The sequence below is a fragment of the Armigeres subalbatus genome, chromosome 1 (assembly GCF_024139115.2).
Source record: "Armigeres subalbatus isolate Guangzhou_Male chromosome 1, GZ_Asu_2, whole genome shotgun sequence".
Taxonomy (NCBI): Eukaryota; Metazoa; Arthropoda; class Insecta; order Diptera; family Culicidae; genus Armigeres; species Armigeres subalbatus.
In genome coordinates this window covers 5172132-5242966 of record NC_085139.1, presented here as the reverse complement: position 1 = coordinate 5242966, position 70835 = coordinate 5172132, and the positions used below count along the sequence as shown (strand labels likewise).

The 70835-nt window shown below is 41.8% G+C and overlaps 6 protein-coding genes across 8 annotated transcripts; 2 read left to right on the top strand and 4 right to left on the bottom strand.

Moving 5' to 3' along the window:
- Nucleotides 1-6113: 6113 nt before the first annotated feature.
- Nucleotides 6114-7645, bottom strand: LOC134208029 (lipase 1-like). Its single transcript, XM_062684131.1, has 3 exons — nucleotides 7413-7645; nucleotides 6650-7351; nucleotides 6114-6587 (listed from the first exon to the last, which is right to left on the bottom strand). The coding sequence occupies exons 1-3, from the start codon at nucleotides 7518-7520 to the stop codon at nucleotides 6186-6188; spliced, it is 1212 nt and encodes a 403-aa protein (XP_062540115.1). The 5' UTR covers nucleotides 7521-7645; the 3' UTR covers nucleotides 6114-6185.
- Nucleotides 7646-22585: 14940 nt separating this feature from the next.
- On the bottom strand, nucleotides 22586-25572 carry LOC134208028 (lipase 1-like). The gene is made up of 4 exons (XM_062684130.1): nucleotides 25366-25572; nucleotides 24832-25306; nucleotides 23046-23281; nucleotides 22586-22979 (listed from the first exon to the last, which is right to left on the bottom strand). The coding sequence occupies exons 1-4, from the start codon at nucleotides 25483-25485 to the stop codon at nucleotides 22593-22595; spliced, it is 1218 nt and encodes a 405-aa protein (XP_062540114.1). The 5' UTR covers nucleotides 25486-25572; the 3' UTR covers nucleotides 22586-22592.
- A 631-nt stretch (nucleotides 25573-26203) lies between these two features.
- LOC134208026 (lipase 1-like) lies at nucleotides 26204-27684 on the top strand. The gene is made up of 3 exons (XM_062684129.1): nucleotides 26204-26367; nucleotides 26425-27135; nucleotides 27193-27684. The coding sequence occupies exons 1-3, from the start codon at nucleotides 26251-26253 to the stop codon at nucleotides 27574-27576; spliced, it is 1212 nt and encodes a 403-aa protein (XP_062540113.1). The 5' UTR covers nucleotides 26204-26250; the 3' UTR covers nucleotides 27577-27684.
- A 10159-nt stretch (nucleotides 27685-37843) lies between these two features.
- Nucleotides 37844-39208, bottom strand: LOC134205929 (lipase 1-like). Its single transcript, XM_062681636.1, has 2 exons — nucleotides 39092-39208; nucleotides 37844-39031 (listed from the first exon to the last, which is right to left on the bottom strand). Exons 1-2 carry the CDS (start codon nucleotides 39206-39208, stop codon nucleotides 37943-37945), a joined length of 1206 nt encoding a protein of 401 aa, XP_062537620.1. The 3' UTR covers nucleotides 37844-37942.
- Nucleotides 39209-57773: 18565 nt separating this feature from the next.
- On the bottom strand, nucleotides 57774-59617 carry LOC134208024 (lipase 3-like). 3 transcript variants are annotated; one of them, XM_062684126.1, is made up of 5 exons: nucleotides 59480-59617; nucleotides 59242-59320; nucleotides 59064-59178; nucleotides 58278-58997; nucleotides 57774-58212 (listed from the first exon to the last, which is right to left on the bottom strand). In XM_062684126.1, the coding sequence occupies exons 3-5, from the start codon at nucleotides 59154-59156 to the stop codon at nucleotides 57832-57834; spliced, it is 1194 nt and encodes a 397-aa protein (XP_062540110.1). In that variant the 5' UTR covers nucleotides 59157-59178; nucleotides 59242-59320; nucleotides 59480-59617; the 3' UTR covers nucleotides 57774-57831. The 3 variants fall into 3 exon arrangements, with proteins under 3 accessions (XP_062540110.1, XP_062540109.1, XP_062540111.1); XM_062684125.1 differs by lacking the exon at nucleotides 59480-59617 and having other exon boundaries at nucleotides 59242-59382; XM_062684127.1 differs by lacking the exon at nucleotides 59480-59617 and having other exon boundaries at nucleotides 59064-59188; nucleotides 59242-59363.
- Nucleotides 59616-60945, top strand: LOC134208025 (lipase 3-like). The gene is made up of 2 exons (XM_062684128.1): nucleotides 59616-60431; nucleotides 60493-60945. The coding sequence occupies exons 1-2, from the start codon at nucleotides 59616-59618 to the stop codon at nucleotides 60874-60876; spliced, it is 1200 nt and encodes a 399-aa protein (XP_062540112.1). The 3' UTR covers nucleotides 60877-60945.
- The last annotated feature ends 9890 nt before the right edge of the window (nucleotides 60946-70835 follow it).

The window sequence follows — 70835 nt, the reverse complement described above, 5'->3', positions numbered from 1 at the left end:
CATTTTAGGTATGTGCACTTTTGTTCGATTATCGGTATTTTTTACCGACTTTTAGATTATCCTAACTAAGCGTGACTAGACGACGATGATGCTGGTAATCCACTAGCCAAAAAACAGAAGAAGCAGCATGAAAAGCAGCCGGATCGGAAAGAGAAATGTCCACCGATTTTCATCAAGGGCGACTCTGTGACTTTGCGAACAATGTTTCGCGAACGAATTGCGAAAGGTACCCTAAAATGCACGATGAAGCTATGCTCCGACGGAGTGAAAATTATGACGGAATCGAAAGCCCAGTTCCAAAGGGTGCTTGATGTCATGGACAAGGAGAAATATGAGTATTTTACTCATGATATCCCTAGTGACAAGCCATTCAAGGTAGTGCTACGTGGCCTTGACAATATGCCAATCGATGAGCTGGAGAAACAACTAAAGGAATGCGGACTGCTACCCAGTGGAGTCTTTAAGATCGCAAGGAAAGATAAATCGCGGAAATATCGTGACCAGCTTTATCTGGTGCACCTAAAGCGAGGATCCACCACACTGAAGGATTTGCAGTCAGTGAAAGCAATCGACGCCACCGTGGTGGAATGGCAACGGTATAAACCCGTTCACCGCGAAATCACTCAATGCATGAACTGCTGTCATTTTGGACACGGCACCAGAAATTGCCACCTTACGCCTCGCTGTGCTGTGCTGTGCTGGCAATCATAAAACTGACAAATGTTTCTGGAGCGCATGGAAGAAAAATCAGGATATGATCAAAACGGATCCGAAGTTTGCAAATTGTAACGAAAATCAGCTACCGCCAAGGATTGTCCGAAACGAAAGGAGTTCATCGAAATTTGAAAGAAAAGCCAGCTCTAAGAACCAGCCCCGGAGTAAACCTCCAGCATTCACCAGTGAAAACTTCCCCGAGCTACCCTGTCGAATGCGAACGACAACCACTGGTACTGCAGCAACGACAAGTGCATCTGCCAATGTTATTTATTTATTTATTTATTTATTTATCATCAGACTAAGGCCGGAGTGGCCTGTGCTGCACATAAAAGACTTCTCCATTCAGCTCGGTTCATGGCTGCACTTCGCCAACCACGCAGTCTGCGGAGGGTCCGCAAGTCGTCCTCCACCTGATCGATCCACCTTGCCCGCTGCGCACTTCGCCTTCTTGTGCCCGTTGGATCGTTGTCGAGAACCTTTTTAACCGGGTTACTATCCGACATTCTGGCTACGTGCAGTCGTCCGATTTTCGCGGTGTGAACGATTGATGGTTCTCCCAGTAGCTCATGCAACTCGTGGTTCATTCGCCTCCTCCACGTACCGTCCGCCATCTGCACCCCACCATAGATGGTACGCAGCACTTTCCTTTCGAAAACTCCAAGTGCGCGTTGGTCCTCCACGAGCATCGTCCAGGTCTCGTGTTTGTAGAGGACTACCGGTCTAATGAGCGTTTTGTAGATTATCAGTTTGGTACGGCGGCGAACTCTATTCGATGGGAGTGTCTTGCGGAGTCCAAAGTACGTACGATTTCCAGCCACTATGCGTCTCCGAATTTCTCTGCTGGTATCATTTTCGGCAGTCACCAGTGAGCCCAAGTACACAAACCCGTCGATGAGCTGCCTGTTTTTATCATCCTAAACTACCTCGACGGGTAGTTGGTAAAGGACAATGTAGTGGTAGATCACCACACCAGTGAGCCCAAGTACACGAATTCTTCAACCACCTCGATTTCGTCACCACCGATAGAAACTCGTGGTGGGTAGCGTACATTGACCTCTCTTGAGCCTCTTCCTATCATGTACTTCGTCTTCGACGTGTTGATGGCTAGTCCGATCCGCTTGGCTTCCCTCTTCAGCCTGATGTAGGCTTCCTCCATCCTCTCAAAGTTACGTGTCATAATATCTATGTCGTCGGCGAAGCCAAATAGCTGGACGGACTTATGAAAAATTGTACCACTCGTGTTAATTCCTGCTCTTCGAATAACCCCTTTCATAGCGATGTTGAATAGCAGACACGAAAGACCATCACCTCGCACTACGCACATCACCCGATCCATCGTCGCTTTGATCAACCCGCACTACGCACATCATCCGATCCATCGTCGCTTTGATCAACCGTGTCAGTTTATCCGGAAATCCGTGTTCGTGCATAAGCTGCCATAGCTGGTCCCGATCGATTGCATCATATACGGCTTTGAAGTCGATGAATAGATGATGTGTGGGCACGTTGTATTCGCGGCATTTCTGCAGTACTTGGCGAATGGCAAACCCCTGGTCCGTGGTGGAGCGTTCGCCCGAGCATTCGCCCATAAAACCCGCCTGGTACTGCAACAATCGATTTTCGAACATTTTTACAGGTGCAAATTCACCTACCAGTGATAAATTATCTTTCTTGATAAGTTCAAAAATTGAATAAAGTTATTATAAACTGATACAGAAGCGACAGCTCCATGACAGTTCATTTGTTTACTCGCTTTTGTCCTTATTTTGCGTGGGAAACGTGAAAAATGAAAAATCACGCGTAGCATTTTATAAGGGCCTATTACAGAAAGGTAAACATTAATCGATGCAAAACAAAACTTTAAATTTTCAACTCCTATTTCACAAGTTTATTATATTTTTGGCAGCGAAAGCTTCCAAGAACGTACAACCAACACTTTATTACTCACGCATAACATCAGTTGCATAGGAAACTTCAAAATTGATTAAACAAAAGTCGGAATATTGTTTTTATACTCTTATGGGTTGTTCATAAACTCTTTGCTTAAACCATCTTGTTTACAAAAACACGGAATCGATTATTTTTGAAGAGGAAATGTGTCTTTCTATGGATTCGGGACGATGACAATTCGGTAAATTTCCTGTTTTGATCCTAATTACAAGGTTGTTTCAAGTGGTTACTTCACTTAAGACCAAGGTATGCTGTTGGGTGGATCGGATTTTCCTTCGATTAAGCACTATACACCGGGTTGTTTGGGTATATTAGAGCTAAAAGCTATACAAGTTTATTAGTTTTAATACATAATTAAATTCAAAGACTTACATTTCGGTTTCCTAGTCCTGACTTTACCCAACAATTCACCTATTCTTCTACCGCAAGCTTCAAAAACTGTAGATCATTGTCTGCGATTAACCTCACATTTAAGTGAATATGATTACTTCAATGATTACTTACTATTAGTTCTTTTAGGTTCTGATTTTATTATTCCTATATTTCACCGAACCATCGGTCTCCGCAGAGCTGATATAAATACTAGTATAATATATAATTATTACAAATTCATTCTAATAAATTCACAATCATACCTTCAAGCACACTATCGTTTTACTTTTCAATTTACTTTGTCCCATATTCTACATAACCGAATGACAGTCCATCTTCAGTGATATTCCGAGGGATGATTCAGCTCACCAAGGGGTTACAGCATGGGGACTTTTACCACCAATGGGTAGTGGCACCTTACACCGTAACATATGCAAAACAACAACATTGCCAATGACAACAGCATTGTCCTCTCTTGTAAATATTGGGACATACTCAACTCGCAACTCGCAACAAGCATTTGTCCCAAACTGCAACAGAATAGGACAATGATCGCCTGCCGCGCATTTAAAGAAGTAGTCGGTTTTCGGCGTTGTTTTCGGTTAAATAAGTATCAGTTATCAATGTTTAGGCATAAACTTAATCTGTTAACGTTATTTGTATAATTCTAAAACATACAAGCGATCGCATTTTTAAAAGTTTACAACAATTTCCTCTTCATGATTGTTGCAGATAAAATGGAACGCAACATTGTCTTTATCCTCTGCAGATGAGGACAAAGACTTATCGCTATTCTCTTTTGTTGCTTGTTTTTTTTTTGCATTTTTCAGTGTTTATATTTAGCTTGAAGCGGCACCTGCCCATTTTATCCCCTATCCCCATCTTATGTCCATGCTCCAGCTTGTCTACATTATTTCAACTAGGGTATCTGTTCCGTTATTAATAACATGCTCCTATAAGTACAACATTTATTCCACGAATTACAACACTTACAAAGTCAATGATGGTTCCGCTAGCACGTTCAGAAGAAACGGGGTCGAGTCATGGATTGACGTAACGTTTGTCAGTCCGGGTCTGGCACCAGGCTTGGACTGGAAGGTGAATGAAGGTTACACCCATAGTGATCATCTAGCAATACGCCTTAAGATCAACTATGGCGTGCAACATCCGAGGTCTGGGGATCCCTGTCAGGTCCGTGGGTGAAGAACCAATCACTTCGACCGCGGCCCTGGGACTGGAAGCCAACACTTAAGGGCTAAGTGGGGATGCGTTGGTAGCTGTCCTGTCACGCGCGCGACGCCACCATGCCGAGGAAAGCCCTGCCGAGAAATGGAAGACGCTTGGTACACTGGTGGAGTGCCAAGATTGCGGCCCTCCGATCAACCTGCCTCGAGACTAGACGAAGGATGCCCGCACCGAGGAAGAAAGAGCGGACCGCCGCGAAGTGTTTCGAGCTGTGTAACTTGGCATTTAACATAGCTATCAAGAACAGCAAATGATCGTGTTTCGACAACAACAATGTGAAGGTACCAAGGCGAATCCGTGCGGTGACGCTCATAGGATTGTGAAGGCCAAAACCAAAGGGGACTCTTCATTCCCCGAACGATTCCTGGATAGGTTGGCGACGATTATCGAGGTACTCTTCCCGTCCCGAGCAACAAGTCCCTGGTCTCCTGAACCGCAAGGCAATATGGGAGCGGCCGAAATGGTGGCTACGGAGACGAACGAAGAGTTACTCGCAGTGGCCAAATCCCTGGTAATGAACAAAGCTCCAAGGCCTGATGGAGTTCCGAACAGCGCTCTCAAGGCAGCAATCATAGCGAACCCGAACATGTTCAGGCTAGCTATGCAGAGGTGCCTTGATGTGGATTCTCCGAAAGATGGAAAAGGCAGAAATTGTTGTTGTTGCCCAAGGCTGGGAAGCCGCCGGCCGATACATCGGCGTATAGACCAATCTGTCTTATAGACACGACGGGCAAGTTGTTAAGAAGGATGATCCTCAACAGGCAAGCAATCAGTTTGGTTTTTGCAGGGATGAGTGCACGTTGGACGCTATTAACTCGGTGGTAAGGATCGCCGAGATAGCGATCCAACAGAAAAGGCGAGGTATTCGGTAATCGATATTGTGCTTTAGTGACACTTGATGTGAAATAGCTTTCAACACCGTAAGCTGGGATGCTATCGGGCTCTCGTTACACCGGTTAAGCCTGCCGGTGGGCCTGTACCGGATTTTGGAAAGCTATTTCCATAGCCGTGTACTATTATAGAAGACCCAAAAAACAATTTATATTGAATAAGCTGAACAAGACAAATTGTGGCGAAATAAGCTCTTTATCAGACTCCAATTCTTGTTGGGGACCGATGCCGGTCATAGAAGCGCTCCTATTACCGTAGGAGTTCCGCAAGGATCAATACTGGGCCCGGTATTATGGAACCTTATGTGTTCAACCGTCATATTACTTTTTTGGCTGATAAGAATGAGCAGTTACTACTTACGTTTCAGTTTTCCCTCTTACATACATTTGCGCCAATAAATCAAGTCTATTTTACCAGATCTCTGAAGTGCGACATCTATTCCGACGCGGCATCTCACCCGAATTTACCCTATAGAGGCGTTTCTCTCCCGCAAGTAATTTCATGCACAATTGTACACTCATCGATGATACTAACGTGGTTCATCCGCGCATGTTTCTTGCATGGGTGAGTTTAGCGTCCATTGCATCCTCTCTATGGGTTTCCCGAGCGGTAATCATTCTCATGCTCCATGCATCCCCACTACGGGTTTGCCCGAGATCGTATCCATGGAATTCCGATAATTTTAGAAACGTGGCCATGCAAATATGACGTACTCCACCGATTCTACCTCACCTATGTACTCCTTACGCTCCGGGGATTCTGCAATTCTGAACATATGTGAATGTAGTGAATATTGGAACCCCAAAAGGACTTTACTTGAATCCTCAAATCAATTCAAATCAAATCGGAACAGGCGGACCCCTACGTATCCTACTGTAGATAGTGTGAAGTGAATCTCGTTTCGATTTGTGTGCGCTCGACTAAATGGTGCTTGAACCAATTTTATTGATACTTGAGCTCAAAGAAAGGCACAGTAGACGTAACTTTTATTTGAACAAGATAAATTACCTTTATTCGAAAGTCGCGGTCTGGTCCGCAAGTTCCACATTCTTGATAATCTCTTTGTACAAAACCTCTTTAACGTTGTTTGCTAATATGAAATCTACGTGACTGAATCGCTTGTCCGGCACTGGGTAGCTACTAACCACGTTAGGCAGCTCACTCTCGAGTTGCAACACATTGAGGTAGATCACGGTATTGTCGTTGTAGCCGTAGTAGGTGCTCACTGGGGTCGTCACCAGCGATAGATTGTAGCGGGGAACGTTATTAGATCCGTAGAATTGGATATTTTTCTTTGGGTCGTTGTAATCTAGCTGCCTAAAGATACCGTCGTTAATAATCTGCGCATAGTGACGGACTTGTTTGAGTGAAGCTCCAGCGGGAAAGTGTCCGAGGAAGACGCGCACCGTTTTCTGGAGTAAATTTTCGTATTATTTAGTAGTTTGATCGTTGAAAATTATCACATGAGACTTACCACATCCAACTGCTTAGGATTGGGTCCTACAACATCGTATACGATGACACGACAAATCGTTTGTTCGGGAGCCGGACACAGCCAGCGGTACAAAAAGTATTGTTGTTCAGAAAACGGTAGGAATTCATACTTGCCCACAGACCTTAAACTGTCCTCAATGGGCATTACCAACGATGCTAATAATCGAATTAAAGCACTTCCACTGCGGTACATATAAACTGCTGGAGATAAAGCGTGCAGCTGAACGATCTTAACGTTGTATTCTGGGCGGCTGCTCAACGCTACAAAGCTTGTCATTGCACCTTGCGAGAACCCGATGTAATGGAGCCGCGGAACTCCCGTTCGGTCGAGAACATAATCAATGAGCGCCGGCACATCGTAGTATCCAATCTCATGAAAGGTGAAATCCCAGAATTGAGACGAAACCGTAGACAGTCGTTGATGCTTCTTAGAGTATCGATTCCCTCGAGCGTTTCCAAGCCAGATGTCGTACCCGCGATCCGCCAGCAAATACGCCAGACCATGCTTCCGACCGATCACTACCCAATCCGCGCAGCTGCTGAACAACGAGTGCATCATGAAAATTGGATATTGTCGTGCTTCCTTTCTGCTCGGAATCCGAAACATCGTCAGTAGATAGCCATCTTCCGTTACGACTTCATGTTCTTCCACTTCGTAACCGTATTTCCGAATCAGTTGAGGCTTGGGAAAATGTTCGAATATCAAAAACCGTTCCAATTTCGTTCTTGTGTCGGAAACTCACCACTGTTAACAAAGCATCCTCCTCCTCCATCAGAAATGGCGATGAATAGTTGAATCCTAGAGAAAACTGTATCAAGCACAGAAAAACCACCCAACTACTAAACAGCATGCTTTCTATGAGTATCGTGTCTTACTAAACTTGCTTATTAGCTGACTGACGGCAAATCACGAATTGAGCTCCCGTTCTCGATTAATACATTCCGAGAAAGCTGTAGAACCTTATCCCACCCCTCATGAATAATATATGCGCCAGTAGCCACCGCATTTAGATTTATTGTTTCACTGGTCTCTAATATGTGGTCAACTTTCCATCCTACTGTGGAAGCTGAGACAGCGAACGCTAATTGCCACCTACAACCGCGTTAATCTGCTCTCTAACCATCAACCGGCCACCTCAGCATCAAGTCGAACAAATCTCCGCGGTTATCTGCCCGATGTGATTAGTGCAGTGCTTTTGTTGTAGCAGGTTGTCGAGGAGCGGTGACTAAGTTGGTGCTTAGCTCAGTATGTGATGTATGTCGCGATTTGCACCTGCCACAGATTCATCTGATACCCACTAACCACATGCGTACTGGCAGTAAATGTGGGGAAATTTTATACTTCATAATACTCTTTCATTCCCGCCGCACGCAGGGTGAAAACCGTTTGCTACCACGTGTTGAAACGGAGGTGTGTTTTTTGCGTCTTGAATGCGTTTCGTATCGTTTCATATTTTGTTTGAATTATCGCTACTGTCGAGCTTTCGTGAGCTTTTGCGAATCGGATTTGCTGCTGTGGCTTGACGTCACTATTTTGAGCGGCTCAGTCTGATTAATTACTTTAGATAATCATTTTTTGTCAAAAAATTATGCTGCTGCAGAAAACAAACAGATGCCATGTTATCGTGCCACAGTCCATGCTCGATATACCATTTCATCTACATATTATGCAACACAGAGAATGCAGTAATTGAACACTCGCCCAAGCTAATTGAACAAATGTGGCAAACCCAAATGGATTTTATGCAACTCATTTGAGTTGTGAAATGTTCATGAAAGCACCCATTTCGTTGGTATAGATACAGATAACAGATATTGAGGCTGTCATCCGATACGTGTGTAAATATTCGCAACCGTTAATTCAAATGTATTTTAAATTGGGACCGCGTTTGGCAATCGATAAGGTTTTACATCAAATAAACATAACCTCGAAAACTCAATCGAATGAACTCAATTTGACACTTATCGGTGGTAGGTTCATGAGGTTCATCATATCTCCCGCAGCAAGCGGATGAACCTTTGTTTATATACAAACCACCGATACCTGTCAAATATGGAAGAAATTCATCAGAACGCAGCCGTGGCTACATACGTGTGACGTCACACTGTGAAACCATATAGTCCAATGCACCGAATGAACACAATGACGTTTGAGACGGGCGCTGTTTACTAAAAATGAACACTTGCATGAACTCGATGAATGAAAAAGTATTCATTCTTAGTAAACAGCGCCCGTCTCAAACGTCAATGATGAACTCGGTGCATTGGACCATTGGAGATGGCGCAAGGTTCATTATTATTGAAAACGCAGCCCGAATGCGGCTGTCAAATGCATTGGCTGCGTTCGATAGTTGTTAATCAGCTGCGTCCATGTGTACTGCCGCAATCAGTTGAGTAGATGGCAGGGTGTCAGGTCATTTGGCCGAATGCCGTTTGGCCGAACGTTTGGCCGAAAAGTTAAAAAAATTGACCTCAGTTTACGAGTGGTCCTTCTTCCTACTTTCTTCTTCTATTTCTTCTTTCTCCCTTCTTCCTTCCTCCTTATTCCTTCTTTTTTCTACTTTCGAATGATCGACTGTTTATTGTTATTTTAACTCAAAACGGCTACGCAGTCTTTAAGGATTAAAACAAGATTTATATTTGTCCAACGTTTCGACACGGGGTTGGTGTCTTCATCAGGGGAAAAATATTATGTTTGTTCCAAACATAATATCCTTAAAGACTGCGTAGCCGTTTTGAGTAAAAAAAAAATTAAAAAAATAAAAAAAAAACTTCTTTTTTCTTTTTCTCCATCCTTTATCTTCCTTCTTCTTCCTACTTCCTTCCTTCTTCCTTCTTTCTTCTTCCTTCTTCCTTCGTTTATTATTTCTTCTTCGTTAGTTTTTTGTTTCTTCTTCCTTCTTTCTTTTTACTGTTTTCTTCTTCATTCTACCTTCTTTCTTCTTCATTCTTACTTCTTTCTTCTTCATTCTTCCTTCTTCCTTCTGCCTTCTTCCTTCTTTCTTCTTCCTTCTTCCTCTCCCTTCTTCCTTCTTCCTCTTTCTTATTCCTTCTTCCTTTTTCCTTCTTCCTTCTTCTTTCTGCCTTCTTCCCTCTTCCTTCTTCCTTCTTCTTCTTCCTTTAAACTTCTTCCTTCTTCTCTCTTCCTTCTTTCTTCTTTCTTCTTGCTTCTACATTCTTCCTTCGTCCTTTTTCATTTTTAATTTTTCCTTCTTCCTTCTTCCTTCTTCTTTCTTCCATCTTCCTTCTTCATTCTTCCTTCTTTCTTCTTCCTTTTTCCTTCTTCCTTTTTCCTTCTTCCTTCTTCCTTTTTCCTTTTCCCTTCTTCCTTCTTCTTTCTCCCTTCTTCCTTCTTCCTTCTACCTTCTTCATTTTTCTTTCTTCCTTCTTCTTTCTTCCTTCTTCCTTCTTCCTTCTTCCTTTTCTTTCTTTCTTCTTTCTTCTTACTTCTACATTCTTCCTTCATCCTTTTTCGTTTTTTTTTCTTCTTCCATCTTCTTTCTTCCTTCTTCTTTCTTCCTTCTTCCTTCTTCCTTCTTCCTTCTTCCATCTTCCTTCTTCTTTCTTCTTTCTTCCATCTTCCTTCTTCATTCTTCATTCTTCCTTCTTCATTCTTCCTTCTTCCTTCTTCCTTCTTCCCTCTTCCTTCTTCCTTCTCCCTTCTTCCTTCTTCCTTCTTCCTTCTTCCTTCTTCCTTCTTCCTTCTTCCTTCTTCTTTCTCCCTTCTTCCTTCTTCCTTCTTCCTTCTTCCTTCTTCCTTCTTCCTTCTTCCTTCTTCCTTCTTCCTTCTTCCTTCTGCCTTCTTCTTTCTTTCTTCTTCTTTCTTCCTTCTTCCTTCTTCCTTTTTCCTTATCCCTTCTTCTTACTTCTTCTTTTTTCCTTCTTCTTTCTTTTTCCTGACTTCTTCCTTAAACTTTCTTCCGCCTTCCTTCTCCCTTTTTCCTTCTTCCTTCTTTCTTCTTCTTTCTTCTATCTTCTTTCTTCCTTCTTCTATCTTCTTTCTTCCTTCTTCTTTCTTCCTTCTTCTTTCTTCCTTCTTCCATCTTCTGTCTTCATTCTTCCTTTTTCCTTCTTCCTTCATTCATTCTCCTTCTTCCCTCTTCTTTCTTCTTTTTTTCCTTCTTCCTCTTTCATTCTTTCTTCTTCCTTTTTCTTTCCTTCTTCTTCCTTCTTGCTTCTCACTACTCACTTCTCACTTCGTAAGGAAACGTATTTCAACTATTCGGCCAAACGGCATTCGGCCAAATGGCGTTCGGCCAAATGACCCTTTCGGCCAAATGGCATTCGGCCAAACGACATTCGGCCAAACGGCATTCGGCCAAATGACCCTAAACCGATGGCAGTAGAGGGTCAACGTATATCAATTCAAAAGTTTACACAGGGTTTTCAATAAAATTTGTTCTAGCCTAAATATCTGTTATCTGTGTTCTAACTCTAACATTGAAAATAATTCTTCTCCTATCGAACTGAGCAATCAGTTCGACTTGATTAATGACGAAATTGAGCAAATCGAATCTACTCTAGCTCTAAGCCCAAGTGATTCGATCCATGCGAAAATGCAAAGGATTCCGCCAATTGAGGTATCTGTTGCCGAGTTTTTTGGCTTTAGGAAGGAGATTTTGAGTAAGGGGATCAAGGTTTCATTTCAGATGGCCAGGAAGGGTGACTGCCGCGTTTTGTCGGGATCCTTTGACGATCGCAAACGTCTTCTTCAGTATTTAACTGAGAAGATAGAACTGAGCGATTGTTCAAAGTCGTTTTGAAAGGTCTCCCCAGTGACAATAAATCACTGGATGAGATTAAAATTGATATTTCGCAATTACTTGGATTTTCACCAGTTCAAGTAATTAAGATGAAAAAGAAATCTCACTCTGGTACTTCCCAGAGGGGTATATCTCAAGAATTTCATTTAGTTCACTTTAACCAAAATGAAGGGTACCAATACACAGACCCAGAAGTACTACAACTCCAAGAGAAATCAACCCTGGTCAACCACTGCATCACCCATCAACACCGCTTCAACATCCATAACTCCACAATCGTCGATAAATCCTACAAGAAGCAAGCTTTGCAGGTGTTAGAGATGTGTCATATCGCCACTACCTCTAACACGGTCAACCATCGGCCGGACATCGCTGTGCGTACGCAAAAAATATTCTCTTCACGATCAAGACACAGAGAGAAAAGAGGAATGCGTCGTCAATGAATCACGATTATCGACATGACCCACATGACTTGAAAACAACCCAACCCACACAAACATACTTGACCATCCCATTACCACCCTAAACCACGAACATCCGACAGCGATATTATTATAGTTCAGCAACTGGCAACAGCTGGTCATGGTAGAAGTGCAACGTAGTGACTTACTGTGTAGTGCCCATCCTATTCTTCATCACTCACCCACCTTGTTTATGGTGCTGGAACAAAGTGAGATGATGTCATGCACCCCCTCATACACTTAGTATACTTAACTTGATTTTCTAAATTTAAAATGAACAATAGTGAAGCTAGTGCAGTTTACCCCAACCCGCCTGACAGTTCATCGTGTGACCAACACTTCAAGAGACATGTTGATTTATCCCGAGTAAGTCCCACAGTAGTTCATTTATGTACCATTGAAATTTATTAACGTATCGCCAATAAATGACAAGCCCTGATGAAGATCCAAGCCCCCGGATCGAAACGTTGGCAATGATTTGAAATTATCTACATTTTCATGTGACTGAAAGCCGAAAACCCTGAATATTTCTAAAGAAGTTTTGTATGATTTTCTAAAGAAATCCCGAAAAAAAATCAAAGAAATGGAGAATGTTTTAAGGGGTCGTACACTTGTTACGTGTTACCGTTGTAGCATAGAATTGTTTGTTTAAAAAAATACAATTAGATAGTAGCTTAGCGTTATTCTTAAGTTCGGTAATATGAATATAGTTGGAAAACCTAACTAAATAGAAAAATAAAATAAAATAATAATAAATAATTTGAATAAACGATAAAAAAGTTAGATACATTTAGAACAAAATTTGTAAAAACATTCCAACACCACACGATACCCCTCGATCACGGTGAACCTCCAGTAATACAACCAACTAAATAACGGATCGAAGTAGATCTAGATAACGGCAACACTTTATATTCGCCTACGATCTCGAATCAGGACCCAAAGTGCATCGATGAAGTGCTTTTGACTGGTGCCATCCCAAAGCGCACTATGAAAGGTAAGTTTCCCGGTTTTCGGAATTCCTGAGGACCTGTTCCTTTCGACCACGCGACCTCGTATCGAGTAACCAGGAGAGGTTAGGTCCACGTTCCCCCGCCCAGCAGTTTCCCCAGTGGCCACGTGAAAACTCCCAGAACTTGATTACGAGTAGTTCACTAGACCCGCAGTCGATTGTCTGGGTGTCATACCACCGACCGGACACGTATACGTCGTCGAGTAAGCCAAGCTCAAGGCACATGTGGCAACCCCGTTCACCCAAGCATCACCCTCATCAGCCGGCCAGCCAACCAATACACTACCTACATGAACACACCTCTGTAAGTCACACAATGAATGGTCTAATGGTAAATATCGTGTTAAGCACTTATTGCTAGTACGAAAGAGATCTTAAACTGTTCCTACAGTGCCGACCCTGAGGGCAGAAGAGCACAAGCTCTGACTAGCCGGTGCCCAGGGTTTTAATACGGGTCCTTCCGATCCGCGAGTTACACACGTAAGCAATTTTTCTGGGTTTTTCGAACATTCCTCCTCCCATGTATTTTTCCCATACAAATAATTTTTTATTTATATGGCGTATAAGAAAACAACAGACCCCCATCCCCCCAAAAGTGCTTACGTAATATGTGTACTGCCCCTAAAGGAATTCCTGAGGGAAATGTCCAAGAATATCTTTGTTACCGTTACGTAAATATCGCTATTGGTTTGAATATTAAAAAAAAAATGTGTCAATTTTGTTATTCCTAATATTTTTCGCACTTAGTTTCATAGGGGCGTATTTGTATTGATCGATTTCTCCTAATCGATTTTATATTTTGTTAATAACTCAATTGTTCACCTGTCATAAGACGAGTTTATACAATCCCATTGAATTCCACCACTTAATTGTATCTTGACAGATACGTATTTCGACCTCAAAAGTAAGGACGTCTTCAGTGTCTCGTACTTGACTCGACTTCGAAGTCCGAAGTCGAGTCAAGTACGAGACACTGAAGACGGCCTTACTTTTGAGGTCGAAATACGTATCTGTCAAGATACAATTAAGTGGTGGAATTCAATGGGATTGTATAAACTCGTCTTATGACAGGTGAAAACATTCCACTAAAAAGCTCAAAATAATTTTCTTATCACTCAATTGTTTCAAAAGCTACAACCGTGATTATTGATTCTGGTGCAAGATACAATCATCCTTTATCACACCAAATCAATAATAAAAAGAAAACATCGACGAAGATAAATCGATCAACACAGTTACGCCCCTTTGAAACTAAGCGCGAGATTTATTTCAAACTAGTCTTCACTGGCCCTGGTGTCCTTTAAACCTTCGATTTTCCGCTGCATCTTCTTATATTTATGGCAGTTTACGGCGAATCCACTTCCACCTACAGCAGAAAAAAACAGCTGCTGGTGGAACTTCTGTAATATCAGCTGATACCAATGCGCCGTCAGTAGAAAGAGTTCTTTTTAAATGTGGCGGGCCAGTTTGCTAGTAGCGCATTGAGGCTGATGCCAGTAAGGTCTCAATTATGGTTCTGGCAGGCACGTCATGGCTATGTGTATGGTATATTGTAATATTGTGAAGCGAGGGCTGGCAGTCTGACATTCTACTCTCTTAGTAGGGCCGGGTGACACCGACTCAAAACGGCGAGTGGGCTAATGGCTAGGCTGTCTTCCGTCCCAAAACCGTGGCGGGCCTTGTAGCACGCTGCCCAATCCTGCCATCCAGTTTTGCCTACTGGGTGGGAGCAGGCTCAGATGCCCCTTCCTGACTAGTGCTGATCTGGCTCTGAAAACGTAGGTGTCAACCCTCGCATGGTTCCCTGCTAAAGGCGACTACTCCAGTAGGATTCGGTGGAAGCCGCAAGGGGCCCATATAGCCATGAGCCTTGAGAGACAAAAATCTTTGGAGATGGAGGTAGTGGAAACCCTTTGCCAAAAGGGGTCTAGCAAGGTCCCCTATTAGAGAGGGAGAGAGCGGAGTGACGGTTGCTGCAACTGGCAGTACCGAAGAGTCTCCAGTGGTGGTGGGGAGTAGTCCTGCTTGCACGCCTGATGAGCCACTACCAGGGATACGGGTGGTGGCCGAGAAAGTCGATGAGATCATCGAGTTCATAAGCGGCAAGCAGAACACCAACAAGGAGCTTAAGCAGAGCCCGTTGGTGATTCGGCAAGCTGTTCGAGTCGCAAGACAAGAACAAGACGCTTATATCAGGCGTGTAGCGGCAGCAGAGAAGGTAGCCAAAGGTATCCAGACCAAGGCCCTCCTCCCCTAGCGGTGTTACTGCGACGAAAGAGGCGACCGCCCTTACGGCCAGTGAGGGTAAGAAAACGCCAAACTCGAAGCGACCCAAACGCGCTACCATTAAGGCAAAACGTTGCCTGGATGGTGCACCGGAGCCTGAAGGGCGTGTGCCCAAGAAGGTGAAAGGCACTAAACAGGCACAAGTTGCTGAGCCATAAGCTGGCCCCAGCCAGCCATTGGTATCCGCCGAAGGAGGTGCAAGAATTTGCAGCTGGTCAGTAGGGTGCGGAAGTTGAACACACCTCGACCTGCGAAGAAGGTGAGAGACAGAGGCGAGGCCTTGCCGGTGAAAACCGACAAGGACAAGTACGCCGATGTCCTTAAATCGCTGCGAGCGGCCGATAGCCTATCGGCCCTGGGTCAGGATGTGCGCTGCGTCAGATGTACCAAGAACGGTGAAATGTTCTTGGTACTGAAGCGTGGTGCGCAATTCAGCGGTGTAGCTTACAAAAAGCTTGCCCCGGAGGTCTTGGGTGACGGCGCTCAGGTCAGGTCGTTGGGTGCGGAAGTGACCCTCCAGTGTAAGCCACTGGACAAGGCCATCAAATATAACTCTTTTGCAATCTAAAAAGCGCAACAGGTGGAGCCTACGGAAACATCCTTCGATTGCAGTAAAATTGAAATAATGTTTCAAAATACTACAGCGGAAATAAATAAAATAAAAATATAAAACTAGATTCGATTTATGGATCTTGTGATTGATAGTCCTTCACTCTACCACAGCACCATTCAACACTTCGAAGGGACTGCATGTTGACTCACCATAAAAACCATACGATTATGAAGTTTTATACTGGAGTTTTCTGTTACTTGATTGCAACATCACCGAAAAAAATGTGAGTTGTCAAAACATTGAACAATGCTAAATTAAACATGAAGACACACTCAACTTATCTGCAACTTAATTTAAATAAACAAACAAATTTTGAAAGACGCATAGAAGTTACATGGGAAAAAATATGCAACTTGATGATTTTGTTTCGTGTTTGCAACATAAAGTGCAGTATTCTTTGGTTGTTTGGTTCCAAATGTCAAACACGTACTGCATTGCAATGTTAATGAAACATTGATCACAACTCGAACGTTTTTGAAATCTTGATGCAACTTTTTCGTGCTTTGATGTTTTTCCAATGCCTTTAATGAAACTGAATAAAAACAAGGTGCTTTTTGGAAGATGTTGCGTATGCTACTTGGGTGAGTGGTCCTCTGTACGTCTAAGAGGGGGATTCTTTGGTACGCAGTTAGCCTATCTCAGACTACCGGTGGCTGATGCCAAAAAGGTCACTGAGAAAGGGAAGCTGAAGATCGGCTGGTCAGTATGCCCAGTAAGCGTGCTCCAGCCACCTTCAGTGGACAGGTGCTACCGGTGCCTTGAGTCCGGGTACAAGACTTATGACTGCAATGGCCCAGATCGAAGCAAGATGTGCCGTCGCTGTGGCGAGGAGGGACACAAGGCGTAGGAATGCGACAAGGTACCTAGGTGCCTCATCTGCGCCAGTAAGAAGCAGGCCCGGGCGGGCCTGCGTGTGCCTTCGGAGAGGCCAATAGGAAAAAGCCGTGCAAGTAACACAGCTGAACCTGAACCACTGTGCAGTGCATCTGCCCAGCAACTGCTGTGGCAGTCAGTCTCGGAGTCGAGGACCAATGTCGTCCTCCTGTCCGACCCGTACAACGTCCCTGCCGACAATGGCAACTGGGTGGCGGACGGGTCTAGGTCGGCGGCAATCTGCACAACGGGTACCCGGTTCAAGAGGTTGTACACTCCTCCGCGGAGGGTGTCACAATAGCCAAGATCAATGGTGTGTTCTATTGTAACTGCTACGCCCCACTAAGGTGGCCAATGGAACAATTCAACCAGATGATCGACAGGCTATCGTCCGGCCTAGTAGGTAGAAGTACTCGTCCCGTCCCGAGCCACAAGTCCCTGGCCTCCTCCTGCGCTGCAAGGTGCTGGGAGTGTGGCCGAAATGGAGGCTCCGGTGACGAACGGAGAGTTACTCGCAGTGGACAATTCCGTTGCGATGAACAAAGCTCCAGGGTCTGATGGAGTTCCAAACAGTGCACTCAAGGCAGCGATCATACACTCAAAATAATTGTCACTTTAATTCCACTATAAAAAGTCATGTAGACTTCAAAAATTGAAACTTTCATCGGCCTTACTGGAATCAAATAAAACTTACTCAAATCACAAGTGCATCTTAATAAGAAATGTAGTGGAATTCATTAGAAAATATAGAAAATAATATCTATATACTCTTCTAGTGAATTCTACTCAAAATGAATGTATGAAAAATATATGAGTGGGGTTCTCAGAGCGAAATATATGTTTATTAACAATCGCTAATGAAACATTTTGCAGAAACATTATGAGAACGACTTGCAAAAAAAAATGTTTGAGTGTGAATTAATTTTCTACTCCTTTTTTTGCCCTCGTCCGCTTCTAGTGGACGGGATATCAACTACAGGGATATTATAGAGAAAAAAATATCGAAGTTTCACTTAAAATTCAAGTACATGGCCATACGAAAATTCACTTAAATTATATTGTATTTTCTAGTGAATTTAGAATAATGAGTGCCATCACTAATGAATCATTTAACTTTTACACCCGAGACTACATGGAAAATATTTGCATATGTTTTCAAGTAGCTTCTAAGTGAAAATTATTTTGAGTGTGGCGAACCCGAACATGTTCAGGCTAGCTATGCAGAGATGCCTGGATAAGTGTCGTTTTCCTGAGAGATGGAAAAGGCAGAAGTTGGTACTGCTGCCGAAGGCCGGGAAGCCTCTGGGCGACCCATCGGCGTACAGACCAATTTGCCTGATCGACACGAGGGGTAAACTGCTCGAGAGGATCATCCTCAACAGGCTCACCCCGGCGAGGAATTCGATACTGTGCGTTGGTGACACTAGACGTGAAGAACGCATTCAATAGCGCTCTCGTTACACCGGCTTAGCCTGCCGGTGTGACTGCAACGGATCTTGGAAAGCTACTTCCAGAACCATGTGCTGCTATACGAGAAATATATACGCTATACGCTGCTATCAGAAAAGTGTTCCCATTACCGCAGGAGTCCCGCAAGGGTCAATCCTGGGCCCGGTACTATGGAACCTGATGTATGACGGGGTTCTGAAGCTAAAGTTCCCTCCTGGTGTGAAGATCATCGGCTTTGCTGACGATGTAACCCTAGAGGTCTGCGGGGAGTCAATCCCCGAAGTAGAACTAAGCGCAGAACACGCGATCAGCACTGTGGTGGACTTGATGAGTACGAGAGGCTTTCAGCTCGCTCAACATAAGACGGAGGTGGTTATCATCAGTAACCGTAAGTTGGCACAACATGCAGTTGTTCCCGTGGGAGACGTCGCGATCACTTTAAAGCGAAGTCTGAAGATTCTTGGGGTCATCATAGACGACAAGCTTACCTTCGGTAGCCATGTCGAATATGCGTGCAAGAAGGCTTCGACTGCTGTGGCCGCATTATCGAGGATGATGTCCATCAGCTCCAAGGTGTGTGCAAGTAAACGTAGGCTACTGGCAGGCGTTGTCGCATCTATCCTTAGGTACGGCGACCCGTGCTGGGCAAAAGCACTGGGGGTAGCCAGTTACCTGCAGCAACTGGGGAGCACCTACCGCTTGATGTGTCTCAGAGTGATATCGGCCTACCGCACGGTATCGCACGACGCATCCTGCGTGATAGCGAGTATGATGCCAGTCGGGCTGGTCATCTGGGAAGACGAGGAGTTTTGTGAGCTACGTGGCACCAGAGGAGCCCGCGAGCGTACCAGGGTGACTTCGGTTGCCAGATGGCATCTCGAGTGGGATAACTCCTCGAAAGGTAGGTGAACCCACCGGCTGGTTCCTAACATATCAAACTTGGTGGGGAGACCATGTGGGGAAGTTCACTTCCATCTGACACAATTCCTGTCAGGCCATGGCTGTTTCCGTCAGTACCACCACAGATTTGGGCACGCGGAGGTCCCCGTCTGCCCTGATTGCCCAGGTGTTGACAAAACTACAGGGCACATACTGTTCGTATGTCCTCGCTTCGACGTCGAAAGAAGAGCAATGCTAGACGTTTGCGGCCAGGACATAACTCCGGATAACCTTATCCAGAAGATGTGTCAAGCGGTGGAGAAGTGGAACGCAGTCTTGACTGCAACCACTCAGATTGCCTGCAGCTTGCAGAGAATCTGGCGTGCCGAGCAGCAATCGACAAGCAGTACTAACTTGTGATTGGTTAGTTAGAGCGAAAAGTGCCGAACGCGGAGAAGTGTGTGAATGGTTCGCCCATGCAGAGGTAATGGCGCAGCGGGTGGCAACCGAGATCGTCACCTCGAAGCATGGCAGAAGTGTGAATGAATTGGTGTATGCATGGACTGCACACGCCGTGCTGGGAGTAGCGCAGGAATGTTGGTTCCTATGACTACTTTTACCCCGCGGCGTGGCAGAGGAGTGTGAGTGAGCATCCAAGTCAGCCTCACATGGTATGAAAGGAATGAGCACACAAATCAGTCTCACACGGTATGTTTGAGTTGAGCTAGTCTCATATGGTATGAACGAGGTGAGCACCCAAGTCAGACTCACATGGTATGTCAGAAGTGGGACCCTAAGTAAAATGTCCCATAAGGGATACCAGAGCGAGAGTTAGGTCAAATGACTAGAGTAGTATGTGTTAGCGCGAACTGAATGAAAGAGGTGAGCATCTAAGTTAGACCCACACGGTGTATCAGGTGGTTGGGTGAGCATACAAGTCAGACTCACACGGTATGATAGAGGTGAGCATACAAATCAGACTCACAGTGTGTGACAGAGCATGTAGGGTGTATTAGAGGGTGCGATAGAGTGAGCACCCAAGTAAGACTCGCATGGGACGGGTGCCTGTGTGAGCGAGAATAAGCGAGTACGTTAAGTACTGCCATCCCCCAGAAGTAGTACTGGGAGGTAGTTCCTGGGGGAAACGATGGAGCCCAAGGGAGTTTAGTCGGTATTACCGGTACGGTCGAGTCCAACACTCCAGTACACTTCCGTATGGTAGTTTGGCAACTGCAATGCACGTGTGCTGGGTTAGTGTGTAAATGCATTCTCCATTGTAAAAAAAACAGGCATCATAAACAGACCTGATAAAGTATATGTAGGTCAAACAAAAAGATCGTTAGATGTAATGTTCAAAGAACTTATTGCAGAAGTAAGTAAGGCTAAGAGGGAAACTGATAAGGGATTAAATTATGAGTTTAGGTCTAAGGTAGCTGAACATGTATATCAGGAAAATCATTCAATTACGACATCAAACAATAAAATTTTAAGAAATGTCTCTTCTCCGTGGAAACTTGATGCTGCTTAGAGCTTGGAAATCTACCGACAGGTACAAATGCGGTTGTTGAATAAAGATCAAAGAAATGGTAGCTCCTGGCTCTTCAATTTTATATCTAAGCATTAAGCGCAACAAGCGAGTAGAAGTAAGCACCGCAGTAAATGTACCTAGATAAGTACCTAGATAAATTATTATACCTACGAATAGTATAAATAGTGTAAGCTGCGATCATTTTCTTCAAGTCGAGTCAAGTACGAGACACTGAAAGCGGCCTTACTGTTGAGGTCGAAATACGTATCTGTGAAGATACAATTAAGTGGTGGAATTTTAATGGGATTGTACAAACTCGTCTTATGCCAAGGAGACATTATCTGTCTAGGGCGATGCCCTAGTCATGAAGACGGACGAGGCTAAGTACTCGGACGTCTTGAAGGCGATGAGGAGTGACGTCAAGCTCAGTGAACTCGGCGCCAACGTACGTCGAGTAAGGCGTACCTGGACGGGCGAGATGATCCTCGAGCTGAAGCGGGGTGTCTCGCAAAAGGGTGCCGCCTACAAGAAGTTGGCGGAGGAAGTCCTAGGCGAGACGGTGAGGGCACTCGAAGATCAATTTTAGGTTTTAATGATTTTTTGAGAGCTTTTCAGATACAGCCTATGGTTTTGAGTCGAGTGTCTCGAAAAAGGGTTAAGGCGAAAATTAATTCTGAATTTTAACCGGGGTAGGAAGGAAATAACATTTTCAATAGTTTTACATTGAAAATGAATAGAATCGATGGAATTGGCAAATTGTTTGGGAGTTTCCGAATCGATTGATAAGAAAATCCATCGAAAGATAAAGACGCTATGAGCGTTTGAAATCTCTCTTAATTTCGTGACGGCCTCGATTTTGGAAATTTCCATTTTACAGCCTGCATCCGAGTCTTCCTTTTAGACGTAGTTCACGTCAAAAGGAGTCCGACAGTCAAACATGGTGGAGGTAAATTCTTGCAACACCATTAGTTGTTAAATAGCTCAGCTAGATTGGAGAGCTTAAATTTATTGACGGAGAAATGGTAAAGCAAGTTTTTCTGGACATGTTGAAGCAAAACTTACAGCAATCATTCGAAAACTGAAAAATGGGCTGAAGATACACATTTCAGTTACATATATTGCTGCTCAGAAAAGCTCCACATTTGTAACGTGGATTGGTCTGATTGTCATAGGTACATTTGAAGAAAAAGGAATATTTCGATTTATTTGAGGTATGAATCCGCAGAAATTTAAACTTAGCAAGCGGTATGACAGCTTCATGTATTTAAATCTCAACTGATGAATCTAAAATTGCCTTATGAAAAAACTCAAGTTTCTCAGATTCAAAACCAATACCGCAGAACAATCCGGACTGTTGATTCAACTCTAAGTTCTTCCAATGTTATTGACGAGCTTCAGACCGAACCGGAAGAATAGTTTTATCATCACATTTGAATTTGGTTGAGAAATACCACACTTTCATCACTTCAAGGAAAAAGCTGTCAATCTAACAGAAATTTCCATATTTCTGGCAAATCTAAAAGCAATCAGATTGAAATTTGGGGAAAACTAAATTGTAAACAAAAATCTTACCCGTAATGCTGGGTAGACACCTTTACGTGGTGTGTTACGGGGTAAGATCTCCCACGGTTACACTGTCAGCTACAGGCAAATCCTGACTCAACGAATACCTTCCTCATTATCCAACTCCGTGGTACTTATGAGGGTGTCGCTAAGTCGGTGGCCTCTCGTTAAGTAAGTACCACATCAACACTTCCTTCCTCTCCCTAGTTACGGTGAAGATGGGCGTGGCCAGGAGTAGTAATCCTCATGCTTTTGTTATTTTTGTTTAGGACTGGAATCAAGGATCACTCCCCTTCTTGATTTATGATAGCATTCTAGATAATAATCACAAAAGTAAAACATGAGTATCACTAGTGTCCAATCTACGAATTACACCGTAACAATGCTAATGCTTATGCTATGCTAATGCTAAAAACTAAATTGTAAACAAAAATCTTAGCAGACAAAAAAACTTATTATTATTATTGTCTTAAATTATAGTCCTCTTTATTGATATTTATGTCTTGTTGAAATTGTCGATCATCTTAATCACCGAATCGTACAAAACAGATCGAACATTTTTCCCCAAAATGAAATCGAAGTGGTTGAACTGCTCGTCCGCCACCTGTTCGACAGTTATCACCTGTGGAAGCGCCTTCGCCAGATCCTGCACATCCCGCGGATGCACCAGCCAATCATTCAAGCCGTAGTATAACGCGATCGGCGCCACTGACTGCTCAAGATCATAGATGGGCGCTTTCTCCGTTCCGTACCTCAGAAGATTTTCGTCGCGCCCGTAGTCGTACTGTTGGAAACGACCACTCAGGGAAATTTGCGCGTAGTGGATAATTTGCTTCAGTGATGAACCGGCCGGGGTATGGCCGAGGTAGACAGTCATCGCTTTCTATTCGGTGAAGGGTATGGTTTGCGATTGTGGTATAGACAAGAAAGAAAAGTAGCAGCCACTCACCTGATGGTAAGCTTCCGGGTTAGGGCCAACGATAAGCGAAACGAATTCTGGGCAAATATTTTCTGCTTTCTCGATTGAACAGATTAACCACGCCAGTACATGATAAAATGGAGAATGAAGCAGAAATGCGTAACCAATGCGAGGGGGCAAGGATTTCATGAGTAGCTGGAAAAACTGTATCAGTAGGACTAAGACAGGGCTGCGAATTCGTTTTAAAAATGCTGAAGGTGCAAGGGTAATGTGACCAGACGTCCCGCGTTTCGCGGGACAGTCCCGCATTTTCACTTTTTGTCCCGCGCTGAGAAGCGTCCCGCGAAACGTCCCGCATTCAACAAATTTCTATATAATGTCCCGCGAAATAATGAAAAATAGAATTCATAATTAGTTATTTCTTAATATTTAAAAAAAATAAGATTTTTTAAATATATAGTTTTGACTAAAACGTACACTGCCGCTAACCGCAAGTCGAGCACATCTATATATGGAGCCCCATATACAGATGTGCTCGACTTGCGGTTAGCGGCAGTACAAGTCAAGATTAAAATGTGCTTCTGCGCCACAGAAAAAGATATCTCTATAGTTTGTTTTACTCAAACCTTATAGCAGTGTTGGGAAAGAATCAAATTCTCAAATCTCATCCAGGATTCAATTCAAATGCGAGTCAAACCCCATCCGACTCATGGCCTAGATAATCGACTTGCAGTTTGCAACATTGCATGATTTCAACGTGTTCTTCTACGATGTATTCATCAAATTACCTTCCTTTACCTACCTAAACATACCTAAACATTAAATACTCTTCCATTGGGTTTTGACGCTTTTTGGGGCAAAACCATTTTTTCAACAAATGGGCGAAACGATGCGATTCTGTGTGAAAAACTCTGCCTACAGATCGAAAGCGATTTAGATCGCGTATTTCGAGAAAATTTTAGATCGGATTCTAGTCTCCAAGTAATCTGAAATTGAACGAGATTTTTGATAAGGCCGATTCAGGCCCTAGGATTTTTTTCGCCAAAAAATAATATTTTGAGGCAGCAACAAAATAAAATACGGATAATTTTGAGGATTTTCAAAACATTCTTTAACAAATTCGAAGATTTTTGTTTACTTTTTTATTTTTTTATTTTAATATTTATTTTTTATTACCCCCCCCCCCCCCCTTGACCTTTCGGAGACCAGTTGGACAAAATGTTATTTCAATATTTGTAACGGCCTAAATAAAATAGAGTAAAAACCGTGGACCATATTCCTGGAGGCGGAAGCTTCAACCAGAATAGACTTTAAAAAGTACGATCTAATTAATTCTTAATCACAATACTACTTAGGTAACAATAGTACTTAGGTAATTTAGAAAGAATCATTCAAGTTATTCAGAAACTAATTTTCAAGATTCGATACCATTGCTTATATCTTTATTAAAAATAATATTCTAACAAATTTCTATACACTAGACGTTTAACAGCTGAAAGTTATTTAACTGCAATGCTTTCTAACTGCAATACTGTAGTTGCAACAGTTCTGCAGCTATAAGACAGGGAATCGACAAACTTCAAAAGTATGTGAAACTCAGTAACAGCTTGCGCTGCACATTCAACGTCTGAAGAAAGCTTTGACTTCTGAATTGAGTTACCGTTTATCGAACAGTTAGCAAACTAAACCTTGGTAATAAATAAGTTCTGAAAAAATGAAAGATTTGTTTTGAGCGCATTTCTAAAACATATTAAACTATGGACTTTTTTTTTGTCCCGCGCTCACACAAAATTTATCTGGTCACTTTATGCAAGGGCCACCATCAGGGCTATCTTGTTGTTGTACTCAGGTCTTGTTGACGTCATGACAAAGTACGAGGTTGTTCCCTGAGAATAGCCAATGTAGTAAATCTTACTGACATCGGTGACGTTCAGAATGTAGTCGATCATTGCAGGGTGATCATAATATCCGATTTCATGCCAGGAAAAGTCCCAGTATTGCTCGGAATCCTTCGCAAGCGTGGTATGTTTCCTGGAGTAGCGAGTGCCCCGTGCGTTGGCCAACCATACGTCATAGCCGTTATCGGCGAGTAAGTAGGCGAGACTATTGTTGGGACCGATGATGACAAAGTCGGATGCACTTCCCAAAAGGCCGTGAGTCATTAGAACTGGGAGCTTAGTAGTTTCAGTGCATTGCTGCTGCGGTATTCGAAACAAAGTCAATTCGTAGCCGTCATCCGTAGTTACCGTGTGACTTTCCACTTCGTACCCATATTTGCTGATCAACTCAGGCTGAAAATGTCGTAATTTATATGAATCTGGTTTATCAGACCATATGGAAAACAACTTACAATTGGTAACGTTCCATCCTCGTCGTCAATTTGAAACAAATTGTCATTAGATGTCGGTAGAACACATTTTATTAATGGACAAACTATTAGAATCACAAACCATCGAACAGATGAATTCATCTCAAGCACTGAAATGTAAAACGCAACTGTTTGTTGGGGCTGTGATTAGTTCTACAGTGTCCCAGTCATCTAGATGCCAATTAATAAACTGTTCCATTCGATGAGCATTGTGCAATGCGTGAAGCAGCGAGGCAAGGTATGCGTATTGCTAGAAAATGCTAATCAGATTCACCCTTTGAGATGCATTTTTCTCAGTCTGACCTGCGATATGGTCTTTCCCATCAAGCACGCGCTAGTAATGCTCTGCAGTACAGTTTTTGAATAATTAGAAGACTTGTAGGGATCAATTCACCTACAATTATTATCGCTAGTTAAAATGCGCTGAATGAAAATGAATAGTGTTTACGACATGCAACATTCTTTATTCGTTGATCGTCGCATTTGAACGACCGACTCATCCGGGATATTGTTTTTATAAAGTGAAACTAAAGCGTTTCGCTACTAAAGTAAAAAGTATTACCAATCCTTCATTATTCTGTGGTGGGTTCTGAATTTTTGGCTACTTTTAATTGCCGTAGCACATTCTGCGATAGCGTAAGGGGTGTGATCATGTTTCGTGCGCTAAATCGGATAATTGTCCAGTAATTTCAATAAAGATGGATGAGATTACAATTGCGCAACGGTACCGGTTCGCATCAACTACAATGTTACGAGCCGGACGGCTACATCATATGATTGGAAATAGGAATCTGGATATTGTGATTAGTGTGAGGTGGAACTCAGGACAGCGTTGATCACTGTTCTCGCTCTGCATCTGAGAACAGCATGGGTTTAATCACTCGTTGGTTGATAATTGCAGCGATGTGCACTAGGCTGAACTCTGTGTATTCCTCAGATGACAGCCATTTTTCGATTGACGATGAAGATGGAATTTTATCAGTAGTGAGAGGAGTGCTGTAAAATCATATTGAACGAAACTAACGATTGCAATTCCTACAGCCAGATCTAATCCAGAAATATGGCTACGAGATGGAAAGTCATACGGTGGTCACTGAAGATGGCTATGGCTTGACGATGTTCCGTCTTCTACCGAAGGAGCCTTTGGAAAGTACGAAAAATCCCGTCTTGATGGTCCATGGCCTACTGGCGAGCCCAGCCGACTTTATTATTATCGGTCCAAACAATAGTCTCGCCTACTTGCTCGCAGACAACGGGTACGATGTTTGGCTGGCAAATGTGAGAGGAACTCGCTTTTCCAAAAAGCATTCCTCACTATCGTTGCATTCCAAGGAGTACTGGAGCTTTTCCTGGCACGAAATCGGTTACTATGATCTACCGGCCATGATCGAGTACGTCCTGAATACTACAAATGCCAAAAAACTTCACTACATAGGATTTTCTCAGGGTGCTACAGTTTATTTCGCAATGGCTACTACTCGTCCGGAATACAACGACAAGATTTCACTGATGGTAGCTCTCTCGCCACCTATATTCGTTAGGAGAGTCCGCAGCCCCATCATGACGCTTCTGGCTAATACATTGAAAGAGTTGCTGAAAATGAATAATTCGTCCAGCGATTTCGAATGCTTTCCTCACTCGCCTTTGTACCGCTTACTAACGCAGTCGATTTGTGCAGAGGATAACCCCACGAACTTTTGTAGCAAGTTCATATCACTCATCGTCGGACCGGACCCAGACGCATATAATCAAGTAAGTGCTACCAATGCTAAACCATTGCCCCCTCAAATGTCTCCGTACTTTTCGCAGACAGTGATGACCGCCTATGTTGGGCACACTCCAGCTGGCGCATCGTTCAACCAAATTATTCACTACGCGCAAATCGCCCGAAGTGGCTCCTTCCACCAGTTCGACTACGGCCGTAAGTTGAACCTCCTGAAATACGGTTCGAAGAAACCTCCTGCCTACAATCTGGAGCTTGCGACTGCACCGGTGCTGATGTACTACGGTCTAAACGACTGGCTGGTGCACCCACGAAGCGTTCTGGAGCTGGCAAAGGTATTGCCACGGGTGGTCGCAGCTGAGCAAGTTGCCGACAAACAATTCAACCACATTGATTTCATTTTGGCGAAGAACGTGCGCTCACTGCTGTACGATCAGGCGATTCAGATGATCGACAAGTTTAATTCATGATATGTGATAAAATATTATTCACATATTTTTATATCTATTTTGAATTGTAACTCTAGACAACACCTTTCGTAACAAATGTGATTCAACAAATAAAATAAGCTTATTCTTTCAGCACAAGCTTGCGGATTTACACCCGGCAACGAAATTTTGCCCCGCGTATTTTGGCCCGTCGTTTCGTTGCTTCAACTCAGTTTTCTATTTTTTTTAAGAATTTTATTTATTACCAGACTATGGCCAGAGTGGTCTGTTTTTTATTTATCATCAGACTAAGGCCGGAGTGGTCTGTGCTGCACATAAAAGACTTCTCCATTCAGCTCGGTTCATGGCTGCACTTCGCCAACCACGCAGTCTTCGGAGGGTCCGCAATTCGTCCTCCACCTGATCGATCCACCTTGCCCGCTGTGCACCTCGCCTTCTTGTTCCCGTCGGATCGTTGCTTCAACTCAGTTTTCTATTATTTTTTTAAGAATTTTATTTATTACCAGACTATGGCCAGAGTGGCCTGTTTTTTTATTTATCATCAGACTAAGGCCGGAGTGGCCTGTGCAAATTTTGCCCCGCGTATTTTGGCCCGTCGTTTCGTTGCTTCAACTCAGTTTTCTATTATTTTTTTAAGAATTTTATTTATTACCAGACTATGGCCAGAGTGGTCTGTTTTTTATTTATCATCAGACTAAGGCCGGAGTGGTCTGTGCTGCACATAAAAGACTTCTCCATTCAGCTCGGTTCATGGCTGCACTTCGCCAACCACGCAGTCTTCGGAGGGTCCGCAATTCGTCCTCCACCTGATCGATCCACCTTGCCCGCTGTGCACCTCGCCTTCTTGTTCCCGTCGGATCGTTGCTTTAACTCAGTTTTCTATTATTTTTTTAAGAATTTTATTTATTACCAGACTATGGCCAGAGTGGCCTGTTTTTTATTTATCATCAGACTAAGGCCGGAGTGGCCTGTGCAATACATAAAAGTCTTCTCCATTCAGCTCGGTCCATGGCTGCACTTCACCAACCACGCAATCTGCGGAGGGTCCGTAAATCGTCCTCCACCTGATCGATCCACCTTGCCCGCTGTGCACCTCGCCTTCTTGTACCCGTTGGATTGTTGTCGAGAACCATTTTCACCGGATTACTGTCAAACATTCTGGCTACGTGCCCGACCCACCGCAGTCTTCCGATTTTCACGGTGTGAAAGATGGATGATTCACCCAACAACTGATTCAACTCGTGGTTCATTCGCCTACTCCACGCACCGTCCGCCATCTGCACCCCACCATAGATGGTACGCAGCACTTTCCTTTCGGAAACTCCAAGTGCGTGTTTTCCCACACGAGCATCGTCCAGGTCTCGTGTCAGCTACTTGTAGTTCCATGTTCCAAGCTTCCAATCGTGATCCTTTATTCGTCGCCTAGGTCATTGCCAACTGTATCGAGTCGTATTATCTTCTATGTCGTTCGTAATGATTGTTTTTAAAGGCGGCTTATTGGGCCTGCGCAAACCTCCTATCTCGTCGGAGGGCCGTCGTGTCAGGGCTGTTTAGCGTCCCACCTAACTCCAGGAAGGGGGCTTGTGCGCTTTGAGCGGCATACGGTCGCTTTGGCGGAGCCTACTTGCGGATACATGCAGCTTTTTATAGAGGTTTAACAGGGCCCACTGTCAAACCCCACCACATCCTAGGCAGGCGCCACAACTCGCAGATGGCCTGGGGAGGCCTTGGACATAGTCCCTGCTGCCCACAAACGGGGATGACTTACCCATCCCAAATAAACAGATCTCAAACTGAAGGAAGAAAAATCAAATCGCTGCCATTTCGTCATTTTTTGTCGTTTTGGTCTGGTTTCAACGCTGTTCTGCTCGTATGGATCCCAGAATTCAGAAGACATAACGGGACTTATTGGAACATACTGGTACTCCTATCCGGAGTTATTCCGGTGGGTCACTGGGTCAGACGCAGTCAATTTGATCACAACAGACCAAAAATCATGGTGACACCTGCTCCAGAAATGGCCAACAACAGGGTTTTTTTTTCGAACTGAACCTTTGGGAACCGGCTTCAAAATGGTCAGTTCACTATTTTTGCACCATACTAGCAATATGGGTATCAAACTTCAGCATTTTGGAAAACTAGTGGAATTATGACATCCAGTTATGATTCTGGGGATATTGGCCACACTGGGCCAGTTCCGAGGCCCTTGGGGAAGCCTCCGGGGGCACCCAAATTGGCCATTTTCAAAATATTACAAACTATGGTAATATGGGTATCAAACTTCCACATTTTGGAAGACGAGTGGAATTATGACATCCAGATATGATATTGGGCACCGTGGTGTGATTCCCATATTGCTTAGTTTCTGATTTCTTTTATTGGAAATGGCCGATTATGATGCCTCAGAATCTAGATGTCAACATTTTTTGTATTGCAAAATGCAGATATTTATGACTCGATCTATATTGTTATATTTCTTAGTATTTTCAAAATAACCTATTTTGATGCCCCGGAGGCTTCCTCAAGAAAGCAGAACGATTAAAGTGAAAGTCTTTGAGCACATCGCACAGATCAAACAGTTTTGAGTATAAAATTATACTATATTTATATCCGAAATAAGAACCGTTCGAACCAGACAAATAGGCGATTTAGCTTTATATCTGCATTGTATAACCTTCGTTTCAGTTCAAGACGATCAATAATATAAAGAATCTGGTCTGCTTTCAGAATCAGGCAGTATTTGTGAAGAAAATTTTTTAAACTCTTTTTAGTGAAATGTTCTTCGGCTAGTAGCACCAGAATCATATCCAGACACCATCATTTTTCTTATCTTTTAAAATTATGAAGTTGGATACCCAAATTGCCATACTTTGAGATATTCTAAAAATGGTGCTTCCGGAACCTTTCCCAAGGGCCTCGGAACTGGCCTCAAGGTGGGCAGTATCATATCTGGATGTCATAAGTCCACTCGACTTGCAAAATGCTGAGGATTGATATGGTGCAAGAATATTGAACTGACCATTTTGGGGCCGGTTCCCAAAGGGTCGGTTCGAAGAAACTGAACTCTACAAAAAATAACCAACCAAGTTAGTCAAGTTTTAATTGTTTACGTAACAGTTGCACCAAAAAAACGTACATTAAGGTCGCTGTTTGGCTTGCCGCTTTTCATGTTGTGTTGGTGTGAAACTTAACTATTTTTTCTAAAGATTCCTTAATAACTTTGACAGGTGTTAAGAAATATCAAAGTAGTCTCCAAGATAAACACGTTTTCTGTCATTATGAACAACTTTCTAGAATAAACTGTTCTGCTAAAATCATTTTTAATAAAGTTATGTTCACAATATGATTTTTGAGGGTCATTCATACAAAATGTGCCCTTACTCGTTACCAAATCGTTATTCGAATATTGTGTTTTCAGAAAAGTTGTTCCAATTCACCTTCTCTATAACATTGCAGAGGTCTACCACTGGGTTTGAACATCTGCGTAAGCCCAAGAAATATCCTCTTCTAAAGACACTATGCCTCTAAAATGTGGTTTTCATGTCGAAAACTAAAAAACGCACGTTTTGGAGGCTTTTGAACCAGTGTGCAATGGCGTGATTGATGGACAGCCAAGTAAAGATGAAATGATTTACGAGTTTTGAGGACCGCAATGGCGTATTTGGAGGTCCGCCAAATAAAGATGAAATAATTTGCGAGTTATTTTCGAGTATATTTTCCTCTTTGCAGGTCCTGTCCCAGGTTTGCCCTAACAGTTCATTTGGCTGAAAATGCCGTTTGGTCGGAATGGGCGTTTGAAATGAAATGTTGTTCGACGAATAAATCATTTAGCCGAAAATGCCGTTTTGTAGAAATGGTCTTTTGACAGCAAGAGTCATTCTGCCCGAAACTGTCCTGTCCTGTCCAAACAATCATTCAGCCAAACGGTATTTTTGGCTAAATGACTTTTGTTTGCCAATATAACTAGTTCAGCTGAACGACACATTCGACCGAATGAACATTTCGGCTAAATGGCATCTTCTCCAAAGTGACCTGTTAAGAGCAACCAGGGATGGGATTTGGAAAGAGGATAACATGTAATGTAATCTGCTGCTAGACAATAACTATTCCTTCAGACGAGGGAACTGTTCAGTCGAACGACATTTTCGACTGTTTCAAATGGAATTTTTCGCCAAAAAACTTCAGACTACATAGGCTTTGGCCTAATAAATTGTTCATTTAAATGACATATTCTGCTATACAACAACAACAACAAATGGGTTTATTGCCAAACGGTCCTTTTCGGTTATTTTTGCCTTTCTCGTATGGGGCCGTACCCTAATTACGTAAGCAATTTTTCTTAGTTTTTCAAATTTTCTCCCCCCATCTAAGATTTTTCCCATACAAATCATTTGGAGCGTAAGAAAATGGTAGACCCTCCCTCCCCCTATGAGTGCTTACATAATTAGTGTACGACCTCTATACTAAGTATACGTAAAGGCTATACAGTCAAACCTCCATGAGTCGATGTTCTATAACTCGATATCGACTCAAGGAAGCAAATTATGCCATATTAAAAAATATTTTCTGGGTTACTGCGATGGTCCCTCCAAACAGCTTTTAAAAGATTTCCCATTCCACATCTCGATATTTCTATGAGTCGATGGTCCCTTCAATATCGACTCATGGAGGTTTGACTGTATGATCACTCCAAAACCAAACTTTTGATAGAAGGCTCGGAGACTCAAAGTATATCAGCTCGACGAATTTAGGTGATGTCTGTTTGTGTGTGTATGTGTGTATGTGTACCAAATTTTGTAGACACAGTTTTTGGAACGTAGCATTCGAATTTTTCGGAACTAGTTCCATTCGAGTGAGAATCCTGTCCTATTGTTTGCTATTGAAAATTGGTCAGATTGGACTATGGGATCAGAAGTTATGACCAAAATACTATTTTCTATGCGCAAGACACGCTAAAAAAACAATCACTCATATCTTTTAGTATTATTTTTGCACGAGAAAGGCACCAACACCGCTAGGTGGATTAATGAGGGTTTTTTTTTATTTCAACGAGATGTTGTTATTTTTTAAATTTTAATGGGAATTTCATCGGAATTTCCACTGGAAGTTCGTCTTAGTATTTACGAAAAGCTTTTCAAAATTTCAAAGGAATATTGTATATATTTTCAAGGGAATCGCAGTGCAAAATCGAGTTTTGCAACGAGTTGCACACGGTATTTTTTGCATTGACGAGAAACGAACTTTAATTTGATAAATCTGTACCAAAATTGTACAGTCTAATTTACTCCACATGATCATTCTTGCAAATAAATTATGTTGCTGCGGAGAACAATCAGATTCCATGTTATCGTGCCACATTGCATAGTTCGATAAGCAGTGAAGTGATAGATGTACTTGCATTTGGAAATTTTTGATGTCATGTCCACTAAACTATTGAATTCATTACGGGGCGTATAGAATACACCATTTGAGCACTTAGCCAAGCTAATTTACCAAAATGTAGTCATGTAACTAAGGTTCTGATGTTGTTGTTTTTTATTGTAGCACCCAAATGAGTGTTATAATGAATATTATGCAACCCATTTGAGTACAATAGCGCTGTCCAATGAGAGCTTGAAGTAGCTCGAAGTTTCTCCCTGTCCTGCCCATGCCCGTTTGTTCACAAAAAAGAACGAGCAGGACGGGAACAACTTCGAGCTACTTCGAGCTGCTCATTGGACAGCACTAATAATGTTGATTTAAGCACCCATTTCGTTGATATGGAAAAGTAGGCCGTTTCATCACTCAAAGACGTTACAGTTCGAAAAAGACGTTACAGATATTATGATCAGGAATTGCAAAAAATAAATTTCCGATTATGCCAGCGTTCTTTCTAAAATAACGTAACGCTAAATTTGGTGATTTTGGACCCCCACCCTCCCCCTTTTGTATGAAAGGTTTAATTTTATTGTATGGATCGTAACGTTCGACTTGACCCCCTCCCTCCCCGTTCAGCGTTACGTAATTTGTGAAAGGCCGCATAGCTGTTTTTTCATGACACAAACATTTCCACGTTCGTTTTTGGTCATGGCACACTTTCAACTCATCGCTTTTGTTTCTTCTTTTATTCTCGTTCCAGAGGAGGAGTGATGGCGCTTGAACCTAGGCTTATATGTACACTGACGGGCGTAAGTGTTCGTCATATTTCCACAGTAATCTGTATAAATTTATATGAATACTTTTGCTCATCAGTGTATAAGCCAGGGCACTAGACTAAAAACTGTGTCCCATCCCAAGACGCTGAGGACCCAAGAAGTGAACATTAATCATCTTAGCAAAATCACTTCCAACGATTGAAAAACCATCACCTAATTATGTAAACGGAGCGGTTGGTACGAGATGTCCCCGTTCTATGGCTTAATTGTGAAAAGCTATGCGTCCAATATGGGAATCTCGAGCTCGTTCAGTAGGTTGCGAAGGCCGACGGAGGTCCTTCGTAGCTTAGTTGGTTAAAGCATCAGTCTAGCGTACAGTAGGGTCATGGGTTCGAGTCCCATCGAAGGGAAAGTGGTTACCTCCAATACATTTTCCAAATCAATATCTTTCATATAACGTACATATTCACATATGAGTTTCATAACATTGTAAATTAAAAAAAGCTAAGAATTGATTCTCACAGCTATTCTAAACAACGCTGCACGGTAGGCCTGGCCGCTTTTATGTTTAAAGTACATTTATGATGTGCTTTAAACATAAATAATTGTGGGGTTTGAGTATATTACCATCAGTGTGTGATTATACATCAACACCTCAGCGTGTCGATCAGTGCGCAGCAAGCCATGACTCGGCCTCTTCTGGTCAGACCTTCGTGGCGTGCACACGCATCAACGGAGAGCTGCTGTCATATCAATTCGCTCCGACCATTTGGGGCCACACAATAATGACAAGAAAAGTGATAGATGTAGTCGAGTCTATCACTTTCCAGGATTCTTTCATGAACTGGCTGTGTATGTGTGTACTAGACTAGACTAGACTAGATGGCACACTTTCAACTCTTTCCGTGCTGAAACACCTTTCGCCATCAGCCGAAATATCTTTCCATTACTTGATCAACTTATTTTAGACCGGCTAAACCTTCGCTAATGGTTGGTGAAAAAGTTTCGTCATTCCCATTCTGGAAAGCGATGCGTTCCTATCCGGTATCCCTCCAGAGACCGACCATTTTCTCTGACCTCATGCACCTCTGTGCACGATATCGGTTGTGGAACGACTAAGCTAGCTCCAACTTTATCAGCTTCAGGGGCGATCCCTAGGCCGTATTCGTACGGAGCAAGCATGCGGAGCAGATCTTGTTTCTTAGGACATCCTGAAGGCGTCCAACCACACCTGAAGATATGTTGGGGCGTCGATGGGTCAAGCAAACTTAGAGAGTGCAAGCAAGGATGTTTAATGTAGTTTGTCAAAACTAATTCCAAAGGCTGAATTTCAAAAAGTGTTTTAATTATGGATTTCTTGTGCGAAAGTTTTTCTACAAATTTGCCTAATAGTCTGTAGTTTGAATTTTCACTAATAACGGGGGCTCTCCTTAGCCATGCGGTAAGATTCGCGGCTACAAAGCAAGACCATTCTGAGGGTGGCTGGGTTCGATTCCCGGGGTCTAGGAAATTTCCGGACCGGAAATTGTCTCGACTTTCCTGGATGTAGAAGTATTATCGTATTAGCCTCATGATATACGAATGTAAAAATAGTAGTTTGACTTAGAAACCTCGCAGTTAATCACTGTGGAAGTGCTAAGCTGCGAGGCGGCAATATCCCAGTGGGGGATGTAATGTCATAAGTAATGCGTATGCCATATCTTTTATAAAACTAAGTGATGCATATTCTCACAATGTTAAGGCGCAACGGTCAAGAACCCAAGTAAATTTTACCTGAGAATTTTCAGATGCCTCGATCTAAAAAAACGAATAACTGTCATCTTTTTATTTCGGCTCTGTTGCGTCTAAGCAAGCATAGAATAAAAAGATGGCAGCTGCTCGTTGCTCGTTGCTCCAGGAAATCCAGGAGGAGATTGGCCGGCTGAAGAACAACAAAGCCCCTGGGGTTGACCAACTACCAGGAGAGCTATTTAAACACGGTGGTGAGGCACTGGCTAGAGCGCTGCACTGGGTCATTACCAAGATTTGGGAGGAGGAAGTTTTGCCGCATGAGTGGATGGAAGGTGTCGTGTGTCCCATCTACAAAAAGGGCGATAAGCTGGATTGTAGCAACTACCGCGGAATCACATTGCTGAACGCCGCCTACAAGGTACTCTCCCAAATTTTATGCCGTTGACTAGCACCAATTGCAAGGGAGTTCGTGGGGCAGTACCAGGCGGGTTTTATGGGCGAACGCTCCACCACGGATTAGGTGTTCGCCATTCGCCAAGTACTGCAGAAGTGCCGCGAATTCAACGTGCCCACACATCATCTATTCATCGACTTCAAAGCCGCATATGATACAATCGATCGGGACCAGCTATGGCAGCTAATGCACGAAAACGGATTGCCGGATAAACTGACACGGTTGATCAAAGTGACGATGGATCGGGTGATGTGCGTAGTTCGAGTTTCAGGAGCATTCTCGAGTCCCTTCGAAACCCGCAGAGGGTTACGGCAAGGTGATGGTCTTTCGTGTCTGCTATTCAACATCGCTTTGGAAGGGGTAATACGAAGAGCAGGGATTAACACGAGTGGTACAATTTTCAATAAGTCCGTCCAGCTATTTGGCTTCGCCGACGACATAGATATTATGGCACGTAACTTTGAGAAGATGGAGGAAGCCTACATCAGACTGAAAAGGTAAGCCAAGCGAATCGGACTAGTCATCAACACGTCGAAGACGAAGTACATGATAGGAAGAGATTCAAGAGAAGAAAATGTGAGCCACCCACCGCGAGTTGGCATCGGTGGTGACGAAATCGAGGTGGTAGAAGAATTTGTGTACTTGGGCTCACTGGTGACTGTCGATAACGATACCAGCAGAGAAATTCGGAGACGTATAGTGGCTGGAAATCGTACATACTTTGGACTCCGCAAGACGCTCCGATCGAATAGAGTTCGCCGTCGTACCAAACTGACAATCTACAAAACGCTCATTAGACCGGTAGTCCTCTACGGACACGAGACCTGGACGATGCTCGTGGAGGACCAACGCGCACTCAGAGTTTTCGAAAGGAAAGTGCTGCGTACCATCTATGGTGAGGTGCAGATGGCGGACGGTACGTGGAGGAGGCGAATGAACCACGAGTTGCACCAGCTGTTGGGAGAACCATCCATCGTTCACACCGCGAAAATCAGACGACTGCGGTGGGCCGGGCAAGTAGCCAGAATGTCGGACAATAACCCGGTGAAAATGGTTTTCGACAACGATCCGACGGGCACAAGAAGGCGAGGTGCGCAGTGGGCAAGGTGGATTAACAATTTATTTACAACTAGCAGACCCGACGAATTTCGTTTCGCCTAAAATTGATTTATTCTCTGATCAGTTCTTGAGTTATGCAAATTCGTGTTTCATTTGTATGGGAGCCCTCTTCAAGAGCAGGGGGGGTTTAAACCATCATAGAGACATTGCTTGGCTCTAAAAACCTCCACATGCCAAATTTGGATCCATTTGCTTGATTAGTTCTCGATTTATGCAGAAATTTGAGTTCCATTTGTATTGGAGCCCCCCCCCCATCTTAAGAACCTTCCCCGGTCCCAAAAACTCCAGCATACAAATTTTCAAGCCGATCGGTTCAGTAGTTTCCGAGTCTATAAGGTTCAGACAGACAGAAATTCATTTTTATGTAGGGTATCTGTTTCATTATTAATAACATTCGCAAAACAGGCAATTTAGGCTCAATTTGTGTAGTGTTTTGTTGTTATCCGGCTCACTGCTGAAAAAAATCACAAAAATCAGAATTAAACAAATTGCGCACCGATTCTTTGCTTTCGAATGGTATTGATTTGGGTACATGGTATGAATTCAAGGAGCAGTTTCCCTATATAAAAAAAAGAAGACTAGCAGACCCGACGAGCTTCGTTTTGCTTAAAATTGATTTGTTCTCGATTTTTTTACATTTGCATTTGGGGGGGCTCGATCACCGTAGAAACATTTCTTGTCTTCAAAAACCTTCATGCCTATACCAAATTTGTTTCCGTTTGTTTGATTAGTTCTCGAGTTATACAGAAAATTTTATTTCGTTTGTCCGAAACCTTCATGTGCCAGATTTGGTTCATTTGCTTGATAATTGCTCAAGTTATAAAGAAATTTGTGTTTCATTGTGTATGCCCCAAAAACCTCTGCATACAAGTTTTCGATCGGTTCAGTAGTTTCCGAGTCTATAAGGGTCAGACAGACAGAAATTCATTTTTATGTGTATAGATTTGTTTTAATTAAACATTCCCATCAAAGAAATCACTTCGTCGTACACCTGGGAGCGAACTTTCTTGCCCATTAAAAAATCAATATGATTAAACTTCTTATCGGCCACGGGCTTAGCAGCGATTACTCGGGGAAGCACTTTCGCCAGATACTGAACATTGCGAGGATGCACCAGCCAATCATTCAGACCGTAGTAGAGTGCGACTGGGGCCGTTGAGAGGTTGAGATTATAGAGGGGTGGTTCTTGCGCAGCGTACTTCCGGATGTTGCCTTCCTGACCGAAGTCATATTGGCGAAACAGACCACTGTGCCAAATTTGACCGTAATGGATTATCTGGTTGAAAGATGCCCCCGCTGGGGTGTGCCCACTGTAAATCGTCGTCAGCTTTCGGTCGTACCCTGCTTGGTGAGGTCCCACGATTTGAGCAAATATGCTGGGGCAGATGCTTGGAGATTGTTGGTCACATATCAGCTTTGCAAGTAGGTTGTAGATTGGAGTGTACGGCAATAGTTTGTACACGTTCAACGAAGCCATAAACGTTTTGAAACCTTCCATCACTGTAATGAGCAACTGCCCAATGGGGCTCCTAATTTGTTTGACAAATGCAGTAGGCGCGAACGCTATCATCAGGGCTATTTTGTCGTTATATTCCGGACGAGTTGTTGTTAACACGAAATAGATTGTTGTACCTTGGGAAAATCCTATGTAGTGGAGTTTGCTTGCGGAGGTTGCCTTCAAAATGTAGTCGATCGTTACAGGTAGGTCATAGTATCCTATTTCGTGCCAGGAAAAGTCCCAGTATTCCTTTGAATCAACAGAAAGAGTTCTATGCGATCTGGAGTATCGAGTTCCACGCGCGTTGGCCAACCAAACGTCGTAGCCGTTATCGGCGAGCAAGTAGGCGAGACTGTTGTTGGGACCCATGATAACGAAATCGGCTGAGCTTCCCAGCAGGCCATGGGTTAACAGAACGGGATATTTAGCAGTTGGAGCTGGTTGTTGGGGTAGAATGCGGAACATGGTCAAACCGTATCCGTCTCGTGTCGTCACCGTATGGATTTCAACCTCGTAACCATATTTGCTTATCAGATCTGGCTACGGAAGGAATTATTGTTTAATTATTGGGTTTATAATTTGGAGTGTAATTGTACTTACCATTGACAAATTAGCATCTTCATCATCAATTTGAAACCAGCTGTTGTTGGACGTGTGAACTGCCGCCCATGAAATACATAAAATTAATAAGCAGAAACAGAAACTGAATTCTCTCATGTCAATATCTTTCTACAACAGTCTGTTTGAAACTCGAACTGAAACATCTTGTGATACCAGCTTGATAAAAGTAATCATGTATACCGTATAACTAATTTTGACCTCTCAGTCACACTAAACGTCGATCGAGCATTAAGCTACAATTTTATCCAGTATGGGATCATGCCTTGCATTTGAATTAAACGTTGTGTAAATTGATGGGGGATATTCTGCCCGTACTCGCATATCAGTCCCATTTGGGTTTTCGTTGATTCTGTGTTGAGCCAATTCTGTGAATTACATTCTTTTGCAATATGCATTTTTTGAAATATGCATTTTTTGAAATATGATAAAAGTTAAGCTTCATTCGGGAAAAAAGTGAAAAAAATATAGCAAACCAACTCTTGCATGAGTTTACTGAATATACCCGCATACCAATCACAGTAAGTTAGGTACATAAGCCAAAAATGTAATTTTAAACTGCCGAGGAATTTCCAGTAATGCGAAAAACCAATATGGGACTGATATGAAAGTACCATCAGTATTGTGTAAGTTACTTGCAACATATCTTCTTCTTCTTATTGGCATTACATCCCCCACTGGAACATTGCCGCCTCGCTGCTTAGTGTTCATTCAGCACTTCCACAGTTTATTAACCGTGAGGTTTAAAATCAAAGTTACAATTTTTGCATTCGGATATCATGAGGCTAACACGATGATACTTTTATTCACAGGGAAGTCTTGACAATTTCCAAACCGAAAATTGCCTAGATCGGCACCGGGAATGGAACCCAGCCCCCTTCAGAATGGTCTTGTTTTGTAGCCGCGCATCTTACCGCACGGCTAAGGAGGGCCCCACTTGCAGCTTGCAACATATCGATGTTCTATATCTCAATATTTCTCCTTGCCATATGACACCACTCATAAGGTTTTAAGTAATGGTGGGGCCAACTCCTATCATACCCACTGTTCCATAACTTCGTTGAATCTGTTCTAATAAAGATAGCAGTTGATGGCTGAATGCCAAATCCGGACAAAATAGTGTCGTTCCTCCGTGATACCAGATGAAGAGCATACGGCGCTTCTAAAGGCAGTCGATCCGATTGATATGTTCCCTTGGTGATACTCATTTTGCTACTCTCTTGCTAGATGGCTGCTCATAAATTTTCGTATGCTCATAAATTTTCCAAAACTGACCCTAGATTATTGATAAGCCACACCTACATCCTGTAATTGTCGGATGAAGGTTCGTCAGTTGGTCATTTTTATATGAACGAAAATTTCACAATAGTACCGCGCATGAACTATTTTTAGCACAATGTCGTTTGACATAAAGGTCGTTTGGCATAAAGTCGTTTGGCATAACGGCTGTTTGGCATAATGGTCATTTGACATATTGTATAATCATCAATCTCGGTATTAATGCAACATATGTTCAATTCTTTATAATTATTGCTACATTATAGAGGAAATGCTGTTTTTAAATATTTTTTGTATTAAAGAATGTATATGAAAGTCACTTCTTGAAGACATCACATCTGCTTTTTGTGGTGAAGGATCATTTGGCCGAAATCCATTCGGCCGAAAGCCATTTTGCCGAATGCCACTAGGCTGATCAAACCATTAGGCCTAAAACCATCTGGCCGAAAGGGTCGTTAGGCCGAAAGAGTCGTTTGGCCAAAAGGGTCGTTTGGCCGAAAGGGTCGTTTGGCCGAATGGGTCGTTTGGCCGAAAGGGTCTCTAGGCCGAAAGGGTCATTAGGCCGAAAGGGTTACTTGGCCGAAAGGGTAATTAGGCCGAAAAGGTCATTAGGCCGAAAGGGTCATTAGGCCGAAAGGGTCATTAGGGCCCTCCTTAGCCGTGCGGTAAGACGCGCGGCTACAAAGCAAGACCATGCTGAGGGTGGCTGGGTTCGATTCCCGGTGCCGGTCTAGGCAATTTTCGGATTGGAAATTGTCTCGACTTCCGTGGGCATAAAAGTATCATCGTGTTAGCCTCATGATATACGAATGCAAAAATGGTAACCTGGCTTAGAAACCTCGCAGTTAATAACTGTGGAAGTGCTTAATGAACACTAAGCTGCGAGGCGGCTCTGTCCCAGTGTGGGGATGTAAAGCCAATAAGAAGAAGAAGAAGAAGAAGAAGAAGGTCATTAGGCCGAAAGGGTCGATGGCCGAAATGGTCGTTTAGCCGAAAGGGTCGTTTGGCCGAATGGGTCATTTACCCGAAAGGATCATTTAGCCGGAAGGATCATTTGGCCGAAAAAGTAATTTGGCCGAAAGGGTCGTTTGGCCAAAAGGGTCATTTGAAAAGTAAGAAATGATGAAAGAGAAGTGAGACGTCTCACTTCTCACATTTCATTTTTCTCTTTTCACTGTAAAAAGAGAGAAGCGCGAAATGAGTAGTGAGACATCTCACTACCCACTTTGTACTACTCACTTTTCATAGCGAGAAGTGAGCGAGTGCGAAGTGAGTAGTGACGCGTCTCACTACTCACTTCGCGCTTCTCACTTTTTACAGCGAGAAGTAATAAATGAGGAGTGAGAAGTGAGACGTCTCACTTCTCAATCGTCATCTCTCACTTCTCATCGTAAAAAAGAGGAGCGTAGAAGTGAGGCGTCTCACATTTCAATCCTCATTTGTCACTGTAAAAAAAAAGAGGAGCGCGAAGTGAGTAGTGAGACGTCTCACTACTCACTTTGAGCTTCTCACTTTTTACAGCCAGAAGTGAAAAGTGAGACGACCCACTTCTGCGCTCCTCTTTTTTTACGATGAGAAGTGAGAAATGAGGATTGAGATGTGGAACGTCTCACTTCTCACTCCTCATTAATCACTTCTCGCTGTAAAAATTGAGAAACGCGAAGTGAGTAGTGAGATGTCTCACTTCTCTTTCATCATTTCTCACTTCTCACTGTGAAAAGTAAGATGTGCGAAGTGGGTAGTGAGACGTCTCACTACTCATTTCGCGCTTCTCACAAATGACCCTATCGGCCAAATGTCCTATTCGGCCAAATGACCCTTTCGGCCAAATGACCCTTTCGGCCAAACGACCCTTTCGGCCTAATGACCCTCTCGGCCAAATGACCCTTTCGGCCTAATAACCCTTTCGGCCAAATGACCCATTCGGCCAAACGACCCTTTCGGCCAAATGACCCTTCCGGCCAAACGACCCTTTCGGCAAAATGACCGTTTCGGACAAAAGACCCTTTCGGCCAAACAACCCTTTCGGCCAAACAACCCTTTCGGTCAAATGACTTTCGGCCTAATTGTATATTCGGCCAACCAATTTTCGCCCTAGTGGTATTCGGCCAAATGGGTTTCGGCCAAATGACCCTTCCCCAATTCCAGATATGATTCAGAAATGATTTCTTTCAGATAATGCATTTATTCGGTTTGAAGCAAGAGAAGATTGCAGGAGTTGATTGCTTCTTTCAAAAAATGCATTTCCCCAGCAGAACACAAGAGACAATTTGGACATTTGCTCGGTTTGAGGCAAGGAAGAGATGATCCCTTTTTTGAAGGGATGCATTTCCTCAACAGAAGGCAAGTTAGGATATGATTCCTTCTTTCATTATGGGAATTTGCTCGGTTCAAGGCAAGGGGAGATATTCCTTCCACGGAGATATGATCCCTTCTTTGAAAGGATGCATTTGCCAGATAGAAGGCAAAAGAGAATGTGATGCCTTCTTTCAATTTTGGCATTTGCATGGTTTAAGATAAGGGGAGATGTGATCCCTCGGCTTAAGGCAAGGGGAGATATGATCTCTGTTTCGAAAGCATGCGTTAACCCGGTAGAAGACAGGAGAGAATGAGATGCCTTTTTTCAGTTTGGGCATTTTCTTGTTTGGGGCAATGGGAAATATGATCCTTTCTTTCAATTCAGGCATTTGATCGATTTAAGAACACTCCTCACGGAATCCAAATTTACAAGTACACGCGTTTTCAAGGGCTCACCACTCGATACGGAAGTAACGCAAAACTGTCATTTTTATTATTTTCTTCATTCTGCGACGCATGCCTTCTGTAAAAGAATGCATTTGTAAGGCAGAAGGCAAGATAGAATATGATTCCTCCTTCCATTTTGTGCATTTTCTCGGTTTAAGGCAAGGGAGATATGATTCCTTCTTTCAAGTCAGACATTTCTTCGGCTTAAGGCAAGGGAAGATATGATCCCTTCTTTGAAAGGATGCATTTGCCCGGTAGAAAGCAAGAGAGAAGGTGATGCCTTCTTTCAATTTGGACATTTGCTTGGTTTAAGGCAAGGGGAGATATGATCCTTTCTTTAAAAAAGATGCATTTATTCGGCAGAAGGCAAGAAGTGATATGATTCATTCTTTCATTTTGGGCATTTGCTCGATTTAAGACAAGCGAAGATATTTTCCTTTTTCAAAATGGTTCATTTTTCTGGCAGCAGGAAAGGTGAGGATATGAATCCCCCTTTTAAGTAAGACATTTGTTCGGGAAGATATGTCCCTTCTTTGAAATGACGCATTTTCCCGGCAAGAAGCAACAGAGAATATGATTATGAGAATATGAAGTTTTTGAATCACCCTAAAAAGACTGGATGATTCATATGCAGTAGGTACAGCCAGGCATAAACAACAATACACTAATAGCCATTAGTAGTGGATAGTAGAGAGCAGAGAGATTGCAGAGAAGCAATAGCTGAGTGTGTGTCGGTAAAGCCGAATGCGGCCAGCACAGCTGTGTTATCGAAAGACAAAAGTTCTTTACGTCTGACCAGTTAGTTCATTTTGTATCACATGGCACAGCTGTTGCCGTCGTGACGAGTCTAAAAATAAAAAAATTAATGGTGCAAAGGTGAAAATCTGATAATTTGTTTTCTCGCGATTACGATCATTTTAACTGGGAATAAAGTGTTTAGTGGAAAGCAAATATACGTGTTTTAGTGCAAAGCTGCATACGAGAAATAGGAGAAGCTTTAACCGATTCCGACGTTGGGCCCTGTAGTAGAACAGTGACAAATTTCATATACATTTTTTGGTCCTTCGAGCCGGATCCAACGTCGAAGGGTGAACATTTTGACTGAAAAGTCGACTGAATACTCGGGAAAACCCTGACGTAGTTGCCGCGGAAGAAGCCCACTAGGTGGGATTGTAATAAGTGAGGTGAAGAACAAAAGTGTGAATTGCGCCATTGCAATATCAAAAAAACTTTAAACAAGTGAAGAAGAAGCCTAGCCAAAATGAAGATTATGAAAAAGCTGAAACGTTGAAAAAGTTCGAAAGTGTGTGTGTTGATAGAACTTGTCCACCAAAAACAGTCTATACATAATCATGAGCGAGCGGGAATTGTCTATTGGGAAGTTTAAGCAGCGCTTGGAAAGCCTGCTGGAATCCGTGGGTCTTCTGGAGATGTTTCTGAAAAAATATAAACCAGAAGAACGCAAAGGTCAAGTTCAGGTTCGGCTAGCAAAACTGGAGAAGTTTTTCAAAAAGATGCCCACGTACGTTGTTGAATTTCTTGCAGGGGTACGCCACGGTTCTGCAGTCTTCGAAGTCATCAAGCAAGCCCGATCGTAGTGTGAAGTCCATACAATTCCGTGTTAGTTCTCATATCGATTCTACTTCCGGTCAGTCACTGTCACAGTCCAGTTGTTACCAGTGTGGTCAGCAGCATTATGTATTCCAGTGTCCTCAGTTCCGGAAGGTTTCGCTGGCTCAACGCCACGAGCTAGTTGATCGGAATGGATTGTGTGGAAACTGATGTAGAACGTCCAAGCACACTGAGAGTTTGTGTCTACCCGGGAATTTCCATAGGTGCAACGAGAAGCACAACACGTTGTTACATGACCCGCATTCTGATCAGCAACGAAAATACTCCATCCAGCAAAGGTCTTCCGGAGGACAGCCAGCCCAGTCGAATACAGCATCGAGTAACCAGCAGGGGGAGGATCAAGGTCGAATCCGTCGCAATCGAGTGGTCAGCATAATGTTTCGTGTTCAGCTGTACATCTTGATAGCCGTAAAGCGGCAGTTTTGCTGCCAAACTGCGTTTGTCAACATGGTAGTCGCCAAGGGGTATACATCCATCGTACCCCGAAAAAGAACTTTCCCCCCGACTCTGGTTTCCGGAATTGGACAAGCGTCGGCGCATGTTACTCATTTCGTAACGGCCGATATATTTTCCCTCCACTCCGACTTCAAGATAAAACTTCGACTGTTCGTTTTACCGCATGTAACTGCACGGTTACCAGTTCACAACGTGGACATAGCTGGATGAGAAATTCCAGAGGATATTTGTTTGGCGGACCCGACTTTCTGCAACAAAAACTCCGTGGACTTGATTATCGGTGCAGAACACTTCTTCAAGATTGTGCAATACGGCCGTATTGAGCTTGGCTATGACCGTCCGCTTCTTCAGAACACTGCCCTCGAATGGGTCGTGACCGGAGCCAGTGGTCAAGGGCTACCCCAACAGGCAGTATGCAATCTGCAACAGACAAGTCCACTTGAGGAATCAATAAAGCGCTTTTGGTAGTTGGAGACGTCCCATGACTTACAAGGTTGGTCGCCAGAGGAGCGAGCCTGCGAAGAGTTTTTCCTCGACACTACAGTTTGAAATTCTGAAGGTCGATACGTTGTCAAGCTTCCACGCAGGATAGAGTTGATTAGTCAACTGGAAGACAATTGGTACAACGCCGAACATCAAAGCAAATCTCTCGAGCGCCGGCTAGAGGCCAATCCAGAGTTGAAGCTACAATACCACGAGTTCATTCGCGGGTATGAAGCACTCGGACACATGCGAGAAGTAACGGATTATGAGTTGCATGCCGATCTTCAGTACTTTCTCCCACATCACGCCGTACTTAAGCCGTACTCAACGAGGTTGAGAACTGTGTTTGATGCTTCCTGCAAGTCTAAGGTCTTCAAGCGGTCTTATGACGGTCACGTATGGGACGAACTGTGCTAGCTACCCGAGTGTTGTAGAAGCTTGCAGGCGATGAAGCTGAAAATTTTCCGGATGCTTCAGCAGTTGTTCAGAAATTCTTCTACGTGGATGACATGTTGGCTAGAGATGTAGACAGAGAAATTGAAGAGCATCTTCAAGCAAGTTACCGGAATGGTTGAATCAGCAGGATTTTCGCTTAGAAAGTGGGCATCGAACAGCAGTGAAGTTTTGGCGGATATACCATTGGAGTTCCATGAAAAAATGACCACTCGATTTGGACAATGAGACCTGCGGCACTACGCTCGGGATACAGTGGGAAACTTTGCGGGATGCCCTCCGTTTTAACCGATTCAATACGGATTTTTTTCATCATATTTGAACATAAATTTTGAACAAAATTTGGGCTTCAAAAACTTATGCAAACCATGAAAAAGTAGAAATATGGGGTAAATTTTTTTTTCGAGGTCTTCTAGGGCTTCCAAACCTTCCTTGAATTTACATCTTTATGGTCTACATAAACAACAAAGAATTTTACGAGGCGTCAATCCTAATTTGAAGTTGGCAATGCTACTTGAAACATAATTAAACTATTTTTATGAAATCGCAGTGTTACCAGAACATGAACGGTACTCCAAACTATTCTTGAGTTCAGATCTTGGAGGTCTACAAGACCAACAGGGTCATTCATTGATTTCCGAGCTTGTGTGATAGTTGGAGAAGCCCCATGAGACATCATTACATCAGTATATACAAAATACAATATTCCCAGAATATCTACGGTACTCCAAATCATTCTTGAATTCAAATCTTGAGGGTCTACAAGACAAACAGAGTGATTCAAAGGCAACTCAGCTTATGTGTTAGTTGTAAAAACCCCATGAGACATCATTACACCAATATATAAAAAAATAAACATTCCCAGAATATCTACCGTACTCCAAACGATTTTTGAGTTCAGATATTGTTGGCCTACGAGGCCAACAGAGTGATTCATAGGGTCCTGAGCGTGTGTGTCAGCTGTAGAAATCCCATGGGACATGGGACATCATTACACCAGTATATACAAATAATAAATTCCCAGAATATCTACGGTCCCATAAATGAGTTCAGATATTGGAGGTCTAAAAGACCAACAAAGTGATTCATAGATTCTGAGGTTTGTTTGTTAGTTGAAGAACCATCATGGAACTGAATGAAGCTCCCAGCACATTCAAACAACAATATAATTGGTTTCAGTATTGCATGGAAATGGATGTTACTAAGACTAACATTTATATGTAAGAGTAAAGTAATTTACGTATGAATAATATAAAAAAAAAAAAAAATTTCAAACGCTTAACACCATACTTATCCCAAAATGAATTAAATGTAATAGCTAAAACATGTTGCTAAAAAAAATCTGTCTCTCAGTTCCTTTGCAACAATTTCAAGTGATTTTGCGAAATAGTCAACTATCGAATCAACACGTTAAGCTCTGATGCAATGCTGCAAACATGCAGCACACTAGGAGTTAACTTTTTGAAAGCAGTGTACCAAAAGGAATCAATAGTTAAGTTTCTCAAAAATAATCTTCATCATCGAAAAAATATTTAGTAGACTGGTAACAGGTCATTTTTTTCGATAAATGCTCTCATTGTTGACGAAATTTGTGTAAGGTGGTTATTCAAGAAGTGCGTCAAATCCTTACTGGGACGGACGGGAGGGTGGGTGAGACAGGCAGGCAGCGTGACGAATAATGAATAAAACTAGAGGTTCATTATAAGAAGTCCGAAGGGGAGAGGGGTGTTGAAAATGGTAATTGTTCCGCATGACGTATTATATGGATCTTCCCTAGATGGTCGGGGTTCTGCCAAATCACACAAAGCGCCAATGAAAAATTTCCATTTTTTTCGCCAAAGTTTTCGTATAACAGATTCAATTAATCACAAATCGCATTGGACATCGTTTGACGACATAACTTAGGATCCTACAACAAATGTACGCATGAATTCACATAAAATATTATCCGTTCTCCTTTTGCGAACAAAATATCACAAGTCAGTCAAAAAGTCGCTTGGTGCGGTTTGGCTGAAGCCCGACCAGATGTCCTTCAACATAAATTTTTTTGGCGGTAAATTCATGCTATGATCATCGTACATCTTCATGTTGATCGATTTGCATATAAAGAATTGAACTCATGGACAGTTTCGATTATACATGTCCAACGAATTCTATAATGTGTCTATAATGGTGTAACGAAGTCCCGTGGAGCTTTTTCAACTCATAGAAATAGTGGGGACCTCAAAGATCTTCACGTGTTGTAGAACTCGAACGACTATACTGCCGTAATCTGAAAAAGTGACGTATACGCCATTTTCCAAAAATGGTGTTAACAAGTACTACTCATCGAGCTCTTTAACAGAAAAATGGAAAACATGCATGTTGTAAAATGGCTGTTACGTCACTTTTCCAGATTACGGTAGTATAATAGTGTGTGTGTGTGTGTGTGTATGTACAAACTAACCCCCACTGTCTGGCAGTGATGTTATGGAAGAAAGCTGTCTGTAAAAACAGTCAGATTTAATCCGGGAGTTAGAAAGTGTTAGCTCTACTGCAGCTCCAGCGACCCATTTCAGAATGCCTGGTATTTCATGTCCATTCCGAGGCCACCGTCACTAACAATAAGCCCCGCCCGATTATGCTACCGTTTATCAAATGGACAAAGGTATCAAACTTCCGGATTCGAAATAAATTATTTTGAATCCAGCGCACATATAGTTCAATTCATTAAATTTTTAATTAGTTGTTTCTTACCATTTGCTGGAGATCGAAGTAAGCATTCGTACAAAGAAGACGTTAATTTCGCGCGTTCAAAATTTTAAACATTTCGGCTCATCATTCGGCGTATCGCTCCTTTTTGTATTGGAATAAAAAATGATGAGCCGTTGTCTATCTACAATATGCTAGTGCCAATTATATGCGAGAAAGATGCCGCATCGGGTATCTGGACAAGGACGGACGTATTTGGAATCTGAAGGAAGAAACTGACACCATTCAGGAAACTTCAAGACTGGAATAATGCGAAACCGAGTGAAAAACGTGAAGAATACCAATCCTAGATAAGAATCTTCCATAGAACCCGGGTATCTTCAGCTGTTCTATACTACGGCGGAATTAAATCGGTTCTAAATTGAAGTCCACGAAAAGCGAAAAGGAGTACGGCGACTGGATCTGATATTTCAGGTGGATGAAGGAACTGGAGCCGGCTTAGAGTACGTTTGGACTATACTTATTTATAGATATGCTATACTACGTTGGTGTTTATGATTCGTTCGGACGTCGAACGTCAAAGCCGTGGTCCATTATAATGCCGTTGGAGTCCGTTAAGTATAACATGATTTCCTATTCCTTTTTAATATTATGCATTATTCACTTATTTTGTTTTATAGTTTTAACCATGTGTAAACATTTTATTTTATGGAAGGCGGTGCCTAAAGTACTAATGAAATTCTTCAGGGTTAAAAGGGAGGATTTCGAGAATTGTATCGGTCCATGCAAATTATTCGACGTTTAATATAAAAAGTGCAACGGCAGTAAAATGAGGATGATAATTATCAATGTTTGCATGACGTACTAGTTCATAAAATTGAGTTTGGGTGAATTTGCCCTACTTTTCCACTACTTTATGAGTTGAAGCATATCATAAGCGCTTATTGCTCATATAATTCACAATTTTGATCCCAGCAGTGGAGTGTTTTTCAGTGTCTTGCACTTGACACAACTTGAGAGACTTCAAGGGACACTGGAGACGACAATACTGTTGGGGTCGAGATACCTATCTATGGAGTGACAAAGGGGTGGTGGAATTAAATGGGACATTACTTACTCGTTTTATACAAAGTGAAGACTACGATATGTTTTGTTGTATAAATATGTTTTACTGTTTTTTAGTTATTTATAATACGTCCTCTGAAATGCAAAGGATACAACAATTGGGCCTATTTTCAATAGCAAAGAATGGAATGTATTGCCCGTTGAATTGAACATGTTTCGAGTAAAATGGTCATTATTAAGATCCAAAGACTAGCAGAGTTACTACCATTTTAGTGTAGGTACTTGTTCTATTGATAATATTTTATTATTGGAAAAGAGACCCATTTTAATTTCAATTTTGATCATTTGATTCATTTGCCTTGTCACCCCCAAAATTAGTATTTGCTATCGTTTTTCTGAGTTTTTTTTTTAACAACTAGGATGAATATTTATTATTTATTTAAATCGGATGATTCGATTACTTACTGCAGACACTTCATTTATGTAAGTCCTTAGTATATTTGTATATACCCAATTTTAATAAATTTCTTACCATATATATATATATATATATATATATATATATATATATATTATTAAATAATATATATTATTAAATAATATATATTATTAAATAAAAACACTGATTATATTTTATATTTCACATAATGCACAGATCTTTATTTGAAAGGCAACAAACGTAAGAATAAGGCTGTTGCTTTTAAATGTCATGTATGTGCCATGTTTTTTGTTCAAATCAGGATCAGCGTATTTTTATTATTAAATCTTTACAATGGACGTTGGCGTTGGTTTTCTTGGTGATTTATTTGTATAAATATTCGGTGATAAAGATTTTCATGTAAGTAAGAATATGGTATAATGTTATCGCCTTATGAGTTTTCGCTTGTTTTTCATCGCTTTGGTTTCTTTTTCTTTTTCTCGTTCCAGAGAGCGAGTAATGGCGCTTAAACCTAGACCTATATGTACACTAATGAACATAAGTATTCGTCATGTGTTGATAGTAATCTATCTGAATTTTTGCGAATACTTTTGCCCATCAGTGAATAAGTCAGGGCACTAGACTAAAAACTGTGTCCCATCCCAAGACGTCGAGGACCCAAGGAGTGTACATTAATCTTCTTAGCAAAGTCACTCCCAACGATTCATCAATCATATTTCCCCTTGAATGTAAACGGTTGGAACGGCTGTCCCCGTTTCTTCCTTTCGTAGATTCAAAACTCTTCATTGATCATGTTATTTATTACTAAATAATCTGATTGCCGGGGAGTTATGGATTATCTCCCAAATTCAAGCCTGCACGGTGGGCCTGGCCGTTTTAATACTTGTGTCATATTTACAATATGCTGCAAATATTAATGCAGACAAGAAAATGCTCGGGAATACAACCGACATTTCCAGGATGCTTTTCAATACTGGCTGTGCATGTGCTAAGACAAGACAAGATTACGGTAGTATAATAGTGTAACAAAATTCCGTGGAGCTATTACAACTCCTAAAAATAGTTGAGACATCGAAGATCTCCATGTTGATTATTTTTAATATTCAGATCCGTACTCATGGATAATTTGGAGTGTTATGGAAGTTCAACGAATTCTGTTATGTATTTACAATGGTGTAATGAAGTCTCATCGAGCTATTCCAACTCATAAAAATAGTGGAAACATCAAAGATCTTCTTGTTGATCGATTTGAAAATAAGGATCTGAGATCAAGTACAGTTTGGAGTATCGCACGTGTTCAAAGAATTCTGTGGTTTATCTCTAATTGTGTACCGAAGTTCCGTGGAGCTATTCCATCTCATAAAAATAGTTTAGACATCGTAGATCTTCTTGTTGATCGATTTGAATATAAGGATCTGCGCTCAAAGACAGTTTGGAGTGTCGTAGATGCCAAACGAATTCTGTGTTGTGTCTATAATGGTGTAACGAAATCCCGGACAGCTATTACAACTCACAAAAATAGTTGAGTCATCGATAATCTCCATATCGATCATTTTGAATATTCAGATTGGTACTCTATGACAGTTTGGAGTGTCGTAGATGTCGAAAGAATTCTCTAGTGTGTCTGATAATGTTGATTGATTTCAATATAAAAACTGAGCTCAAGGAGAGTTTGGAGTGTCGTAGATATCGAACGAATTCTCTAGTGTATCTGTAAGGGTGTAATGAGGAACCTTGAAGCAACTCATACAACTAGTGGGGAAATCAAAGTCTTCATGTTGATTGATTTGAATATTAAGATCTGAGCTTAAGGAGTGTTCGGACTGTCGTAGATGTCGAACGAATTCTCTAGTGTATCTGTAAGGGTATAATAAGGGAGCTATTCCAACTCATAAAACTAGTGGGGACATCGAAGATCTTTATGTTGTTCGATTTGTATATTAAGATCTGATCTCAAGTATAGTTTGAAGTGTCGTAGACGTCGAACGAATTCTCTAATGTATCTTAAATGGTGTAATGAGGAACTCTGAAGCTATTCCAACTCATACAACTAGTGGGGACATCGTAGATCTTTTTGTTGACCGATTTGAATATTAAGATCTGAGTTCAATCTTCACTGCCAAAAATATCTGTATAAGATATATGTGTCGCCGTTATACATTTTTGCAATAGCTCCAGCCTAATATAATCGATATGGAACCACACATAAATTAAATATTTGCTAATTTGAGACCACACATAGAGTTTATTTGGATATATATTTTATATGTAGTTCACGTGGAGAATGTTTATGTGTGCGCTGATATACATCATAAGTTAAATCTATGGATTTTTGCCAATAAATATGAGTGGATTTTTAGTAGTGTTAGAACCTCAAAATTAGAACTCAAAGATAGTTTGGATGCACTAGATCATCCTAGTGCCCGTAACCTTACCTGGGCAATATTTTTCCTGGATGGAACGATTAATTGTAAACATTTTTGCTAAAGAAAGCAAGGCTCTATCTCTAAAAACTGATTTTTGACAGCTGATTTTCGTCTTAATATGACCCATCCGTATCCATCCAGGTCATCTAGGACAAGCGAATTGAAACTTGGTGAGAAAATTTCATCATATGTTTTTACCAAATTATATTGAAACTATATGATTATAAACTATAAAAAAACCATCAGGGCACCCGATTGAAGCGATTTGGATAGGAAGAGTGGAATCGCCAACTTCCTATTGTTAACATCTCGTGGATAAAGGGCGGGCTCTTCTCCCCATCTATTGGGTCAATCTGGGAAACGAGGGCTAGATTATATTATTGTATGTACGAACTTTCTTCTGGAAGGAGATTCTCTATTCATCCCGTGGATTCGCATAAGTGTCTCTGCTTATGGAACCACCCCACCAATTTTTGGCCCTTCATACAGGAGTTTGATGAAATACAAACAATAGTATAATCATGATCAAATCGATTGTCAGATATGGCCAGTGCTATCGGCAGGTGCCTTGCTACAATAGATGGTAGTATCATCATCATCATCATCAATATGACCCATCCGTATTGAATTGGTTAAACTACCGAAGTGGACACAGACGGACACAATCACAGTACAGCTGGAATGGCGCGTGTATCAGTGACAAATGGCACACTTATGACAAGTCAGCTTTCCACGTTTTGTGTTGCTTATGAGAAACGCAAATGCATATGAACTGCATGGGTTCAGTGATGCGTCGGAAGCAGTTTATGGCGCCTGTCTATACATTCGCTCCATAACACCCACTCAAAATAATTGTCACTTTAATTCCACTATAAAAAGTCATGTAGACTTTAAAAATCGAAACCTTCATCGACTTTACTGGAATCAAATAAAACTTATTCAAATCACAAGTGCATCTTAATAAGAAATGTAGTGGAATTTATTAGAAAACATAGAAAGTAATATCTACATACTCTTCCAGTGAATTCTACTCAAAATGAATGTATGAAAAATATATGAGTGGGGTTCTCAGGGCGAAATGTATGTTTATAAACAATCGCTAATAAAACATTTTGCAGAAGCATTATGAGCACAATTTGCAAAAAAATATGTTCGAGTGTGAATTAATTTTCTACTCCATCAGTACATTCAAAGTTAATTGCCTATATGCCGGGTACAAACCCCACCGAAGGGGCGGTTACCCTCCAATACCTTTTCCGAACTAAATCTATCACATGTTGTACATATGCATAATCAAGTTTCAGACTTTCTACTCCATTTTTTGAGCTCGTCCGTTTCTAGTGAACGGGATATCAACTACAGGGATACTACAGACAAAATTATCGTTAGTTAGTTTCACTTAAAATTCATGTACATGGTCAAACGAAAATTCACTTAAATTATATTGTATTTTCTAGTAAATTAAGAATAATGAGTGCCATCACTAACAAATCATTTAACTTTTACAGCCGAAACTACATGGAAAATATCTGCATATGTTTTCAAGTAGCTTCTAAGTGAAAATTATTTTGAGTGCCGCACCGGATGGTTTTTGCACAGTGCGTCTACTATTAGCTAAGTCTCAAGTAGCCCCGATACACAGCAAATCTTTCCAACGCTTGGAGCTATGTGCAGCACTACTGCTTGCTGACCTGCTTGAGAAATTACTTTACAGCGTTAGGATCAAGGCAGTTATTCATTTATGGACAGATTCAACAGTTGTTCTAAGTTGGCTGGCTTCTCAACCCTCCTCGTGGAAGACATTCGTGGCGAATCGAGTTGCAGAAATTCAGGAACTAACGCCACAAGCTACTTGGAACCATGTTACAAGTGAAGACAACCCAGCCGACATCATTTACATTTACATACATTTAACAGAAGTTAGTATGTTTGAAAGAATAGAATTTTTAGCACGATATCTGAAAGACACGAAATTAAAAAGAAAATACCAAATCTGTATTGATAATAAAATTTGTTATTATTCAGTTATCCGATTATCACTTGTTTGATAACTAAATATCAAAATGATAATAAGGATAGCTTAGCGTGATATCAGTTTGATATCATTTCAGTTATCTGCCTTTGCTCGGGAAGGTGGTGGTACAAAATCTCCCAAAATGAGGCGAACGTGCTCCTGGAGCCGACGCTCGGACACCTGCCTTCTACTTGCCCTTCTTTTTCTCTGTCGTATCCTTACGGATCTATTGGATTTATACTTTCACCTTTAGCTCTATCAGGCCATTACGGCCTCTACTGTGTTAACCGTTTGATAATTCTCTCCAGAGCTTCAGATTTTAAGTAAATCACAACTCTAAGTAGAGTAGTACTATCATTGTACCCACTTTTATGATTAGGGTCTGTTCACAAATTACGTAACGCTTTTGGGGGAGTGGGGGAGGTCCAACATGCGTTATACTTTGTTACACCAAAAGGTGGGGGAGGGGGTGGGTACTAGCAAATGTTACGCATAACGCGAATAAAAGTTTATCTCAAAGGATTTTGAAGTAATTGCTAATATGTCTTAATCACGACGATGAATACGTATCAACCTTTCTTCTTTACTACCATACTACGCATAATTGTCTCATGCTAGTCTTTGTATTTTTTTTTACTTTTTATCAGTGCAGGCTATTTTGATGTTTTTTTTGGGAATCATAAAAGACAGCGAGTTTTGTTTGAATAATTGTTGCTAAATTTCGAGGCATTTTCATTCTAAGCAATATTGCATCTTAGCTCAACCACATAAACAGTCCAATTTAAAAATGATTTGTCCCGCTAAACTAAAATTTGAATGGTCGCAATTCTATTAAAGGTTTTACTAGCTGCATTCTTGATATCCTTGGTTTAAATCAGGCCTGCCCAACCTTTTCAAGCCACGGGCCAATTTTTAGAATTCACACTTGCTGGCGGGCCAAAAAATATTTTGTACATAACTTTTTTACATATTTAAAAAAAAAAAAATTTATCGTTTCCTTATAGTACTATAAGAATAAAATCTCTCAAAGATGGTACCAATGCTTAGTCAATGAAATTTGCAAAAATACAGCAAGTCTCCGTATTCGGCTTTCATTTTCGTCAACATTATTTATAATTGGTGGGGGATGAGTTCCCCAACGTTGATAAAGTTGATTGTCTTATACTTGAGGAATATTGATCATATTCGCATATCGAATTTTTTTGTGAATATGGAATGGCAGGGAAAAATCGCCATAGCTATGTGATTGCTTTTTTTTTTGCTCAGAATTGTCACAACGCCATTGTTCTTTCCTGTGATTGCTGGTGCTGTATCAATCTTAAGGTCACGTTTTCGAAGAAGAAAAAAGTTCCTTTACACAGGTCTTAACAGCCCTTAGGTTTTCCTCGTTAGTTGTTCCCTGCATTGGGAATAAAGCTGCCAATTCCTCTGTCATTCAAAAATGACCATGAAGACAGCCACCTTTGCCACGTTTTTACGACGGTATTTTCATCGCTTGAGAGAGAGTAGAATATGAAGCGACGGGTTTTTTACGTTAGGGGCGATTCAAATATGACGTCCACTACTTTTTGAGATTTCCAGACCCACCATCCCGCCTCTGTCACGCTTTTTTGTATACCTAATCTATGCAGTGTCACAAAATCTTAGACCCCCTCCCCCTAAAACCTTTTACATCATTGTTGAACGACCCCTTATGTAGCTTTCAAATCTTCTGCGAGAACTTTGACTCTTCACCGTGTTCCGCGCAAACTGATGCTACAGGAAGGAGGCTTTTTCTATAGGACACACGATGTCAATAACAATCGAAATGCATTCCTTAACAAGTTCTCCGTCCTGGAAAAAAATCATCCGTTTTTCCAAAATCTTGACTTCGTATTTGCTCGAGTTTCAAGAGTTTGTTGCTTCTATAATTCATTGTACAATTAATTTGAATAAAAAAAAATAATTTTGAATTGAAACCTTTGAAATTCTATCAACTTTTGTTTCCTACCTGGGCCCTTTCAAATATCATATTTCATAGAATGCTTGGATTCAGATTTTATTCCTTCAATATAGCAAAATGTTCCGGACAAATTAAGCAAACCGGTTTTTCTTTTTTCAACGTGAATATAAACTACTTTGACCAATCTTTAGTGAAAACGTGATGTTCCACACCAACCTTTTGTGTCTTGGGATCACTTATGCAATCATTTCTAATTATGTAAAATATTATTTTTCAAATTCAAATGAATAGTTTTGCAGCGCGAGCTTCGAGTTAAAACTTTCATATTGAATAATGAATAATAATAAAACTTCTGGAGTCAGGTGGAAAAGCTGGCGGGCCGATCATGAGGTTATTTTTCCTACATGCCGCGAGCCACAAAAATTGAGCCGAGGGCCGCATCCGGCCCGCGGGCCGTACGTTGGGCAGCGCTGGTTTAAATCATTTGCCGTTTCTATTCTAACAGGTTTCAATAAATACCAAAACCCACATGCTTCAGAGAAAAAAAATGGATTTAAATTTTTTTCAGTTACGCGTTGCGGGTGCGGAAAATGTTACTTTTGTTACGAGCGGGAGGGAGGGGGTCAAAAACTCGGATTTTTGCGTTACGTAATTTGTGAACAGACAATACTTGAATTGATTCTCCCTATCGGCTACATTGTTTACACTAAATGTGTAAATGCGATAATTCCAACAAAAGAAATACACACCCCAAAAAGACGCCACAAAGAAATGCCGCCATTCGACATATCTTGTGACAGTAATTCTACGTTCAAAATCAAATCAATAATCGCTCCCGTTTCTTATCTATACTGAAAGCTGCGATGAAGACGTTAATCCGCTGCACACGACCCAACTAAAAATCCCCTTTCCCATTTTCTATGTGTACCAAATAAATGCGTAAAATTGCGGAACCATTGACGTCTACCATAGGACCCCCGTGGAATACGTTCAGTACTAGATTAGATAGGGTAAACGTAGATAAGTTTGTTATAAATCAATTAACTTATTTCAATATTGGAATGTTTACAGTTGCTCTCATAATTTTTTCATGTATTTTTATGCGTATGTTCTAAGATCGGCCAACAGTTCGTCATACAACAGTGATCGCACGTTGATGGCCCAGATGAAGTCCATATGGTTGAACTCCCGTTGCCGTACGAGGTACTGCTTGTGGACATTCGGAAGCTCTCGCCGGAGGAGTTCAACATCTTCCGGACCCGCCAGCCAATCGTTGGTGCTGTGATAGAGCAGTGTAGGGGCCTGCACGTTGTCAAAGTTGTATCGCGGGGGAACCATTGAACCGTAGCGGACTAAGTTAATCGTTGGTCCATGGTCGTACTGACGGAAGATGCGGGAACGAACCGTCTGTGCGTGGTGAATCATCTGCATGGTGGACGCTCCGGCAGGTGAATGGGCGTGAATGACCGGTAGCATTGTCTGTTTTGGGAGAAGAGTTTGAGAATAGGATTGCTCCGAAGAATTGTGGGTCCATGAGAACTTACGTAGTTGACTTCTTGAGTGTTGAATCCTGCAATCAAGAAGGTATTGATGGTACACATCTGCTGGAAAGGCGCACCGTCATGGCAGTTTTGAAGTCCTCCTTGGATGTTCATCTCGTTGGTTGGAGCAAAGTACCAAGTTCCCATCATGTCCAGCATTAGCTCGGTTGTGTGAAGGAACGTCGCCAGAAAAATGACGTAGGGACTACGAGTGTGATGCATGTAAGCCGCTGGGGCAAGCATGTGTGCACTCTTGACACGGCGGTTGTAGTACGGATGTTGTGACATCATTACCCAGAAGGCTGTGGTGCCTTGTGAATGTCCTACGTATTGAAGACTTTGCTGCCCAGTCCGCGCCAGGATAAAGTCGATCATGTTTGGAATATCGATGCTGCCAACCTCGTGCCAGGAAAAGTCCCAGAATTGTTGGGTCGAGTTGTTTCGGTTGCGGTGACGATTGGAATAACGATTACCGCGACCGTTGCCCAGCCAAACGTCAAACCCAGCATCAGCCAGCATGTAGACCAAACTAGTCTGCGGTCCCATCAGAATATAATCGGCTGAAGAACTCAGCATTCCATGCTGTAGCAGAACTACGGGTTTCCCTACTGCAGGCGGTGACAAGGGACTGCCTGGACAGCGGTGTACTCCCAGGAGATATCCATCGTCAGTTTCTACGGTGTGTTCTTCAGCTGGATAGCCATACTTCCGTAGCAATCCAATCTATGGGATGTTGAGCGTCACATTAAGAAAGTCTTGTACGAAATGAGATTAGCATTTCCAACTTACCGCATCTAAATGCGCGTCTTCTATAATATCCGGATGGATCTGTGCATCTACTGCAAACACTAAGGCGGCAACGACCAGCAGCAGCTGTTTCATTATATGTTGATCACTTGGAAATCTGCGAAAAACTGTCCTTAAATTCTCGGTCAAGGTTATTTATATAGTATTGTCCTTATCGTACCTCCAAGGGAGCACTGTTGGTGGGAATGCCGTAGGTTTCAAAATGATTAGATTAAAAGTGCGAACGGCTTGCTTATCGGCTGAAATTCGTAAACTCATTTGCTTGAAATGGGGATCCAAAATTAACGCTGATACCATCATGAATGGAGAAATACTGAGTAGAAATGTAGTAACCTAGCAATTAATACAACCGTCAGGCAGCTTAACCCATCCGCGTAATCTCGATGCATCATGCTCACCTGATTGGCGGACTTATTTACGGAAGTAAACCACTATCGGGCGTTACTACTTGACCATCGACAATCACCTCAATCGGAAGAAACTATTTAAGTAACTTTGCTTTCAATCGGACACTACAGTTTCACTACGAACGCCATGGAGCAGTTACTCACACTTGTTTTGATAATTGTGCTTATCGGTTCGACTCGTGCTGCCCCACCTGGCGGGACTCGAACGTTTCAAGTGGACAATACAGACGCCCGGCTTACTGTTCCACAACTAATCACAAAGTATGACTATCCAGTGGAAGTTCATCACACCACAACCGAAGATGGCTACATGTTGGAGTTGCATCGCATTCCCAGCTCACCTGGATCGCCTGTCGTATTTCTTATGCATGGCTTGCTATGTAGCTCAGCTGATTGGATTCTTATTGGTCCAGGAAACGGCTTGGCGTACCTCCTCGCCGACCAGGGGTATGACGTATGGATGGGAAATGCTCGAGGCAATCGATACTCCCGAAGGCATACAACGCTTACGCCAAATATGCATGCATTTTGGCAGTTTTCCTGGCACGAAATAGGCTACTACGATCTACCCTCGATGATTGATTACGCCTTGACTAAGACCAATCAAAGCAAACTGCATTACATCGGACATTCACAGGGGACCACCGCATTTTTCGTAATGGCGTCAACCCAGCCGGAGTATAACGAAAAGATTCAAATGATGCAAGCCCTCGCACCGGTTGCGTTCACTGAAAACATACGAAGTCCCCTGCTACAAGTCATGTCACGGTTTCAGAACACACTCACGGCTCTGTTTGAAACTTTCGGTGTGGGGGAGTTCCTTCCAAGCTCTTCCATTTTACAGGAAATTGCGCAATTGTTGTGCTCGAAAGACGTCGTCTCCAATTTGTGTTTGAACGTGATTTTCCAGCTAACTGGGGCCGATCCCAATCAAATAGATGTGGTAGCTTGTGGTCAACATGTCCTTTTTCATACTTTCTAATATATTGTATACCCTATTTCAGCAAATCGTCCCTATTCTTGTTGGACATAGTCCAGCTGGAGCGTCCACCAAACAGGTGGTGCACTTTGCCCAGGGCATGCGAACGCATCAATTCCAGCGATATGACCACGGGAAGATCAAAAACCTGGTCATGTACGGAGTGCCGCAGCCACCGGTGTATAATGTGAGTGACATCACAGCGCCGATTGTGCTGTACTACGGATTGAATGACTATCTGGCCGAACCGATGGATGTTATAAAGTTCTCCGGCATGGTTCCGAATCTGGAGGAGTGTAAGCAGGTGGAGCTGCGCAGTTTCAATCATTTAGATTTTCTCATCGCCAAAGATGTTAAGTCACTGCTGTACGATGAGGTAATAGAGCGAATTAAAAAGTGGAAAACATGAAGAAAAAAATGCGAATCTCGAAACATTGTACTGAAGAAATATATGAATACTTATTGATAAAGAACGCCTCAAAGAATTCATGGGGATTATACTTTGAAAATCAACCAAACAACCTTAAAGTTACAAATTTAAAAGTACTTGCGTTTTCAAGGGCACATCACTCAATACGGACGCAACGCATAACTTTCATTTTTATTATTTTCATCTTTTCTGCGTCGCAGCATGCGTGGAATAACAAAAATGACAGTTGTGCGTGTTTCCGTATTGAGTGGTGTGCCCTAGAAAACGCGAGTACTTTCAAATTAGTAATCCGTGAGGATTGTCTTTAAGGTTGTTTGAGCTGTACCCAGGGTTTGCAAAAATCGCTCTTAATAGATAACAAAAAACGATAGAAGAGAGGGAAAAACCTTTTCGAATCAGCCATGAAAACGACGAAAACAAATCTAACGCACTGGTATACAAGTTGGAAAAATTTTCGAAATTTTCGCAATTTTAAAATCGCAGGCGGCCTCCGGCTGCAGTGCTCAAAAGCATAGGTGAAGAATTATAGTGAAAAGCATAGCGAAAAGAAGAGAAGCTTTAGGGTTTATAGCAAAAAAAGCCACCCACGATACAGTGCCGCGCAAAATAACTGCAACCTATGCACCGAAGCGGGGGCCATTTTTCTAATGAATGGACTACATTAGTGTGTAACATTACCATTCTAACAACGAAACAAGCTTCAAATCCTTGAAAAAAGTAAAATAAATTACCGAAACCGACGGATGCAGAAGTAAACCTGTTTTTGCTGCTTTACAAGACTGCAACGGCCGAAAACGACTTGATTTTCAAATAAATTTTCCACAGTCGCCAAGAGTTATTTCGTTTATCCATTTCAGCAAGAATTTCTCTGGACATTCCCCCAAGACTTTTTTCGAAATTTCCTCCAAGGATTTATTGAGAACATACCCCGGAAATTACTTCAGATATGTATCCACCAATTCCTCAAGATATTACCTACTTCAAAAATACCAAAGAAAGAATTATAAGATAATATCAAAACCTGCATTCGGAAATTCCTTAACAAATTCTTTTAGGAATTTCTTTAGAAACTTTCTTCGGAAATTCCTTCATAATGTATACCTTTGGAGATTCCTGTAAGATAAATGCTTCTGGAATTTCTTTAGGAATATCTTTGGAGATTACTTTAGGAGTTTCTTCGGAAATTGATTTAATGATTTTTTAAAATATATTTTAGGAATTATTTCCGAAGGAACTTCTGGAGGAACTTCCGAAGGAACTTCCGGAAGAACTTTCGAAGGAACTTCCGGTGGAACTTCCGAAGGAACTTCCGGTGGAACTTTCGAAGGAAATTCCGGTGGAATTTCCGAAGGAACTTCTGGAGGAACTTCCAAAGGAACTTCCGAAGGAACTTTCGGAAGAACTTGAGACGCAAGTGATAGATAAATACTTGGAGGACATAATTGTGTTGATACTGCGGCCGTTGACATCATAGAAGCTTTGTTTGATTCAGTAGACCATTTGATTCAAACTCCAGGACAAATTGATTTTTTTTTTTTTTGACATTTTGGAGACAAATACTCGGAGGGCATAATTGGGTTGCTACCACGGCTGGAAACATTATGGAAGCCATTGATGGTACGGTAGAACATTTTATTCAAACTCCAGGATGATTTGGAGATCTTACTACATTTCATATGTGTGAATTTGAAACGCAAGTGAACGAAAAATACTCGCAGGACATAATAGGGATACCACGGCTGGGGACATCATGAAAGCCTTTGTTGATTCGGCAGACCATTTGATACAAACTCCAGGATAATTTGGAGATCTTTGAACAACTCATATGCCTACATATGAGACGCGAGCGAACGACAAATATTCGGAGAACATAACTGGGTTGTTACCGCGGCTGGGGACATCATGGAAACGTTGGTTGATTCGGCAGACTATTTGATTAAAACTCCAGGACGATTTGGAGATCTCACAACATCACAACGAAGATATATGAACAGTATGTGCTCTGCAGTTTCGTCAAAACCTGGGCTGTCAGGGCAAACGGGGCTCTCCGCGTGCCCAAACCTGTGGAGGAATTGCCGGGAGCAGCCATAGCCTGACAGGAATTGTGTCAGATAGAAGTGAACTTCCCCATGGGGTCTCTCCAACTCGATATGTTAGGTATCAGCCGGTGGGTCCACCTACCTTTAGAAGAGTTATCCCACTCACGCTGCCATCTGGCAACCGAAGTCACCCTGATGCGTTCGCGGGCTCCTCTGGTGCCACGTAGCTCGAAACACTCCTCGTCTTCCCGGATGACCAGCCCGACTGGCATCATGCTCGCAATCACGCAAGCTGCATCGTGTGATATCGTGCGGTAGGCAGATATCACTCTGAGACACATTAAGCGGTACGTGCTCTCCAGCTTCCGCAGGTAACTGGTTACCCCCAGAGCTCTCGCCCAGGACGGGCCGACGTACCTAAGAATAGATACGGCAACGTTTGCCAGTAGCCTACGTCTACTGGCACACACCTTGGAACTGTTGGACATCATCCTCGATAATGCCGCAACAGCAGTCGAAGCCCTCTTGCACGCGTAGTCGACATGGCTGTCGAAGGTCAGCTTGTCGTCTATTGCGACCCCGAGGAGCTTCAAACTCCGCTTTGATGCGATCGCGACTTCACCCACGTGAATCACTGCATGTTGAACCGACTTGCGGTTGTTGACGATAACCATCTCCGTCTTATGTTGAGCGAGCTGCAGGCCTCTAGTGCTCATTCAATCCTCCACCGTGCTGATCGCGTGTGCTGCGGTCAGTTCTACCTCGAAAATTGACTCCCCGTAGACCTCCAAGGTTACGTCATCTGCGAAACCAACGATCTTAACACAAGGACGATCTTAACATTTGGAGATCTTACAACATATCATATGCCCAGATTAGAGACGCAAGTGAAAGATAGATAAGAGCGGAGCAGAATGGATACGTTTGCGTACGTTTTGACACTTTTCCCATGGCAAAACTGTCAAAACGCACGCAAACGTATCCATTCTGTTCCGCTCTATACCCGGAGAACATAATTGGGTTGATACCGCGGCCGTTGACATCATAGAAGCCTTGGTTGATGCGGAAGACCATTTGATTCAAACTTCAGGGCAATTTGAAGATTTTTTTTGACAATTTGGAGATCTTAGAACATCTTATATGCCTATATTTGCGACGCAAACGAAAGACAAATACTCGGATGACATAATTGGGTTGTTACCGCGGCTGGATTTGATACGCAAGTGAAAGACAAATACTCAATGGACATAATTGGGTTGATACCGTAGCTGGGGACATCACGCAAGTCTTCCAGAACAGTTTGGAGATCTTACAACATGTTTGAATTACGTCGACTGTTAGTTATATATGTTTCTATGAAAGAATGCTTGTTCAGTTTACAGTTTGTTTGCTGGTAGTTATGTTTCAATCTGTATTGTGAATGAAAAACAACTATATGTTTTCTGGAGAAAGGAAACATGGAGAAAGAAAACATATAGTTGTTTTTCATTCACAATATAGACTGAAACGCCAAATAACCACCGAAAAGATCTTACAACATCTCATATGCCTGGATTTGAGACGCAAGGGAAAGACAAATACTTGGAGGGCATGATTGGGTTGTTACCGCGGCTGGGGACATCAGTAAAGACTTGGTTGATTCGGTAGACCATTAGATTCAAACTCCAGGACAATTTGGAGATCTTAGAACAATTCATATGTCTACATTTGAGGCGCAAGTGAAAGTCAAATACTCGGAGGACATATTTGGAATGAAACCGCGGGGCCGTCTACGGAATTCTTAACGCATATTGAGTTTTGTGTAATAGATCATATAGGGCATAAACCATTTTTAAAAAAAGATAAAAGCTCTTTCGTCTCGCTTGTAGACCTTAGGTCCTTGGTTACGCGTGTAGACTCCAGGAAATTCTTGGATGACCTCGAATGGAACAATTGTTGAAGGCAAATGATATACAAAGCATCTACTTTGTTCTTTGGGTCTCTAAGAGTGCCTTCTTATAGGCTTACTTTTGGGTGTCAATAATGTTTCAAATTCTTTTTACGTCACGTGCCGTAAAGTCCGTAAATCGAAGTGACGCTTAACAAACTGCTGTAAAAAGAGGGTTGAGTTGTGAGTGTATCATATCTATTGAAATGATTGTCTTGACAGCGCCTGTTGTAGGCATGCCTTTATCAGTAATAGACGAATCTAGTGATGCTAAGAGGTGAGCCAGCCTAGGGCTGCAAACCTCTATAATAAAGATACAAAAAAAAAAAAAAAAAAAAGAATCTAGTGATGGGAAAACGGATCCCTTCGTTGAACGAATCAGATCCGGATAATTCAGTCTAATGATCCGGATCATTCATACGGAACGGATCTTGGGAGCAACATGTAAGGAGAGAGCAAATTAGTGAAATAGTTGTTATTAAGGCTCACACTATTGTTCCGTACATACAAAAATTCTCTTGCTCACAAGCATATATAAAATTCATGGAACACTACAAAAAACTTTTCATTTCGTCATTTTCTTACAAATGGTCCGTTAATTTGCTGATCTGATGAACCGGATCTTTTAAAAAGTGAGCTACGAATCATTCGCTCACTTCAAGGATCCGGATCTTTTCAACGGTTCTGGATTTTAACGCCTATCTATTAAGGGTATGCGTTAACACACTTTTTCCTAACGAAACGAAACGAAATATAAATTGTCTATGTTGATTCGGAACGGAACGAAACGAAATATAGATTTACTTTCGAAACTTCGAAACGATACGAAATCAAGTTTCATTTAATTCGAAATTTCACGGAACGAAACGAAATTTTAAATTTTTTCCGCCGTATTTTTATTGAATTGGTTTTTTCATAATAGGGTTTCCCATAACTCCAAAAATAAAGCTATTTCCGAGGGTTTAATTAGCTGTAACAGGAGATATATACCTTACGATTCTTCGCTGAGAAAAATGATCGAAAATATGCATTTTACAGGGTTGGTTAAATTAGGCACTAAGGTGGTCAAGACCGTTACACTTCCCCTATATGATTTCAGTTTTACGAAGTTATATAACGGTTTTGTGACCAATAGAGCTATAGTAATAGAAGAAGCAGACTATGATAAATCGCCGCATTTCCGTTTACATATCACTAGCAGACCCGTCGAACTTCGTCTAGCCGAAAATGAATTAATTAGCACAAACTTTTATTTTGTATTCACAATATAAGTTTGAATGTTTCCTCTACGATTATAAAGGCAGAGCAAACGTCAAAACTTCTAGAGTGGGAGGGGTTTTATAAATATTTCTTGTCTTTAAAAAGCTCCACATGCCAAATTTGGTTTCATTTGCTTGATTAGTTGTACCAAAAGGCTAGCATTTAACTCCAAATTCAAACTTAGTCTGATATACAATAAGTTCGACAAACTGAGCTATTGTCTGTTTACCCTTGTATATGTGTTTCTGCAGAGGAGGCATGCAAAAATTGTTGCAAAATTTTCAACAACCGATTTTCTGGCAACAAATAGCGTTCGACAGGGCCAAAGCCTTGTTTATCACTATTGAATTTGGATACGATCGGCCATCGCGTTTAAAAGTTATAATGAAAATCGTGATTCAAATTGAAAAGGTTGGTGTTTTAGCTAAATATGAGAAAAGCATATTTTTTATTCTATAGGAATAAATTGACCTTTTATAAATGAGTTGAGCAACACATCGATACTAATTCGATTTTTTTCAAACAACAATACTCAATCCACCTTCATATATTGTACGCGCGTTAAAAAGTCTATTCCTGCGCTTATTTTAATTCGCAACCAAAAATAAACGCCAGTTAGTCGCCTACGAAAAACATACCTATTTTTGAAAATTATAATTGGGCAGGCACGTGGTGGATTGTGACAGTGAATGCTTTGATAGCTCGTGCAATTTGTACTGCGGATAAATTTTGCATATCTATGAGACCTTTGGAAGATGATTACGATAGTTGTAATTTTGTTGACATAATACAGAGCTTTATGACATTTTTTCTATAGCTTACTAGTTGACCCAGCAGGTGTTGCCCTGTATAGTAAGCGAAAATGTGTGTTGGAAACTGCCCATGTAAAAATTCCATACGAATCTAAAATTTAGTTGTTCACGATTTACTAAACCTTAATCTTGACCAATCGTCTAAGACGAGTTAAGTACTCTCCATTTAATTCCACCAATTATTTTCGATATCTTTGCAGATAAGTATTTCGACCACAACTGTGTGTGGACTTGACTCAAGTCGAGTCAAGTACGAGACACTGGAGACGACCACACAGTTGTGGTCGAAATACGTATCTGCAAAGATATCGAAAATAATTGGTGGAATTAAATGGAGAGTACTTAACTCGTCTTAGACGATTGAATACATTCCACTAAAAAGAGCTTAAAATATTTTTTTTCTTAATCTTGATTTTCGCATGAAGCGATATCATATAATTTGATATTTGATATTTCAATGCCTCCTAAAAGATAAAATGTTTTATTAGAAAATGAATAAATTGTGTTCAAAACCAGTCAGTTTTAGATACCCCCATCTCCCAGCGTGGACATTTGTGCGTATAATTTTTCAAAAGTTTGTATGGACCGTGGACATTTGCCGTATCCCCTATCCCCCTTTAACTGTCCACGTGGTATACGGACAGCCCCTAATATGAAGTTAAATAACGGTTTTGTGGCCAATAGAGTTATACAGTAATAGAAGAAGCAGGCCATAAGGATAAAATGTTATATAAGAAAATTAATAAATTGTGTAACCAAACCATAAAACTTAGAACTAAAGCTGAAGGGCCAGCTGGCCAAACTCTTATTATGTAAATAGATGACCAACAAATCTTAATACATACTACAACGCAACGGAGATGAAAAACGGTCTTTCGTGTTACAAGCATTATGTAGGATAAATGATGTATTTTGGACATCTGAATATAATTTGGACTTTTGGGTATATTTTGCGTGTTTTTCTGCGTAGCTTTCTTATAGTAAATAGGAATCATTTGCCTCTTTAACCTCTTTCATAGCCACATTTCTGACCATATTTTCGTATTAAATTAGAGAAAATATAGCCCTTAGTCCAAAATATATTCAGATGTCCGAAATACCATCGTTACCCTATTTTGAGATGAGTGCCCCCGAAAGCGTGGAGTAGATTTGAAGTTGGATTCTAACGGGTTTCACCACGGGGATGACAAGCTACGCCATTTTTGTCACATCTTTTTTAGGTCACCAACAAAAATGCACTGCGAATGAAATAAAAACAAATCCGAGAGTGAAAATGATAAAATACGAACAAAGGCATAGACAATACCTTGTACTAGTAGCATTCTGAAGATTTAAGCAAAAAAGTCAAACATAATTAAGTTTAAAACATGGAATCAAATGTAAATTAGTTTTAATTTTTAGTGCGTTTATGTTTTGTCTTGATTATTTTCGTTATTCTTTCATATTCTTCTGTAAAAAAAAACCTAAACCTTTAAAGATCGCGCGAATTATTGGGGTAAGTTGACACTGGGGGATAAATTTATCACCTAAAAAATAGCGTACAGGCATACCTGTCAAAATCCATAGTGAAAAAATTGGGTGTCAGTACCGTGGCTTTCACTTTAAACTACGTAAGCTTTCAATTGAATGCAAGAAACAGCTGCTATGGACAGTATTGTAGTGATCAGCCATTTCCTTTGTAGTACACAAAACTCCACACCGTAACTTTTAAACGTTTTTATTTCTCCAAGCTCAACCAACAAACTCATTTCAAAAATGTTTCTCTGTATGAAGCGCCTACTGCGATCCACTTTTTTTAAATTTCCTTTGAGCGACGCACGTACTTGATTGCGCAATTTGAATTCATCTTAATTATTTATTTCTACTCTACCTCTCTATTTATTATTATGATAGAGTTTTGGCACTTCCTCAGCAAGCGTGCTGGGAATTTTCACCTACCCCGGGCAATCTGAATGCCAAAAGGGATTAGGTTCTGTGAATCTCATTCGCCGGTTGACTTAAAATCATATAATAAACGTTTGCACCGGATGTATTAGTTATGGTGGTTCAGGAATCTTCTTACGATGCTGCAAGTTACAAGAATCACTGTCTTTTGGATGCTATGGAGGTTATGAGATAGTTCCAACTCGCCTAAGGATCTCAGAAGAGATTTTCGGACGATTCCGGTTGCTGAGATAACAACCGGAATTATACGCACGTCTTCCAGGTGCCACATCTGCTACAACTCCTTCGCAAAGTCGTGGTTTTGTACTTCGTTATCTTGTTGGAGAATGTTGTTTGGACATTAGGGTTACTCGCTTCATCCTATTGGCGTAGACCATAATATCGGGCCGATTGGCACGAATGAGGACATCCGTTATGATCTCGCGATCCCAGTACAGCTTCACGAAACTATTTTCCAGAACCGGGACAGGCACATATTTGTAGTAGGCGACAAACTGGTTAACCAAGTTGTGTTTTAAAGCAAGCTGTTGGTGCACAATCTTGGCTACTTCGTTATGACGACCGAGATAGGCTGAATCAGCTAAGGCTGAACACCCGGACACGATATGTTCGATCGTCTCTCCTACTGAATTGCACTTCCTGCAGCGGTCCTCCACGTTTTCGTGCAATATATAGTGCCGATAGTTCTTCGTCGCAATTACCCGGTCCTGGATGGCTACCATGAATCCTTCTGTTTCCGAGAAGAGTTCACCCCGCACCAGCCACGTATTCGACGCCGCTTTGTCGACATATTCCAGCTCCAGTTGATGGGGGTGCGTCCCATGTAACTCCTTCTGCTTCCACGATGCGATCATCTCGTCGACAGATTTGATGCCGCAATTCAGCTGATAGTCCTCCTGCGCCAGATGCAGGGCACTGAATCCGTGGTCAGCTTCACACACAGCGCGATAGATTTCGTGGCGGTTCTGGATTTCCACGAAGTATCTTCGCAACTGCTGGATCTGGGAAACACATAGTGTTTGTATATCGGTGACGCAGGGTGACTCTCTCAATGGACGATTTTGGATGGCGTATGCGATGCTTAGTGAACGCCGCTCGTACTACTCGTTCTAACGCCTACAAGTCAGTCTTGGTCCACTTTACCACCCTGAAATTGTATGTCAACAAGGGCACGGCAAACATGTTTATCGCCTTCACCTTGTTGCCGGCCGACAAGAGGCTCTTCAAAATACCGTTGACACGATGCAAGAACTTTTCCTGCAGCTCTTTCTTGATCGTCGTATGGCGAATTCCTTTCAGTTGCAGGAAACCTAGGAACTTGTACGTTTCGCCTTCAACCATGTTTCGAATCTCCTCCTGTTCGTTGACGCGGAAACTGTCGGCATCCACCAGGTGACCCCGGTGTAGATGTATGGATCGACATTTATCGATACCAAACTCCATCCGGATGTCGTTGCTGAATACCGTTACAAGCCGCAGAAATTGGTGCAGCTTCTCCACAGATTCCGCTGTACACATAGATATTATTATATTACACTAGATATTATTATTATTATTATTTGTTACATATATATAAATTTTTAATTTTAATTTGTTACATATATATAATTTAAGAATAATTAGCACTTCAAATTCATTTTATATATATATTTTTTTATAATTTCATTTTATAATTCTTCATGATCCCTACATATTCCTTCACCCCTACTCTCTTGTAATACTTTTTTTTTATGAATATAATCGATATAGAATCAGTCTACGAAATATTCATGCTGGCTGCATCTAAAGCATATAGAACGTGTTTATCGTTTTCCTCGTCGAATGCGTCATCGATTTGTGTCTCGCGAATCAAACGGGAAAATACGTCTGCGATATTTGAATGTCCTGGAACTCGTTCTACAGTGAACCGATATGGAAGCAGACGCAACGCCCATGACTCGGCTCGAGTCACCGCTC

Bases quoted from the DNA above. Each gene is read 5' to 3' on its own strand.
- LOC134208028 (XM_062684130.1), bottom strand. From the start codon at position 25,485: ATGAATTCATCTGTTCGATGGTTTGTGATTCTAATAGTTTGTCCATTA. The intron at 25,307-25,365 runs GTAAGTTGTTTT...CGACATTTTCAG, and splicing joins AGGATGGAACGTTACCAATT to CCTGAGTTGATCAGCAAATA. The intron at 23,282-24,831 runs CCCTTGCATAAA...CTGGTCACATTA, and splicing joins CAAGATAGCCCTGATGGTGG to CCCTTGCACCTTCAGCATTT.
- LOC134208029 (XM_062684131.1), bottom strand. From the start codon at position 7,520: ATGCTGTTTAGTAGTTGGGTGGTTTTTCTGTGCTTGATACAGTTTTCT. The intron at 7,352-7,412 runs GTGAGTTTCCGA...CATTTTCCCAAG, and splicing joins AGGATGCTTTGTTAACAGTG to CCTCAACTGATTCGGAAATA. The intron at 6,588-6,649 runs GTAAGTCTCATG...AATTTACTCCAG, and splicing joins ATCCTAAGCAGTTGGATGTG to AAAACGGTGCGCGTCTTCCT.
- LOC134208026 (XM_062684129.1), top strand. From the start codon at position 26,251: ATGGGTTTAATCACTCGTTGGTTGATAATTGCAGCGATGTGCACTAGG. The intron at 26,368-26,424 runs GTGAGAGGAGTG...CAATTCCTACAG, and splicing joins AAGATGGAATTTTATCAGTA to CCAGATCTAATCCAGAAATA. The intron at 27,136-27,192 runs GTAAGTGCTACC...TACTTTTCGCAG, and splicing joins ACCCAGACGCATATAATCAA to ACAGTGATGACCGCCTATGT.
- LOC134208024 (XM_062684125.1), bottom strand. From the start codon at position 59,381: ATGATGGTATCAGCGTTAATTTTGGATCCCCATTTCAAGCAAATGAGT. The intron at 59,179-59,241 runs GTACGATAAGGA...AGTTTTTCGCAG, and splicing joins CCAACAGTGCTCCCTTGGAG to ATTTCCAAGTGATCAACATA. The intron at 58,998-59,063 runs GTAAGTTGGAAA...AACATCCCATAG, and splicing joins AAGACGCGCATTTAGATGCG to ATTGGATTGCTACGGAAGTA.
- LOC134205929 (XM_062681636.1), bottom strand. From the start codon at position 39,208: ATGAGAGAATTCAGTTTCTGTTTCTGCTTATTAATTTTATGTATTTCA. The intron at 39,032-39,091 runs GTAAGTACAATT...TTCCTTCCGTAG, and splicing joins AAGATGCTAATTTGTCAATG to CCAGATCTGATAAGCAAATA.
- LOC134208025 (XM_062684128.1), top strand. From the start codon at position 59,616: ATGGAGCAGTTACTCACACTTGTTTTGATAATTGTGCTTATCGGTTCG. The intron at 60,432-60,492 runs GTAGCTTGTGGT...ACCCTATTTCAG, and splicing joins ATCCCAATCAAATAGATGTG to CAAATCGTCCCTATTCTTGT.